Source organism: Salvelinus fontinalis, chromosome 18 (assembly GCF_029448725.1).
Source record: "Salvelinus fontinalis isolate EN_2023a chromosome 18, ASM2944872v1, whole genome shotgun sequence".
Classification (NCBI taxonomy): Eukaryota; Metazoa; Chordata; class Actinopteri; order Salmoniformes; family Salmonidae; genus Salvelinus; species Salvelinus fontinalis.
In genome coordinates this window covers 39,762,044-39,821,196 of record NC_074682.1, presented here as the reverse complement: position 1 = coordinate 39,821,196, position 59,153 = coordinate 39,762,044, and the positions used below count along the sequence as shown (strand labels likewise).

The 59,153-nt window shown below is 45.0% G+C and overlaps 1 protein-coding gene across 2 annotated transcripts; it reads right to left on the bottom strand.

Moving 5' to 3' along the window:
• Positions 1–20,057: 20,057 nt before the first annotated feature.
• Positions 20,058–32,525, bottom strand: LOC129815486 (inositol hexakisphosphate kinase 2-like). 2 transcript variants are annotated; one of them, XM_055869362.1, is made up of 4 exons: positions 32,417–32,525; positions 28,257–28,582; positions 22,250–22,481; positions 20,058–22,137 (listed from the first exon to the last, which is right to left on the bottom strand). In XM_055869362.1, exons 2-4 carry the CDS (start codon positions 28,471–28,473, stop codon positions 21,201–21,203), a joined length of 1,386 nt encoding a protein of 461 aa, XP_055725337.1. In that variant the 5' UTR covers positions 28,474–28,582; positions 32,417–32,525; the 3' UTR covers positions 20,058–21,200. The 2 variants fall into 2 exon arrangements, with proteins under 2 accessions (XP_055725337.1, XP_055725336.1); XM_055869361.1 differs by lacking the exon at positions 32,417–32,525 and adding an exon at positions 31,992–32,320.
• Between the last annotated feature and the right edge of the window lie 26,628 nt (positions 32,526–59,153).

Genomic DNA, 59,153 nt, shown 5'->3' with positions numbered 1-59,153 from the left:
GTGCCTTTAAACAGCTTGAAAAATGCCAGATAATGATGTCATGATGTCATTAGAAGCTTCTGATAGGCTAATTGACGTCATTTGAGTCAATTGGAGGTGTACCTGTGGATGTATTTCAAGGCCTACCTTCAAACGCAGTGCATCTTTGCTTGACATCATGGGAAAATCCAAAGAAATCAGCCAAGACCTCAGTAAAAAAATTGTAGACCTGTCACGACTTCCGCCGAAGTCGGCCCCTCTCCTTGTTCGGGCGGCGTTCGGCGGTCGACGTCACCGGCTTTCTAGCCATCGCCGCTCCATTCTTCATGTATCCATTTGTTTTGTCTTGTTCCCTGCACACCTGGTTTTCATTCCCCAATCAATCTACATGTATTTATTCCTCTGTTCCCCATCATGTCTTGTGTAAGATTGTTTGTGATACGCGTTTGTTGTTGACGCGCCAGACTGGTTTGTTTTTTCCGTGGTATTTCACGAAGATGTTTATTGTTAAACATAATTCTTGTGACTGTTTTACGAGTTTTGCACTTTTGCCTCAATGAAGTGTGCACTTGTTCACAAATCTCTGCTCTCCTGCACCTGGCTTCGCTACAAGTACGCACACAACTGGCAAGACCTTCACAAGTCTGGTTCATCCTTGGGACAATTTCCAAATGCTTGAAGGTACTGTCTCTTAGAGATGAACATACTTTGGTGTGAAAAGTGCAAATCAATCCCAGAACAACAGCAAAGGACCTTGTGAAGATGCTGGAGGAAACAGATACAAAAATATCTATATCCACAGTAAAACGAGTCCTATATTTCATAACCTGAAAGGCCGCTCAGCAAGGAAGAAGCCACTGCTCCAAAACTGCAATAAAAAGCCAGACTACGGTTTGCAACTGCATATGGGGGCAAAGATTGTACTTTTTGGAGAAATGTCCTCTGGTCTGATGAAACAAAAATAGAACTGTTTGGCCATAATGACCGTCGTTATGTTTGGAGGAAAAAGGGGGAGGCTTGCAAGCCGAAGAACAACATCCCAACCGTGAAGCACGGGGGTGGCAGCATCATGTTGTGGGGGTGCTTTGCTGCAGGAGGGACTGGTGCACTTTACAAAATAGATGGCATCATGAGGGAGGAGAATTTTGTGGATATATTGAAGCAACATCTCAAGACATCAGTCAGAAAGTTAAAGCTTGGTCGCAAATGGGTCTTCCAAATGGACAATGACCCCAAGCATACTTCCAAAGTTGTGGCAAAATGGCTTAAGGACAACAAAGTCAAGGTATTGGAGTGGCCATCACAAAGCCCTGACCTCAAACCAATAGAAAATGTGTGGGCAGAACTGAAAAAGTGTGTGTGAGCAAGGAGGCCTACAAACCTGACTCAGTTATACCAGCTCTGTCAGGAGGAACGGGCCAAAATTCACCCAACTTATTGTGGGAAGCTTGTGGAAGGCTACCCGAAACATTTGACCCAAATTAAACAATTTAAAGGCAAAACTACCCAATACTAATTGACTGTATGTAAACTTCTGACCCACTGGGAATGTGATGAAATAAATAAATACTGAATTAAATCATTTTCTCTACTATTATTCTGACATTTGACATTCTTAAAATAAAGTGGTGATCCTAACTGGCCTAAGACAAGGAATTTTGACATGGATTTAATGTCAGGAATTGTGAAAACTGAGTTTAAATGTATTTGGCTAAGGTGTATTTAAACTTCCGACATCAACTGTATGTCTCAAAATAGTCAAATAAAACTTTTACAGCTGTGTGATTAACTTTGGTTCTCTCTACAGCCTGGGCATTTTCAGCATCAGCAGGGCCACCAGTCTATCTGGACTGTCTGGAAGAAATTGAGAAAGTATGTCACATTGTTAGTTAAACAGTAATTTACACAAATGTCCTTATCATGTCCCAAGATGGCATAGCAGTCAGACGTCCTTTGTCCTCGTCGTGTCCCGTGTATATATATATTTACATCTTTCTTCGCATATCTTTTATATATTATCTTTTCCAAAACCTCAACTTCAAAACTCTCCTGCATCCCGCCTCACCAATAATTTTTTTAAAGTATTATTTACCTCAAATCTGAAATCCACAATAGAAGCTAGCCAGAAGCTAGCCAGAAGCTAACCAGAAGCTAGCCAGAAAATAGCCAGAAGCTAACCATAAGCTAACCAAAAGCTAGCCAGAAGCTAACCAGAAGCTAGCCAGAAGCTAGTCAGTTTACTGGCTAACGTTAGTATTCAGCTAACCACAGTTTGTGGTCATCAGCTATCCTTTAGCTCGAAAAGCTATCGCCAGATTTGTACATCGCGACTCAGACCAGAACATACCGGACCTATTTTTCTCTCCATATCCCCGGATTTCAACCGCAAGCTCTGGACATTTAAACCTGGATCTCGCAGCTAGCTAGCTGCTTTCCGTGTGACTATTGGCTTACGTCGATCCAGGAGCAAACATCAATTATTCCAGAGCTAGCCAGCTGAAGAGTTCCATCAGCCACTCCTGGGCTACAATCCCCTATCCGGACCCGTTTTACTGCAGATGCGGAGACCCACCGGGCCTTCACGACTGGACTACCGACGTTATCTGCCCGAGGGAGTTATCCAACTGGCCCCTCCGTCGCGACGTTACCTGAACGCCCATCTGCGGCCCGCTAATCGTTAGCTGTCTTATCGGCTGCTATCTGAATAGGTCTCTCTATTGGACAATTTTTCTTGGGTCACTATAAATATATCTATTTTGCCAATTGGATTGATCCCCTCTACCACACGGAACCCCACTAATCTACCGTTGGAAACGCACAAGGTGGCTAAAATCAGACTTCCATCCTATGCTAGCTTGCTACCGATTGCTCAGTTAGCTGTCTGAATCGCCGTTACCCCAATCAACCTCACTACTCACTGGACCCTTATGATCACTCGACTAAGCATGCCTCTCCTTAATGTCAATATGCCTTGTCCATTGCTGTTCTGGTTAGTGTTTATTGGCTTATTTTACTGTAGGCGCTCTAGCCCTGCTCATTATACCTTATCCAAACTTTCAGTTCCACCACCCACACATGCGATGACATCACCTGGTTTCAATGATGTTTCTAGAGACAATATCTCTATCATCATCACTCAATACCTAGGTTTACCTCCTGTCACGTTCCTGACCTGTTTTATGTTATTTTTGTATGTGTTTAATTGGTCAGGGCGTGAGTTGGGGTGGGCATTCTATGTTTTGTGTTTCTATGTTTAGGTCACTTGTAATTAGCCTTATATGGGACAGGTGTTTGACGTTTTCCTCTGATTGAGAACCATATATAGGTTGGCTGTTCACACTGTTTGTTTGTGGGTGATTGTCTTCCGTGTCTGTGTATGTTGCACCACACGGGACTGTTTCGGTTTGTTCGTTCATGTATGTAGTCTGTTTCCTGTTCGTGCGTTCTTCGTCTATTGTAAGTTCTCAAGTCAGGTCTGTCTACATCGTTTATTTGTTATGTAGTTTATTCAAGTGGTTTTCGTGTTTCGTCTTCGTCTTGTTTAATAAATATTCATGTCGTATCACAACGCTGCGTTTTGGTCAAATCCCTACTCCTTCTCTTCGTCTGAAGAGGAGGAGGACACTCGTTACACCTCCACTGTATTCACATCCTACCATACCTTTGTCTGTACATTATACCTTGAAGCTATTTTATCGCTTTTAGCCGTACCCTTATCCTACTCCTCCTCTGTTCCTCTGGTGATGTAGAGGTGAATCCAGGCCCTGCAGTGCCTAGCTCCACTCCTATTCCCCAAGCGCTTTCATTTGATGACTTCTGTAACCGTAATAGCCTTGGGTTCATGCATGTTAACATTAGAAGCCTCCTCCCTAAGTTTGCTTTATTCACTGCTTTAGCACACACTGCCAACCCGGATGTTCTAGCCGTGTCTGAATCCTGGCTTAGGAAGACCAACAAAAATTCTGAAATCTCCATTCCTATCTACAACATTTTCAGACAAGATAGAACGGCCAAAGGGGGCGGTGTTGCAATCTACTGCAAAGATAGCCTGCAGAGTTCTGTCCTACTATCCAGGTCTGTACCCAAGCAATTTGAACTTCTACTTTTAAAAATCCACCTCTCTAAAAACAAGTCTCTCACCATTGCCGCCTGCTATAGACCACCCTCTGCCCCCAGCTCTGCTCTGGACACCATATGTGAACTGATTGTCCCCCATCTATCTTCAGAGCTCGTGCTGCTAGGCGACCTAAACTGGAACATGCTTAACACCCCAGCCAGCCTACAATCTAAGCTTGATGCCCTCAATCTCACACAAATTATCAATGAACCTACCAGATACCACCCCAAATCCGTAAACACGGGCACCCTCATAGATATCAGCCTAACCAACTTGCCCTCCAAATACACCTCTGCTGTTTTCAACCAAGATCTCAGTGATCACTGCCTCATTGCCTGCATCCGTAATGGGTCAGCAGTCAAACGACCTCCACTCATCACTGTCAAACGCTCCCTGAAACACTTCAGCGAGCAGGCCTTTCTAATCGACCTGGCCGGGGTATCCTGGAAGGATATTGATCTCATCCCGTCAGTAGAGGATGCCTGGTTATTTTTATTTTATTTTAATTTTTATTTTAAATGCCTTCATCACCATCTTAAATAAGCATGCCCCATTCAAGAAATTTAGAACCAGGAACAGATATAGCCCATGGTTCTCTCCAGACCTGACTGCCCTTAACCAACACAAAAACATCCTATGGCGTTCTGCATTAGCATCAAACAGCCCCCGTGATATGCAACTTTTCAGGGAAGCTAGAAACCAATATACACAGGCAGTTAGAAAAGCCAAGGCTAGCTTTTTCAAGCAGAAATTTGCTTCCTGCAACACAAACTCAAAAAAGTTCTGAGACACTGTAAAGTCCATGGAGAATAAGAACACCTCCTCCCAGCTGCCCACTGCACTGAGGACAGGAAACACTGTCACCACCGATAAATCCACTATAATTGAGAATTTCAATAAGCATTTTTCTACGTCTGGCCATGCTTTCCACCTGGCTACCCCTACCCCGGTCAACAGCACTGCACCCCCCACAGCAACTCGCCCAAGCCTTCCCCAGTTCTCCTTCTCCCAAATCCAGTCAGCTGATGTTCTGAAAGAGCTGCAAATTCTGGGCCCCTACAAATCAGCCGGGCTAGACAATCTGGACCCTTTCTTTCTAAAATTATCTGCCGAAATTGTTGCAACCCCTATTACTAGCCTGTTCAACCTCTCTTTCGTGTCGTCTGAGATTCCCAAAGATTGGAAAGAAGCTGCGGTCATCCCCCTCTTCAAAGGGGGGGGGGACACTCTTGACCCAAACGGCTACAGACCTATATCTATCATACCCTGCCTTTCTAAGGTCTTTGAAAGCCAAGTCAATAAACAGATTACCGACCATTTCGAATACCACCATACCTTCTCCGCTATGCAATCTGGTTTCAGAACTGGTCATGGGTGCACCTCAGCCACGCTCAAGGTCCTAAAAGATATCCTAACCGCCATCGATAAGAAACAATACTGTGTAGACGTATTCATTGACCTGGCCAAGACTTTCGACTCTGTCAGTCACCACAGCCTCATCGGCAGACTCGATAGCCTTGGTTTCTCAAATGATTGCCTCGCCTGGTTCACCAACTACTTCTCTGATAGAGTTCAGTGTGTCAAATCGGAGGGCCTGTAGTCCGGGCCTCTGGCAGTCTCTATGGGGGTGCCACAGGATTCAATTCTTCGACCGACTCTCTTCTCTGTATACATCAAGGATGTCGCTCTTGCTGCTGGTGAGTCTCTGATCCACCTCTACGCAGACGACACCATTCTGTATACTTCTGGCCCTTCTTTGGACACTGTGTTAACAACCCTCCAAACGAGCTTCAATGCCATACAACTCTCCTTCCGTGGCCTCCAATTGCTCTTAAATACAAGTAAAACTAAATGCATGCTTTTCAACCGATCGCTGCCTGCAAATGCCCGCCCCTCCAAAATCACTACTCTGGACGGTTCTGACTTAGAATATGTGGACAACTACAAATACCTAGGTGTCTGGTTAGACTGTAAACTCTCCTTCCAGACTCACATCAAACATCTCCAATCCAAAGTTAAATCTAGAATTGGCTTCCTATTTCGCAACAAAGCATCCTTCACTCATGCTGCCAAACACACCCTTGTAAAACTGACCATCCTACCAATCCTCGACTTCGGCGATGTCATTTTCAAAATAGCCTCCAATACCCTACTCAATAAATTGGATGCAGTCTATCACAGTGCCATCCGTTTTGTCACCAAAGCCCCATATACTACCCACCACTGCGACCTGTACACTCTCGTTGGCTGGCCCTCGCTACATACTCGTCGCCAAACTCACTGGCTCCAGGTCATCTACAAGACCCTGCTAGTTAAAGTCCCCCCTTATCTCAGCTCGCTGGTCACCATAGCAGCACCCACCTGTAGCACGCGCTCCAGCAGGTATATCTCTCTGGTCACCCCCAAAACCAATTCTTTCTTTGGTCTCCTCTCCTTCCAGTTCTCTGCTGCCAATGACTGGAATGAACTACAAAAATCTCTGAAACTGGAAACACTTATCTCCCTCACTAGCTTTAAGCACCAGCTGTCAGAGCAGCTCACAGATTACTGCACCTGTACATAGCCCATCTATAATTTAGCCCAAACAACTACCTCTCACCCTACTGTATTTATTTATTTATTTTTCTCCTTTGCACCCCATTATTTCTATCTTTACTTTGCACATTCTTCCACTGCAAATCTACCATTCCAGTGTTTTACTTGCTATATTGTATTTACTTTGCCACCATGGTCTTTTTTTGCCTTTACCTCCCTTATCTCACCTCATTTGCTCACATTGTATATACTTATTTTTTTCTACTGTATTATTGACTGTATGTTTGTTTTACTCCATGTGTAACTCTGTGTTGTTGTATGTGTCGAACTGCTTTGCTTTATCTTGGCCAGGTCGCAATTGTAAATGAGAACTTGTTCTCAACTTGCCTACCTGGTTAAATAAAAGTGAAAAAAATAAATAATAATGCACTCCTGCGATACAATCTTACATGTTACTAAGTGTGTAAACATTTTAATGTTTGAATTAAAATCTTACCATCAAAATATTCCTCTTCTGCACTTTCTTGAGGCAAAATCATCAATGATGTCATCATAGGACATGTGTTTCCCCACATCATGATTTATGGTCATGATTGCCAGACCACTCAAACGTTCCTGTGACATGGAAGACCTGAGGTAGCTTTTGATGAGCTTTAATTTTGAAAAGCTCCTCTCTGCCGATGCTACTGTTACTGGTAGGATGACTGCAATTCTTAGGGCTATCCAAAGGTTAGGATAGAGTTCCTCCAGGTTTTTCTCACAGAGAAAGGAAAGCAGCTCAAATGCAGTCATCTTATCTGTTGGCAGATCAGGTAAATTCTGAATCTCGTGTGCCAGATCCATTCCACTGATGTCACAGTCATCTCTGAAGGTTAGAGTGTTTTCAACTTCCATGCAGTGAGCCTGTAAAACTTATTTTTAATAGGGGGCGCTGTTTTCACTTTGGGAAAAAATAGTGCCCAAATTAAACGGCCTCATACTCTGTTCTAGATCATATGATATGCATATTATTATTACTATTGGATAGAAAACACTCTGAAGTTTCTAAAACGGTTTGAATTATATCTGTGAGTAAAACAGAACTCATTTGGCAGCAAACTTCCAAACAGGAAGTGAAAATTCTGAAAATTGGTCTCTGTGCAAGGCCTTGCCTATTCAATTGCCTTGTATTTATGGATCAATCTGAGTGAGAGGTCAGCCATATCGGTAGTACTTGGTGACGCACGAGGATTTGTCATATGGTTGGTTGCAATTCGTTTGGTAGACACGAGGAAATGCTCCGTCTGGGACGTTATTGGATGTATTTCTTAAAAACATCCTAAAATGGATTCTCAACTGAGTTTGACCAGTTTATTCGACTTTTATTTAGACTTTTTGAATTTTTCGTTCATGCGTAAAATCTTCTTGGAAACGTGAGCTCCACCATGCTAGCCAAAGTTGCTAATTCGACAGACGTAATGGACATTCTAAAACCAAACAACGATTTATTGTCGAACTCGGATTCCTGGCACTGCATTCTGATGAAAGTTCATCAAAGGTAAAGGAATATTTATGATGTTATTTCGTATTTTTGTGGACTCTTTGGACTCCAACATGGCGGAGAATGGCTGAGCGCTGTCTCAGATTATTGAATGCTGTGCTTTGTACTAAAGTTTTTTTTATTTTTATCTAACACAGCGGTTGCATTAAGAACCAGTTTATCTTTCATTTGCTGTACAACATGTATTTTTCAGCAAAGTTTATGATGAGTTTTTCTGTTAGATTACGTTGCTGTCTAAAATTTCTCCGGACATTTTGGTTTTATTTGTGACGATGGCTGCGTTGTAAAACCCAGATTTGTAGCTATAAATATGCACATTTTTGAACAAAACATAAATGTATTGTATAACATGATGTCATAAGACTGTCATCTGATGAAGTTGTTCAAAGGTTAGTGATTAATTTTATCTCTATTTGTGGGTTTTGTGAAAGCTATTTTTGCGGTGAAAAAATGGCGTTGTGTGTTTGGCTATTGTGGTGAGCTAACATAAACATATATTGTGTTTTCGCTGTAAAACACTTAAAAAATCGGAAATATTGTCTGGATTCACAAGATGTTTATCTTTCATTTGCTGTACAACATGTATTTTTCATAAAGGTTTTATGATGAGTATTTATATATTTCACGTTGCTCTCTGTAATTATTCTGGCTGTTTTGGTGCTATTTGTGAGGATGGCTGCAATGTAAAACTACGATTTATATAAATATATATTGTGTTTCGCTGTAAAACACTTAAAAAATCGGAAATGTTGGCTGGATTCACAAGATGTTTATTTTTCATTTGCTGTATTGGACTTGTGATTTCATGAAATTATATTATATGATATCCCTGTGGCGCTAGGCTAGGCTAGGCAATGCTAGTCAGCGTTTCTGATGAGGAGGATCCCGTATCCGGGAGGGTGATTAAGTAGAGGTTTTAACAATTCACTGGACATCTGAGAGGCAGTGCTGATGTTCAACAGCACTCTGTATTTGGTTTTCACTTGGTTGAGTGTTTCAAATCTCTCATCCATGGATGTAACAGCAGAGTCGACCACAATGTTGAAGTAGTTGACTTCAAGATTTTTCAGTGCATCAGTCACTGGTTCATCAGGAGCCTCGTAGCTGAAATGCTTCTTGCTGTTTCTTAGGTACCTCTCTTTCAGAACAGCCTCCACATTAATTTCTTCACAAATGCTTTTGGCAGTTGTCTGGACCTCAGAGAATCCAGTTTCCCATATAATGAGGGAGACCGTTGCATTTTAGATTAAATTAACTGCGATATCCAACTGCATTGAGGCGGATTGGAGGAGCTTGTTCACCTTGTTTGTCATTGTCAGTATCTCACACCATACGATACAGGAAATCAAGAAGCGGTAGGACCCAACTTCCTCTGTATGTGCATGGCTTCCAGTAATGCCTCCTGATCCTCAGAAGCCTGATACCTGATTGAATGAACACTTTGGAACCTACTCTCCCATCTTGTGTCACTCCATGACTTCACAGTTATGTTCACATGTTTCTTCAAAACACTCCATCTTTGTGTGCCAGCTGAAAAGAAGGTGAAGAGCTTTTGCAAATGCCCAAAAAACCCAACTGCATCTTTTGAAGATTTGGCAGCAACTGCAATGACAAGGTTTAGAGTATGTGCTCCACATGGGACGGACATGGCTCTGGGATTTTTTTGGAGCAGTCTGGCTTGTACTCCTTGGTGCTTGCCCTTCATGTTGGCCCCATTATCATAAGCTTGCCCTCTGCAATTGTCAAGTGAAATCTTCAGCTTGTTCAGCTTATCTAAAATGACAGTGGACAGATTCAAGCCTGTTGTAATCTCAACATTCACAAAACTGAAGTGCTCCTTGATCTCTGACTTTTCCTTTAAAGCCACGATTCTCAGAATAATGGACATTTGCTCCTGGTGACTAATGTCAGGTGTACAGTCCAAAATAATGGAGAAGTACTTTGAGTCTCTTACTTGAGTCACTATTCCTTCCAGAATCTTGTCTCTCACAATCTGTATCAGCTCATTCAGTGTGCACTTCCCAAGGTAATGAGCATGTGTATCTCCATCTTTAATTTTGCTGAGATGATTTTCCATAACGGGGTCAAATTTTGCCAGTAATTCAACCTCTTTTAGGAAGTTTCCATTATCTGGTTGGAATAATTTGTCTGATGAACCCCTGAATGCTCTATTTCTGTCAGCCAGAGACTGGGTGATACTTATTAAACGTGTGAAGGACATCCCGCCATCTCTTCTTTCAGCCTGCAAAATTGTCATTTGTATCTGGTCAAAAGTCTGTCCCCGACTTAGGCACAGATCAAGTTCTCTCCGCTTAATCATATTGTTCGTGTGTTCAGGACTACCCTCATGGTGTTTCAGAATGGCATTAATATTTGACCAGTCATTTACGCCTTCCTTTATTATTTTGTAGTCTTTTGTAGAAAAGAGCTTACAGCAACATTTTTTGATTGAGTATGAAAGCCAGTTTCTGGTAATCTTTTCCCCGTTTGGCAGCTGTCTCTGTAATACGCCTGAATGTAAACGTCTTCTAGACTTGTCTTTAGGGTAAGAAAAATCCAGTCCTGGTTTGAATGAACCTCTGCGCTAACTCAGTCGTCATAAAATCTGTTAAGACTGGGGGCCAATCTGCTGGGGCATTTGGTGGAGTAGCAACTGTTCTATTTGGGTCTGAGCTGCTTGTATCTGATGCTGGTTGTACACCTCTGGTTGTGCTATTACTGGCTGAGGCGGCCTGTACTTTACCTGGGTCTGTGTTAGTACTTGCTGAAGACGGCTGTACTGGGTCTGTGTTAGTATTTGCTGAAGCAAGCTGTACTGGGTCTGTGTTAGTACTTGCTGAAGCTGCCAGTACTGGGTCTGTGTTAGTATTTGCTGAAGCGGGCTGTACTGGGTCTGTGTTAGTACTTGCTGAAGCTGCCAGTACTGGGTCTGTGTTAGTATTTGCTGAAGACGGCTGTACTGGGTCTGTGTTAGTACTGGCTGAAGCCGGCTGTACTGGGTCTGTGTTAGTACTGGCTGAAGCCGGATGTACTGGGTCTGTGTTAGTACTGGCTGAAGCGGGCTGTACTGGGTCTGTGTTAGTACTGACTGAAGCCGGCTGTACTGGGTCTGTGTTAGTATTTGCTGAAGAAGGCTGTACTGGGTCTGTGTTAGTACTGGCTGAAGCCGGCTGTACTGGGTCTGTGTTAGTACTGGCTGAAGCCGGATGTACTGGGTCTGTGTTAGTACTGGCTGAAGCCGGCTGTACTGGGTCTGTGTTAGTATTTGCTGAAGCGGGCTGTACTGGGTCTGTGTTAGTACTGGCTGAGGATGGATGTGGATCAACTGAGTCTGTGCTTGTACTGACTGATGATCCAGTATCTCCTCTACTGACAAACTGTAAATTATAGATAACAATACTATTATTCATTTTATCAGCTGCATCAGGCCCATTCAAACTGGCTCCCCCAGATTTCCTTTTATACATTTTCAAATATAAAATACTATTTATACTATGGCTTGGCTGAATACTTGATGGTTATTATTTACTGAAAAATCATCCATATTGATGATCCACATCCATATTTCCCAGTATGCCCAGCTAATCAATATTTTTAATTCAATATATAAATCAATAGTCAGTGTCAAACCATTGCTTTCCATCTTGCATTAGTCCAGAGTTGTAACTAAACCTTAACTGAGAGACTAGATAATCATTGTCTTGTTTTAAAATGATGTGCACCTATGAGGAGTGCCATCACGCCCATATATTGTCTGGACTGGTCCCCACAGAGGTTGCTGCTGGAAAGTGCGAGTTTCATTTCGTGCACGCGCATATGAACACATGTTCACACGCTACACGGTTATCTTTTCCAAGCTGCAGTTTCTAAACACCATTGTATTTCACTCTCACTTTTGTCAGGCACAAAGTCACAGAAAACAGCCCAGGAAGTGGCTGGCAGACAAGCAAGACACAGACAGACCAAGAGATGCACTGCAAGCTAGCACATCAACTTATGGGTGGCTGGTCTCAGACGATCCCGCAGGTGAAGAAGCCGGATGTGGCGGTCCTGGGCTGGCGTGGTTACACGTGGTCTGCGGTTGTGAGGCCAGTTGGATGTACTGCCAAATTCTCTAAAACAACATTGAAGACGGCTTATGATAGAGAAATGAACATTAAGATTATCTTGGCAAAGGATAAATGCTCACCAACAGGGATGTAAAAAAAAATGTGCACAAGATTTGAAAGAAAAAAGCTTTTTGTGCGTATTTCAGCTCATGAATCATGGGACCAACACTTGCGTTTCAATTTTTGTTCAGTATATATTCATATTCATGATTTTTTTAATCCCTCCCTGTCCATCGCTAATTACTCTCTCCATATGTTCTCTTGATTAAACACAGTGTCCTCAGATCACAGTTGCAGAGTGGGCTGAGTCAAATGCCCCACACAGTCACCGCACTTATACACCCATATCCCTCCGCCCCCACACATAGCACAAAAGCACACACCAAAATCCCAGTCAGTATTAGAGAGAAAGCCAAAGAGAGTTTCTGGAGAGGTTTGTGAAAGGGCCTATACTTACAGAGCACTTTAATCAGTAGCTGGGATGGCCAAAGAATTAGATTTACTAAATTACTGCTTGAGGTACAACGAGGCAGAGCATTGCAGGGCTTTGAACTGCAAGCCTGGATGACTGATAAGTGATTAACGAGGGTCAAGTTCAGTTTGATGTGGACCTTGATAACGATAATGAATTACACAATTTTCATAGAGAGGGAGGGTATGTGATTCGTGCCTTTCTGATGATTTTATATTGGTTTATAACTGATGTTGGTTTTGGTCCAATATCCATCACAATGTATGGTCAGGTGATGAGTTGTTAGTTTGATGCTTGGTATTGAAGATGAATGTAAGGTGTTTACAGTAAGCAGATTTGTTTCTTGTTGAGGCATTGACTCGTCAGTTCTAGCTGACATCAGTTATCGGGCCTACAGCAAGATGGATTGTTATTGAAACTGTCCTTGAATGCAATGTGGCTTCATTACTCTAAGTTATGACAGGGCTGACAATTTGATTAACACCTTACATGGCGAGTGTCCTGCAGGAAATCTGCGGTACAATAATGGATGAGTTTCTGACTCATTCTGTGGCTTCCCCCTTCCAATCCATGACTTTGAGTCGTACTGTTAGCAGATATGAGTGCACGGCTTGGTACAATAAATCAATCAAATGTATTTATAACGCCCTTTTTACATCAGCAGATGTCACAAAGTGCTTATACAGAAACCCAGCCTAAAACCCCAAACAGCAAGCAATGCAGATGTAGAAGAACGGTAGCTAGCAAAAAAAAAAACTAGAAAGGCAGGAACCTACAGTAGGAGGAAACCTAGAGAGGAACCAGGCTCAGAGGCGTGGCCAGTCCTCTTCTGGCTGTGCCGGATGGAGAGTATAAGAGTACATGGCCATTAAGGCCAGATTGTTCTTCATGATGTTCAAACATTCATAGATGACCAGCAGGGTCAAATAATACAGTACCATAAAGGACCTAACATCAGTGGTTCATGGATGAATCAATGGATGGTGCACACACATAGTCTATGTACTGTATGTAGGTCATCTGACTGCAGGCCATGAGTGCGTAAGTCGGTCAGCTCAAACCGGTTGAGACCGGACTGTGGTGGACGTAGGGGTGGGGGTGGGCAGGAATCACATGACTTTCCCCCAGGCGCCGTGTGCCCTCCATGGGGCATCATCGAGTCGCTCTCCACAGCCTAGGCCTCCATCAGCCCAGTAAACATCACACCCGCAAATCAGATTTCACAAACGTCATCGGCCCATCTAAACCTCAACATTCTCTCTCTGAGTCTCTATGTGTGCACATTCACTAGATATTCAACATGGACCTCGATCTGCCCCTTGATGGTGGATGAAATCTACCATCTCTCTCTCAGCCTCTATCATTCAACTTTTCTACCTCCACTATCTCTCCCTCTAAAGACCTCATATTGAGCCCAGCATCAGCCTCTCAGTCAAGTACAAAGAATATCTGGTGTTTCTGAACCACCTTTGCAAGCTGTCACTGCTCAGTTTTCAGCTCCACTACTAATAAAGACCTCTAAGCCTATCTATATATACTATTACTTCCCTCCTTTCAAATATCTCACACATTCAACTAACCTTATCCTATTTATCCATTGCTAATAATATGTATCTGTTGCCACCCACCTAGTCTTTGTATAAACCCCCTGAGCACACCATGTAATTTCAACGTAGATAATTGTGTAATAATTGGTTGAGACGTTGATCAATGAGATTACAACCTATACAGTTTTCACCACATCAAAAAGACAGCCAAAAATTGGTTGAATTTCCAATGTGTTATCACTATGCTTTCAACCATCTAAAAGCACCACCAAATTCCAATGGAAAAACAATGTCTGACTTTTGGTTTAGTTTTCACCCAAATGTCTATCACTGTGCTTTCAACCATTTAAAATCACAGCAAAGTTCAAATGGGAATACAATGTCACATATTTTGTTTATTTGTACAACAGATTAATGTGTTATAACTGTGCTCCATCTAATGACCTGGATTGCAGCTGAGATTACATTTAAAGTACATGGTGTAAGTGATCAGTGCCGTTTGAGATTCTGCACAGATTATTATCTCCATAGACTGCGATGACCTATGCATGCTATCTTGAACATGCATGTTTTATATGATTACATAAGAAGACATTTATAGTTACAGTAACCTCAAAATGTGGCCATGGATGTGTTACTAATTTTAAGGTTGAATTTTACATTAGTTTGTAAGATATCCTTAACTTTAGGCTATTTACTGTATTACAAAAGTAATATTGAAATGTGTTAGTTTGACAATGAAACCATTTAAAGGAGATGTATCTACTGCTTGGATGGTTCCATCTGAGCCTCTGGCTTAATCCCATTCTTTACATTTATTTTTGGTTGAGTTGGTGACGTGAATCCAACATATAATTTGTTAACTTATCAACAAGTTAATAGGCTATTTATTGTATTTCAAAGGTGATATTGAATTGTGTTTGGTTGTCAATACAACCAATTATCAACTTTTGAAGGATGGAAGGTTCCATCTGTGCCACTGACTTAGTTTGGCTTTAATTCCAGTTTGTCTACAAAATAATAATTTATATGTTGTATTCACGTCTCCATCTCAACCCAAGATCTAAGCCAAAGAATAGGACTAAATCAAATCAATCTTTAAATGCACTTTGAATAAAGTTTAACTTAGATTTTGGTTGAAATGGAGAAATTAATCCAACAGATACATTATTTTAATGTAACGTATTTAATTAATTTAATGTAATAACCCTAGGCCTATTATTATGTCCATTTTTTGTTGAATTCTGTGTTGAATTGAAACAATAGCTGTTGATGAATTGCAAAATACTATATAGGCCTAAATAGATTGATGATATACTGTATGATTGATAAAGTATGGTCACATTTAATTTGCTCTGCTAAACCTACCCTTTGGAATGACTTTGATAGCAACTGTGAAAATATTTAGTTTTAAGTGAAGAACACTCAACCATGATTCTCACGATAGCATTTGGTTAGCATGATGACAATCCTGGGGTTGAAATGTCACCCTCAAAAAATGTGCCTTTTTTCAAATCCAATGTATTTTCCACATAGATTCCTCCGGTGGCTAGCTAGCTAAAATTGGCCCTTTTCTAAATTAGCCATGGATGGAGATAGGGAAATGGACTTGTGGTTTTACTTAATTCTCCGTACTGGCCAATTATTATAACGGCGATTCTAATCCAATCATACATTCACACATTGTGGCCCTGGCCTGAGAGGATGGGACTTCAATATGTAGCTAGATGTAGAAATGTAATGTTAACTAGCTAACGTTGCCCATAAATGAAAGTTATGCTAGCGAGCAGGCATTTTAGCCCGGTAGCCTAGGACAACAAAAAATAAAAGCGTGTACTGTATGACAGACTGATAGACTGTTTCGTCAACATGAAAGAGAGGAGGATGACAATGGCGTTTCTCTACAAGTAGGGTGAGTCAACATGTTTTTCAACTTGCACGAACATGCATGCACACACACACACAAACACAGAAATCAGAACCAGGGACAGCCACGTCATATTTAGCTTACGTTGATTGGACTAAATTGTTTTTGGTATATTTTAGTTGTCACTGTATTAGACAAAGCAGAGGTGATTTGATGATGTTGAAATGTTGAAGTTGAAATGATGCTGGAATATTGGAGGCAGCTCCTGTGTTCTTTGCGACTTGTCGCAACGCTCTCTGGTTCTAAATCAATAATTGTTTAGTGGTTCGAAAATGTCGTAACCATTAACTTGCTTGACCATGCTATTGGTGATGTAACTGTCTGTTGCTGTACATGCAATATGCTTTGTGGACTTCACTGGACAGAGGCTGCTATCTGGTTTTGTAATAAACAAAGATGTAGTTGAATTTATTCTGCCTCTATATCTTCTTATTGCCTCGGTCTCTAGGCCTATATATCACAGTCGCAAGGCATATGAATTGACAGGTTATAGGGCAAACAACGCAATTATCACAACACATAGGTTGTAATATGGCTTTTTTGGGGGTGGGGGGGTTGGCTTCACCAGTGATTTTACGCATGCCCCGCTACTGAATTCCACATCACAATACATTGACAAACTATGTTGATTCAACCAGTTTGTGCAGTGGGAATCTATCTTGTTTCACAGGCCTTTCAGTGGTGACCCCACCCATCCCTCTAGTTTCTATGAGCAAGCAGCAGGCTGAGCCATGCCTGTAATGTGAAGCAGCATTCCTCACATACTTTCCACATCATCAAGCCCTCTGTGGTTTTACCCTACCCAGCTCAGTATTTTCCAATCCCGGAAAGCGGATTTGGATATGGAATAAAGGTGCTGTGCCACTCGGAAATAACGGCTCCCAATACTAGGGTCAGAGAGAACATGTAAGCCCAAGACGTTTCTTAAGGAGATTCCCATGGCAACTACTTGCATCAGCCAACATCACACCACTCCCTGGTTGTACCAGCCAACTGCTATACACAATGCCAAATGTTTTCCACTCTTGTTTTCCAGGATTGGTGAGAACAATCGAGCTTGGGTGGGCCCTAATGCGAGATCATAAATGTGCTAGAACACTCGTGGGAGTCACAGACGTCTCAGCCGGGCAGAAAATGGACAAACCAAAACACATAAACTGCGTAATAGGATAAACTCTTAAAGAGTGTGATGCATGTAACGTGTCGTTTTTATTTTCCCTGTGGGCACTCTTAGACCCCAAGACTAGTGCATTGATAGGTAAAGGGACATTCACTATCAGATTACTATGAGGTGACTCCATCATCCACACCTGTATAGAAGTGACACATTTTCCCTCAGGTTAGCTTATTTAAACTGACTTACTGCAGGTGTGGTGTGCCATGGTGACAACAGCATTTCAGGGATCAATTTAACAGCCCTTTCACTTTAATTTACCGTCTTTCATCCCACCAACCAGTGTTCTCTCTAAGCTGTGCTGCTGCGCAGCTCCCCGATATTCTGCAGAGAGCAGAATATAAACCCATGGAGAGAAGCACCAGATTGAATTTCACTCAACTTTCTAGAGTTTTCCCTGATACTCAGCCCGTACTCCATCTGATTCAATGAATGATGGAGCTGAGTTTGCCTTTTTTCCCAAAATGTAACTGAAGGTTCTCCAAAGCTTTTTATTGTCATTCTTTATGTCATTTATCTTTGTCCCATAGTGTAGTTTCTTCTTCTTTTAACTCAGTTTAGTTACATGATTTCTCAATTTGCCGTATATTTGCCAATCGGTTGCGCAGCAGACTTGTTTGCCATTCCTTTTGCCTCATCTCTCTCAACCATACAATTTTTCAATTCCTCATTAATCCACGAGGATTTAACCATTTTTACAGTCGTGTTCTTAATGGGTGCATGCTTATTGACTGAGATAAGCAATTTCATAAATGTGTCAAGTGCAACATCTGTTTGCTCCTCCTTACACACCACGGACCAACAAATATTCTTTACATCAACAACATAGGAATCACTACAAAACTTATTGTATGACCTCTTATACAATATTTTAGGCCCAGCCTTTGGAACTTAGTTTTTTCCTAGATGCGACTACTATGTTGTGATCATTACATCTGATGGATCTGGATAGTGCTTTCAAGAACATTTCTGTAGCATTAGTAAAGATGTGATCAATCCATGTTGATGATTTTATTCCTGTGCTGTTTGTAACTTCCCTGGTAGGTTGACTGATCATCTGAACCAGTTTGTAGGCACTGGTCAATGTTTGAAGCTTTTTCTTGTGTGGGCAGCTTGATGAAAGCCAGTCAATTTTTAAATCCCCCAGAAAATATATCTCCCTGTTGATAGCACATACATTATCAAGCATTTCACACACTATCCAGATGCTGCCTTTTAGCACTTGGTCTATAGCAGCTTCCCACCAGAATGTGCTTTAGGTGAGGCAGATGAACCTGTAGCCATATTACTTCAACAGTATTTAACATGAGATCCTCTCTAATCTTTACAGGAATGTTGTTCTGAATATAAACAGCAACAACTCCACCACTGGCATTTCTGTATTGTCTGTACCTTGTATTGCTACCACGGTATCATCAAAGGTATTATCTAAGTGAATTTCAGAGATAGTCAGAATATGAACATCATCTGTATTCATTTCATGAACCTTGTTTCTTAAGCTACATATGTTAATGTGGGCTATTTTGAGCACTTTTCTGGGATGCATGCTTGTTTTCATTTATTTACTGGGAAGCTTAGCAGAAGTATATATTCTCATGTTATTTATGTTAGGTCAGGGTGAGCATAATGCTAAAGCATTGATAAGTCATTGTCTCAACGCAGGCTTATAATGGCAATGGTCTGTTTGCATAAAGGCCTACTGCAGCTCTGATTGGTTATGCCGGTCTCTGCAGAGTATGACTGAGTTGTCAATGCAATAGAATCCTACTCCGATGTGTTCTGCCTATGGTATGTTGCATTGAAAGTGGCAAGTATTACGTTGATTCGATCACAATTGCCACAGTAAAGGGAAACGTTGATAGTGTTAACAGGGAAAACTGTAGAAAGTTCAGTGAAGTTCAATCTTGTTCTCTCTGTGGGCTGATATTTCCTCTGCGCTTGCCAGGTAGTCCCATGGAGCTGCGTGGCAGTCTCAGGGCTACTGTGCACCGTTGAGGGAACATTGGTTGTGAGTAGATGCGCTTGCTCAGAGATCAAAGCAAGAGCTTCATGTAGCCACTTGTGCACATTTTGTTCATATCCTTTGCTAGTTGGTGAGATTAGCCCAGCTATAGATAATTTGTAGTCAGCAATCGGGGAGTGATTGCTTCCTACAAGAGCACAAAACATTTGTATTTCTAGCCATCATTGAAAAGCAAGTCAGGTAAAGATTTTTCTTGTTGTCAAAGGGGCAGTGTTGTATTTTGAGACAGTTTATTCAAGCCTAAGTAGCCAATAGGCAGAGGGTATCATAATTTGTTTGATTCTCTGTAATAATGGAAAGGGAATAATAATGCATTTTATTTAGTGAAGTGGTTTCTTTAATCAAAACAAAAATATTTTCAGTCACCAGAAGTGGATAAACAGGTTAATGTCAAGCTCAAATAGCGACAGTAGCCTACTTGGCCACTGTTAAAAATAACTTAAGGTGGGTAGTGTTCACAGTAAACGCGTGCTGGAAGTTGCACAGAATTTTCACAACGTTCCAAGTTTGCGCCCTGCAGACCTGAAAATTAGAGGGAACATTGCCACTGACCCCCCTTATTTCCCACCACCCTGTGCCCCCACCCATCCCTTTCCTAGAAGTACTATGCACCCAATGACAGACAGAAAAGTGCTTTTACCACTAGAAATGTCTTTATTTTTCTTCCAACATACTAGTGACACACAGGTCTACAAGAGAGGTATCTTGCAAAAAACAATATTCACTAGTCATTATCAGAACAGTAATATGGAATGTTGTCATCATTGCTCCATTTTGTTTACATTTTTCTTTGTTTATTTTTAAGAAATATGACAAACAAAATAAAGTCTATAGTCTTTGTATTTATTGTCCTTATCAATATATTGTGTTCAGTCACCATTTCAGGAATGAAGAGGAGCAAATCAGACAAAAACAAAGAAAATGACAAAGTAATGATGTTATTCCCTTATAAACCCCCACTTTAAATGTCTTTGATTTAGAGACTAAACAGTAAGAGGGGGGTATTGTTGACAAAAGGTAGAAATCCATTCTTCTTCACCCAAATCTTATTCTCCTTCCATGCGTCGTTATTTTTGTAAATCCAGACAGCCAAAAGTATAACAAAAGTCTGTTTGTTGCTTGGGTCTGCAGAAACACCAGAAGAAATACAAAAATCGGCTATAGGAGAATGAGGAGTTGCCAGCTGCCCGAGCGACCGACCTAGCCCCGTTCAGTCTGTACAGAAGCAACCCCCACTCATGTGTGCTGCGCTGTTGGGGGAACAGCAGTCCAAACGCCATCCACAAACACTTCACATCACCATACAGTCTAAAAGCATCTAGTACAACCTCCAGAACTACACTTCAGCTTTTGGTCCCTCTCTCAGAGGGACCATACAGTAAAGAAAACAGTCTAACAGAGGAGCAGAGAGGAGGAAAGGAGGACAGGATGCTACATGAGTCCCTGAGCCTGTTAATATACCAGAGTCTCAGACACTATCACTCCCACTACATAGAAAATAAAGAGAGGAAGAAAGAGAGGAAGAACAGTCACAGAGACAAGTTGCAAACGAGTGCACAAGCAGTCCTGTCCCATGTTGGTTCGGGAGGTGCGGGACCGACCCCAGCACCAACCCGGAAGCTCCCTGTTTCTCCACTACAGTAGGTGGGGGGGGTCAGACCCCCGGCTGTGTCGTGGCCATTAGGACCAGGCTAGTGGCAGAGGAGGGCAGACCAGGGCTACAGCTCAGTGCTGTTGTTCCCAGGTTAGATTCGTTTTCCAGAGTGGAGGCTCAGGCTCAGTCGGCGCTGTGCTCCTCCAGCTGGGAGATGATAGTGATGAGGTTCTGCAGGCCGAAGATGTAGCCGCTGTCCTGACCCTCATGCACCACACTGTCCTCCCCGTAATGGCGGCACGTTGTGTGGGCAAAATCTATCATCCTCACATCCACCGCCGGGCTGCTGGCCTCCCCTCCTCCACCGCGGGATAAGCGACCAGCGCTTCCCTTACTGCTGCCGCTACTGCTCCCACCAGCACTGCTGCCAGCTGCCGATCCACGGGGGAACCCAAATGCACCTTCTTTCTCTTCCTCCTCTTCCTCATCTGAGGGCTCGTCATCGTCACCCTCCTCTCCTCCGCGGTGGCGGGGTCGGGTGGGGGCACAGGTGTGGGGGGGCTCCCCATCATAGATGATGAGGAGGGAGGAGGAGTAGAAGCGGTAAGACTCGCAGGACTCCAGGGTTTCCTGCATCTCCCTGAGCTTCCACAGCACCGGGGAGAGCAGCTCGCGCCGCAGACGCTGTCCATCGTGGAAGAACTGGAACAGGGCCTCCTTGAAGCCCGGCAGGCTCAGCTTACGCCCATGGTACTTGTTCATGAACATCAGCTGGCCTGAGTCTGACTGGTACACCTGCATGCCACAAAGGCGGACACCGATGGAGGCAGAGGTGCTCTGTTGACATTTGCGAATCTGATTGGCCTTCTTCTCCTCTGACGCATCGTCACCATGCTGCCGCGTGCCCATCTTCAGGTCCAGCACGCACGGCACCGCGTGACGCCATGTCAGGTTCTCCAACAGGATGAATTTGTATTGGTTGCGGTGTTTGGAGTTCTCCTTCATCCTCTGGAGGTGCTGCTGGTGGCATTTCAGACTCCAGGGGTTGTGTTTAATTTGCTTCTGATCCAGACTGTAGCAGAGAACCTCAGCCTGCTGCTGCGCCTCCGCACTGTTATAACTACACACAGAGCGAGAAAAGAGGTATAGTGAGGGGTAGATATCTAACATCTTTGCTGCATGTTGGTGTTTGGATATATAGTATGTGTATGGATGTAAGTGTATGAGCTCACCTTTTGCTCTTGTTCTCTTTAGTGCTCTGTCTGGCCCAGTCTTTGCTGTAGTTGTCGTTCTCCAGCAGTAGGGACGATGTCTTCTTGTTACCCCATTTGATCATCTTGCTCTTGGGCTCGCAGTCGGATGAGGGGTCCTTGTTTTCCAGGTTCTCTGGTTCATTGTGGAGGGGGTAGGCAATGAGGCATAGGTTGCCCTCTTCATCTTCCTCAAAGCTGACTGACACCACACCTGAGAGAGGGAGAGATTGAGGGAAGGGGGAGAGAGAAGGATAGGAAGGTGGTTAGTACCCGGCATTGGAAATTTTATTTTATAATGCTATGCTGAAGCCAAGACCTCCCCGTAACTGGGTTGTCATAGGCAGCTCTTACCCACTAGGTCCTGCCTCCAGCCAAATACTCTGTAAAGAGAGATGCAAACAAACACAGGCATTCCTATGGAGGGAGCAGAGAGAGAGAGAGAGAGCGGGGGGGGGGGCAAGGACGCAGCAAAGAGATCAATGAGTGCCAACAAAAACAGTGTCTTTCTAAGAACTTCAAATGTATATGTTAAATTAAAAAAAACTTCATAAAAATGTGAGAATGAACCCAAGAAGCAAAGAGATACACAAACACCACAGGAGGCTCGAATGTATGACACTCAGTCCAAACTTTATTAAGCAACTACCAAACCCACCCAGAAACACAAATCAACTGATACGCATACAGTACTACAACATTTCAACCCAATATAAATCACAGCAAAGATACTGTATAAACTCAAATACAACCATGACAACACACCAGAAATGAAGACATTCACCCAACAGTGTGATATTCTATTATTTCATAAAGATACAAAAGTTCCATCAAGTGAGGCACTTTGCGTACACTGCCACTCGGACGAGTCCTTTCAGGTCTGACTTGCCTTTTCATATAATTCAATTGAAGGCAATAATCCAAACACACTAACAAATGAAAAAGGGAAGGGATGGACAGACTGGGGGGGGGGGGGGGGGCCGAGGGGTGTGGAGGAGGGTGGTGGTCTCCGGAACACTTTCATAGAAAACTGTATACACACTGTTTCTTAGTCCAGGGATAATTTGTCATTCATCCCCCTCCTCTCCACTGTAACTATTCCCCAGGTCGTTGCTGCAAATGAGAACGTGTTCTCAGTCAACTTACCTGGTAAAATAACGGTAAAAAGAAAAAAAAAAAAAATGTCCAGGGATAATTTGTGTGTTCCCCAAACATGAACGCACCCCCTACCTCTATCCCAGGGTTTCCCAAACTTGATCCTGGGGCCACCCCTGAGTGCATGTGTTGGTTTTTGCCCTAGCATTACACAGCTGATTAAAATAATCAAAGCTTGATGATGAATTGGCTATTTGAATCAGCTCTGCAGTGCTAGGGCAAATACCAAAATGTGTACCCAGGGGGGGGGTGGGGGGTGGCACAAAACAGAGTTTGGGAAACCCTGCTCTACCCAATAAACCCCCATGTGTACTGCAGCTCTCACTGCAGACTGGTGGTTTCAAGACAGGAAGAGTAAAACATCACAACTGCAGGAGCTGACAAACCAGAGAGAGGGATGGAGGGATTGGAAGATGGAGCGAGATAGGGAGGGGGAGTGAAATTAATACACATCATCCTATTGGATATAAACATGAAAATATGACAGCACAAAACAAGAAAATCCCAGCCTTTCCGTAATATTTACACAACAAAACATCCTTGGTTGACACTGGAGAAAAGGTTCTCTGAAGCATAAAGACAGATCCTTCATTAGGGCCTATGTGTATGAGATGATACCAGGGGGGTTGGCTAGTGACATGAAGGACAATGGAACCTAGCGCTCATCTCTCCTCTGCAGCGCCTGCCCTGAGTGATGTCATGCACAGTGATGACACTACCCTGCAACAGTTAACCCTCTACTGTCCAGGCCTGTTCCAACTGTCAGAGCTGTACTGTCATCGGGCATGTGAGGATGAGTGTGTGAGTACCTGTGACTAATGTACTTTGCGAGTATGTGAAAGTGACTGTATATGGGCAGCATAAATGAGTTTGTATGAGTGTGAGAATGTGTGTGTGTGTGTGTGTGTGTGTGTGTGTGTGTGTGTGTAAGAGTGTTTTGAGCAGAAGTGAACATGTGTGTTTGATGTGGAATATTTCTCAGTGTCATCAGATGTCTGCGCTCTTCTTTCTACATCTTCCTCTCCAAATCCCACTGGTCTTTTTATAGTCCCACAATACATTGCTGAGTCAGATACCATACTAGCGCCTCAACTCTGTCACATAACCGGAGTAGGAGTGATGCTATAGAAAGTGTGTGTGTGTGTGTTTATGCCTATCTGTGCGTGCAAGTGTCAGGAGGCAACGAGTGTATCTTCATGATAAATGAAAAACTAAACAGAATGTGATATTACACCCAAGGTGTGTGTGTGTGTGTGTATTTATTTTCCATGACAGTCATCTCTCCCGCTTTGTCTAATGCAAAATGCCCTGTCCTTTGATAAAGGGGTCACACCTAGCCGCCAGGTGATAAAGATCCTGCCATACCCCTCTCCAGTCTCCACCATTACATTACCTGACACTGCAGAGTAGTGATGTGCATTCCGAGTCTTTTCAGTGAGCCGTCTCATTTGGCTCCATTCACGTAAAAGAGACGTCTCATTTGATTCTGACAGCACCTAGTTCAAAATGCTTCAAAATTGAACTAGAACCACTGAAAAAACTCCTAATCTCCATTGTAAAGCCCAAAAGGTAGGTTACCATTTTTGTGGACCAGATTGACACTCTCTCCCCATTATGTATTGTTTCTGCAGTGACGATTCACCCTCTTTAGAGAATTATTTTGTAAGTTATCTGCAGAAAAACTTGTTTTGAAGTCAAAAGGGCAGTAGTAGTAGGCTCCCGAGTGGTGGAGAAGGCACTGCATCTCGTGCTAGAGGCGTCACTACAGGCCCTGGTTCGATTCCAGGCTGTATCACCTAACCCTGTCGTCCGAGGTTAGGATCTGGCTGGAGCAGGAAGTCATTGTAAATAAGAATTTGTTCTTAACTGACTTGCCTAGTTAAATAAAGGTTCAATTATAATTTTTATGCAAATCAGGGAGACAAATTAACAGCTCTTTCACTGATGCGATTCGGGTTCACCAAAAAGATCAATTCAAAAATAGCCATTCACAGAACAACCTAACTACTGCATAGCCCTGACGCATCATGGAGTCACATACTGTCTGTCCCCCACCCTCACTTACACGCCAACATAAAACAAATCCCTTTGTGCCGTGGTACTGCCATCTCCAGTGACCTGCTGTAATCCTAAATGCAGCCAATAATACAAAAACACACCAGCCAACCATATCAGTAGAGGACCAGGGAGAATACATTTGAGAGATGGAGGGGTGGAGGTAGAGAAAGAGACAGAAGAAGGCAGCCTGGTCTCATAGACTAAACGTAACATAGTAAATGTAAATCCGGGACACTCAAATTAGTATGATATGTTACATTTGGTCTAGTTATATAAGACAGATGGTTATTTAAGGCAAAATTACCCAATGGTTTGAGAGGTTAACCTGTTGGGGATGGGGGCGCTGTTTAGACTATTTATGCTAATTGGGTAATTTTTGAAACGGCTTCCCACAAAATCCTTGATCGTACAATATGCATATTATTATTATTATTGGATAGAAAACAGTCTATAGTTTCTATAGGAGTTGAAATTTTGTCTCTAAGTGGAACAGAGCCCATTCTACAGCAATTTCCCTGACATGGATTCAGATTTCAGAAATGTTGGCCACTGTTCTGAAGTCAGTTAAAACGGCACTGATATTGCTATGACTATACGGACACTTCTTACGTCTTCCCCTGGATGCCTTTACGTGATGACGATTCCAATGGGGTCGATTGCGCGTTCACAGGCCCTACAAATGAAAAAACCCTGAAGCTAGTCATTCTTTTGGAGCTGCGTCATGCGCCTAGAGGACACCGGCCCGCTCCTGTTCCAAGCATTAGTGAAGGGGGTAATATTACTCGGGTCATGTTTCTACTCGTTATGGGAGTTAAAATCATCATAAGGTAGTTAATTTAAAGCGTTTTATAGCAATTTATATCCGTTTAGTGCGATTTTGGGACATTTATTTTTGCAACGATGTGAATAGTTGGGCACGCTTTTCAGTTCATCCCGAACGCAGTAGGCATTTCCACATGGCAAGAGGACAGCTTTCCACCAAAAGACGATTGCTCTCAAGAAAGGATCCTTTGCCCAAGATACTGATGGAAGAACAGCTCAAGGTAGGACATTTTTATTATGATAAATCGTGTTTCTGTCGAAACATTTTAGTGGCTTAGGACGCCATGTTTTATGACGTAGCTTCGCTAGGCGCAAACTGTATTGAAAAGTAAGGATAAATTAAAAAATGTTATTCCGCAATTGTATTAAGAATTAAATTGTCTATCAATCCCTGTCCACCCTATATTTTTTAGTCACGTTTATGAGTATTTATGTATAAGAGTAGATCACTGTCTAAGTGGCGCAAGGACTTTTTCTGACCAGCTTGTCTACATTTCACATTGTCTAACCATGATTTTGGTGGCTAAATATAAACATTTGAGATCAAACTCTATATGGAATGTGTAATATGATGTTACAGGAGTGTCATCGGAAGAATTCTGAGAAGGTTAGTGAAAAAATTAATATCTTTTGGCGATGTTGACTTTTATCGCTCACTTTGGCTAGAATCAATGCTGGGCTGCTATGTGCTATGTGCTATGCTAATATAACGATTTATTGTGTTTTCGCTGTAAGACACTTAGAAAATCTGAAATATTGTCTGTATTCACAGGATCTGTGTCTTTCGATTCGTGTATGCTGTGTATTTTTACGAAATGTTTGATGATTAGTAAGTAGGTAAACACGTTGCTCTAAGTAGTTTTTCTATTCCATTTGTGACGGTGGGTGCAATTGTAACCTATGCCATCTACCTGAAATATGCACTTTTTTCTAACAAAACCTATCCCATACCATAAATATGTTATCAGACTGTCATCTAATGAGTTTTTTTGTTGGTTAGGGGCTATAAATATCTTAGTTTAGCCGAATTGGTGATGGCTACTGGTGTTGGTGGACAAATAAAAGATGGTGGATTATGCTAATGTGTTTTTAGGTAATAGATGTACATCTTTACATATTATGTCTTCCCTGTAAAACATTTTAAAAATCGGACATGTTGACTGGATTCACAAGATCTGTGTCTTTCATTAGCTGTATTGGACTTTAATGTGTGAAAGTTAAATATTTAAAAAAAATATTTTTTTTGAATTTCGCGGCACTGGTTTTTCAGTGGGGGGGGGGGGGGGGGTGTGCCGCTAGCGCCACGCTGATCCTAGACAGGTTAAATCTCATCAATGCTAACTTTAGCATTTGAGCTAATTAGCAACTGTTTAGCTACTTTGCAACTACTTAGCATGTTAGCTAATCCTTCGCTTTGCAAGTAGCTAAAAAAAAAAGCATGTTAGCTAATCCTTCGCCAACACTTTTAGCTAACCCTTCCCCTATCCCTTTAACCTAAATCCTAAACTTAACCTACCTACTAGCTAATGTTAGCCAGCTAGCTAATGTTAGCCATCTGGCCAGAATTTGTAACGTATCAAACGTTTCCAAATTCTCAACATATAGTACGTCTTACAAATTCGTAACATGTAATACACTATGTTACGGATTTTCTAAATGTATGTTTTGATAATTCTTAACATTATAGTACATTTTACAAATTCGTAAAATATCATAGGAAATGGGTGATGGACATCCACAAATTAATACACAAAACGTAACACATCATACTAAATGGAGTATCTCAGATTTCATACAGAATAACACAAAATGATCTGATACCAGGTTGAAGGAGGAATATGGGGAGATTAATACTGGGCAGTAGCAATAGCGCACAAACACACAGCATAATGGATGTTATTCCAATGACAGTGTTATATTGTGGGTTTAGGGTGGGGTAAGGGAATAAGCTTACCTCTGTACTGTGGGGTGAACTTCCTCATCTCAGGGGGCAGGCTCTTGTAGAACTGATGTTCTCGGGGGATGAGGGGCTTGCAGATGGTCTGGTCGCCGAAACGTAGCACGCAGGAGTGGCCCCCCACCTGGTGCACAAAAGGCTCAAGCATCACCCCTTTCCCAGGATAGGGGGGTGTCCCGTCTGCCTGCATGAGGGCTTCTAGAGCAGGACTCATCCTCACTCCGCATCGGACAGCTAAACTGGAGGGGCCCACGATGAGGCTGCCCGGGCTCCCTATGCTCTGGCTGTACCGCTCTGTTTCACTGGGGGGCGCTAGTGGACGCCTGCTAGGACAGCAGAGACCACAGCGGGGAAAACAAAGGGAATAGCAGGAAGGAGAAAAAAAGAGAAAAATCCTTTAGTTCCCTGTTCTTTACTGGTCCAAAATCAGAGTAGTATAGTCCAGGCTTGGGTTAAGGTAATCTCCCTGTGTACACAGTGCTACTAAATTGTTGTTTTAGACAGCTCCGGGGCTGTAGGTTGTGTGTGAGAGCGAGCGTGGGTTGTTCCTGACTCTCTCTGGCTGTCGATGATACTAAACTGACGTCTGTACTGAACTCAGAGCAAGAAAATGATCAAAACATTTTCCTCAGCGCCTCCTCCTACCCCGCTTCAGCCTATCAGAGCCTAGCAGCTGTTGTTGGGCGGGAACTAAGCACTGAGGAAGGAACAGGAACAAGCAAACAAAGAGGAACGAGAGACAAGCGAAAGTGGGGGAGGGGAGAAAAGCAAGCATAGAGAACAGACAGAGACAAAATATCTACAGTATCTACAGTAGCACAGGAAGTTGGTGGCACCTTAATTGCAGAGAACAGGCACGTGTTAATGACTGGAGCAGAATTAGTTGAATGGAATCAAATACATGGTTTCCAGGTGTTTGATGCCATTACATTTGCTCTGTTCCGGTCATTATTATGAACCTTTTGCCCATCAGCAGCTTCCTGTGATATTTAGAGGGGGATAAATACATTTATGTTAATATCTGCTGAATTAGTAACTGCTTCTGCTAAATTCTACTTTGCATTCTGATGCCAAATCAGAAGATAATTTGAATCTGGGGGATAGAGGAACACAGAGGGAAAGTCAAAACATTTTCCCTTTCTGTTATCCTGTTTGGCGTGTTATTCTTATCAGCTGATACAGAGCAGGGAGAGGGAAAAAGAAACAGATATGAACTGATGGTGAGGAGAAGGGCTCTGCGTTGTTGTCTTGGCCTAAATTGGGCTTGTAGGAGTGCTAGTCTGAATATAAAACAAAAAGAATGGTTCCCCCTCTCACCAAACACCATTACAGACCAGTGGTGTAGTTTTAACTGAGTTCTTTTTTATGACAATTTCCTCAAAGTTTGTACCGACAGATGTAGCCGATTGAGTAGCCTATCCTTATAGAATATGCATAAAATGCATTCCCCAAATTCTCTAAAACGACGTTGGAGGCAGCTTTTGGTAGAGAAATGAACATTAAATTCTCTGGCAACAGCTCTGTTGGACATTCCTGCAGTCAGCATGCTAATTGCACACTCCCTAAACTTGAGACATCTGTGGCATTGTGTGGAGTGACAAAACTGCACATTTTAGAGTGGCCTTTCATTGTCCCCAGCACAAGGTGCACCTGTGTAATGATCATGCCGTTTAATCGGCTTCTTGATATGCCAAACCTGTCAGGTGGATGGATTATCCTGGCAAAGAAGAAAAGCTCACTAACAGGGATGGAAACAAAATTGGCACATCATTTTATAGAAATAAGCTTTGTGTGGGGTGGAACATTTCTGGGATATTTTATTTCAACTCGTGAAAACATGGGACCAACACTTTACATGTTACATTTATATTTTTGTTCAGTAATTCAGACCAAGTCCAAATTATGGCAAGAATAGCTCAAATAAGCAAAGACAAACAGTCCATCATTACGCTAAGAAATTATCAGACAACCTGGAACATTTCAAGAACTTTGAAAGTTACTTCAAGTGCAGTCACAAAAAAACAAAGCGTTATGATGAAACTGGCTCTCATGAGGACCGCCACAGGAAAGGAAGACCAAGAGTCACCTCTGCTGCAGAGAATAAATTCATTAGAGTTACCAGCCTCAGAAATTGCAGCCCCAGTAAATGATTCAGAGTTCAAGTAACAGACACATCAACATCAACTGTTCAGAGGAGACTGCGTGAATCAAGCCTTCATGGTTGAATTGCTGCAAAGAAACTACTAATAAAGGACACCAATAAGAAGAAGAGACTCGCTTGTGCCAAGAAACACAAACAATGGACATTAGACCGGTGAAAATCTGCCCTTTGATCTGATGAGTCCAAATTTGAGATTTTTGGTTCCAACCGCTGTGCCTGAGACGCAGAGTAGGTGAACGGTTGATCTCCGCATGTGTGGTTCCCACCGTGAAGCATGGAGGTGTGATGTTAGAGGGTGCTTTGCTGGTGACACTGTCTGTGATTTATTTAGAATTCAAGACACACAACCAATATGGCTACCACAGCATTCTGCAGAGATACGCCATCCCATCTGTTTGCACTTAGTAGGACTATCATTTGTTTTTCAACAGGACACACCTCCAGACTGTGTAAGGACTATTTGACCAAGAAGGAGAGTGATGAATTGCTGCATCAGATGACCTGGCCTCCACAATCACCCAACCTCAACCCAATTGAGATGGTTTGGGATGAGTTGGACCGCAGAGTGAAGGAAAAGTAGCCAACAAGTGCTCAGCATATGAGGGAACTCCTTCAAGACTGTTGGAAAAGCATTCCAGGTGAAGCTAGTTAAGAGAATTCCAAGAGTGTGCAAAGCTGTAATCAATGCAAAGGGTGGCTATTTGAAGAATGTAAAAATTGTTTTAACACTTGTTTGGTTACTACATTATTCTGTATCTTCACTATTATTCTACAATGTAGAAAATATTTTTTTTTAATTATGAAAAACCCTTGAATGAGTAGGTGTGTCCAAACCTTTGACTGGTACTGTTTAACTGACTTCACAGGTTATGTGATTAGGATGTACAACATATACAGCCGTAGAACAAAGCCGTTTGTATTTTGTATGGGAAAATATTGATCCCACAAGTCCTTTGTGAGCTAACTAGACAGCTACTTAACGTTAACTCACCGTTCGTGTAGTCATTTTTCCATATGGCCACATGCTAGCCCACCAGGGCACGGATATTTAGCTAACTTTGCTAGCTAGTCCAACAGGGCAGGGATATTTAACGTTAGCGCTAATCGCCAATGTTAGGCATATTCGCTAGTATGTCACCGCCAGCCAGGAAAGTCCAACTACACCATGATGAGATAAGGTGCAACGTTAGCTAGCTAACATTAGATAATGTAGTTAACTAGCCAGCCAAGGTGCCTAACTAGCCCATCAATCGATTTTTACCTAACTAGCTATATCTCTAAGCTGGTGGGCTAAAGTTAGCTAGCATGTCACCATGTGAAAAAGTATGACTACACCAACCGTGAGCAAAAGTTAACTAGCTGGCTAGCTCACACTAATTTATAATAAAAGGGGACGACAATCATTGTGCTAGCCTGTGCTGATTTTCTTTGTTACTTGTAAGGAAGGTAACGTGTGTTTTATACGTAACTACTGGAGCTGATTATTTAGCTAATTTTCAAAAGCATCTAGGTAACCACAGATCTTTGACCTAACTAAAATAGCTTGTAAGCAGCTAGCAAACAGGGCTTACCTTATCACACATCCCCAGCGATGCCTCTCGTTTACAGAGGTTGGAAAACTATCAAATACACGTGTGCTTATCAGAATAGTGGTTACAATCCGGTACATAGCACAGAACCATCCTTTCTTCTGATCAACAGAAGGTTAGCTACAAAGGCCAGGGTAAATTAAAAACAAGTATAAACGCTAAAGTAATTAGCTAGTTAATTTGAAAAATGCTAAACAAGAATACACATGAAAAATGACAATTATTTACACAAGAAACTTAAAAGTTACTTGCTACTTGTCGATAAATTTGCATGGATAAATGTGCTTTGATGGATGACGTCAAAGCTTGTGACAGGATGTGTAGTTCTGTATAATAGACACATTAGCGGCTAATTAGCGTTTCATTTTGGGGTGATGATTACAGGCGAATATATTTATAAAAGTTACCTTGTCTGGGAGATTTGTGCGGTTATCAATACATTACTCCAGGGTAAGCCTACACGAAACACAGACCTTATATTAAGTAGTTCTAAAATCCTGACGGAAAAATGAATTGTGAAAAAACAATTGAAACCATTTCCGGGTTTTACCGCTAGGTTTAATGGGTATTATGACTCATACTGTCGAACTCAATTCTCAGATTGAAAAAAGTGAGGGCGCGCTGCTCCTCCGCGCCTCGGCAGAACTACACCCATTTTACAGACGAACAGTACACAGAGACAAAACGCCACACAAATTGTGCAGCAGGCATTACCAAAGTGTCATAGAGAGAGAGGCTAACAGAGAGCTGCATTAACAATTATATTAAGCAACTTCACAAAGCCTTCCAAGAAGAACAACAACATTTTTCATAGATAAACAATCAGGTCACAAGCAGCTTTATAGACCTTCATAAATACACCTCTAGATACACACAAACACATGTCCCGTACAGATGTAAATAGGGTGATATTCCCGGACAGAGACAAATAGAGAGTTACGTAAATGTCAATTTATGTCTAAATGGGTTACGTGTTGACTGTTGGCCCAATCTGCTATGAGGCTAGCTGGGATGAGAAATTACAGGACATGGTGGGATGGGAGGTTAGCATGGAGGAGCAGGCAGGGACTAATCACACATACACACGCTAATCCCCAATATTCAATTTCCCAACTGGGATTAGGGATGGGAATAATGGATCCTACAGCGCTAGCCATGACCAGGTCCTAGTTCTAATGTAGAGAGAAGGAGAGCTGAGAGTGGGGGCAAATTGGGATTACATGGTGTATTCTAGCCCAGGACAACCCCTCCTGTCTGGCCCTGACCCGTGAGGGACTCCCTACCAAGGGGGGAAAAGGGTGAAGGTTTAGGAGTTGTGAGTGAATATGTGTTTGTGTGAATATGTGTGTGTGCAGGCTCCCGGTGCCTCTGATTCCAGGACCTACATTACATCGGAGACATCGGTCTCACTCTAATCCAGCTTTCTGGAAGAGGGACCAGCAGGGAAATGGACCAGGGGAAAAACACCCAATTTAACCAAACATCAAGTGCACTGGACTGTATGTTAGTGTACTGGTATGTGTGTGAGTGTGCATAAGCGCTTGTGTTTTGGTGTGTCTGTTTGATTATGTGTGTGTGTGTGTGTATGTGTGTGTGTATGTGCATGAATGAATAGGTGAGTTTCTGGCCTAGTCACCAGGCAGGCAGGGCTGATGGATGAGTCAGTGTTATGTGAGGTTGGCCCGGGTTACTCCCCCATCACACGGACCTGTGCCCAGGGACAATGGACCCGGCCGCGCTACACTGCAGGCAAGGCCTTCAGCCCAGTTATGAAACACATTACTGGGCCAGAGAGGCTCTAACCTCCTCAACCATTCGCTGGGCACAGAGCAATGGTCTAACAGACTCAAACTTCTGTTCTGTAGGCACAGAAGGGTAGCCAGAAAAATACCAACAATCAGGCATCTATGAGAAAACTGGTGCCACTGCCATTTCAACAGCATTGTTTTTCTTCACCACTACCGTTATATCCAGCTGCTGATCATGGTATATCGCACATGACACACATCTCCAATAGCACATTTTACAGGGAGGGGGATGGACCCAAAGGAGGGCTGGAACTAGAGAGAGAGAGCTAAGGACGTTCAGTAGCACCTAGATCTTCTGCACAGATTCTGTCTGACTTTGGCCCTGACGGTAAATCTTAGTAAGACAAAGATATTGGTGTTCTAAAAAGCTCCAGTTGCCAAGACAACAAATACAAATTCTATCTAGACACCGTTACCCTAGAGCACACAACTAAATATATCTATCACGGCCTAAACATCAACACCACAGGTAACTTCCACAAGGCTATGAACACTCTAAGAGACAGGGCTTTCTATGCCATCAAAAGGCACATAAAACTCGACATCCCAATTAGGATCTAGCTAAAAAATATTTCAGTTAGTTGCAGAACCCATTGCTCTCTATGGTTGTGAGGTCTGGGGTCCACTCACCAACCAAGAATTTACAAAATGGGACAAGCCCCCAATTGAGACTATACCCTTTAAATATCAAAATCCAGAAAAGAGCTGTTCAATTTTATAACCACCTAAAAGGAAGCAATCCCCACACATTCCACCACAAAACCCTCACCTACAGAGAGATGAACCTAGAGAAGAGTCCTCTCAGCCAGCTGGTACTGGGGCTCTGTTCACAAACATAAACAGACCCCGCAGAACCCCAGGACAGCAACACAATCAGACCCAACCAAATTATGAGAAAACAAAAAGATAACTGAAAGGAATCAACCAAACACCAGAGCAAACTGGAATGCTATCTAGCCCTTAACAGAGAATACACAGTAGCAGAATACCTAAACACTGTTGTGACAGGCCCAAAATTAAGAAAATCCTTGACTATGTACAAAGTTAGTGAGCATAGCTTTGCTATTGACAAAGCCCATCATAGGCAGACCTGGCTCTCGAAAGAAGAAAGGCTATGTGCCCACTGCCCACAAAATTAGGTGGAAGCTGAGCTGCACTTCCATTTCTCCTGCCAAAGGTATGACCATATTAGAGACACATATATACCACAGATCACATAGACTCACAAAGAATTTGAAAACGAATCAAACATTGATAAACTCCCATATCTGTTAGGCGAAATATCACAATGTGCAATCATTGCAGCAAGATTTGTGACCCGTTGCCATCAAAACAGGGCAACCAATGGAGCACAAACAACATGGTAAATACAACCAATATTTATCTGTTAAATTATCTTCCCCTACTATTTAACTTACAACTATTTGCACATTGTTATAAACACTGTACATAGCTGATAATTTAACATTTAAACATTTGAAATGTCTTTATCCTTTTGAAACCTTTATCAGTGTTTACTGTACATTTTTTATGTTGTTTTTTATTTCTTCTCACTTTTGTTTATTGTTCATTTCACTTGTTTTGGCAATGTAAACATATGTTTCCCATATGAATAAAGCCCTTTTGAATTTAATTGAATTCACGGCCTTCACTCCGCTATCTGCACGACCAATCATCAACGCTCAGGGTGGGGACAGACATTGCATCTTAGTATGGAGCGCAGTTCACAATGCATGTATCATCTCATCATGGTAACTTTTTTTTATTGTGTCAGTTAGGCCTACATTTGCTGCAGCATAGCCTATGCTACTGTAATATGAAGACTGAATGCTTGTCTAATTTACACATGTCCATCTGGCTTGCAGGGATCACCTTATTTTTTACTTGTAAAGATGTTTTATTTTTTGCAGCTGCAGAGTTTTTAAAACAGCCTATCACTCCAATATCGTTTCTTTAAATCAATGTGCTTGCGAGCACTCTTTCACAGTCTTTCACTCTCTCCATCAATTCCATTCAAATTGCATCCAAAATAGATAATCCTGTTCAAGATTGATATATACACTATATGACCAAAAGTATGTGGACACCTGCACGTCGAACATCTCATTCCAAAATCATGGGCATTAATATGGAGTTGGTCCCCCCTTTGCTGCTATGACAGCCTTAATTTTTCTGGAAAGGTTTTCCACTAGATGTTGGAACATTACTGCAGGGACTTACTTCCATTCAGTCACAAGAGCATTATTGAGGTCGGGCACTGATGTTGGGCGATTAGGCCTGGCTTGCAGTCAGCTTTCCAATCCATCCCAAAGGTGTTCGATGGGGTTGAGGTCAGGGCTCTGTGCATTTTTAATACATTTAATACATTTGCAAAAATATCTAAAACCTGTTCTCGCTTTTTCATTATGCGGTATTTTGTGTAGATTGATGAGGATTTTTTATTTATTTAATCAATTTAGAATTATAATTCATCACAAAGGTGTTCGATGGGGTTGAGGTCAGGGCTCTGCGCAGTCAAGTTCTTCCACACCGATCTCGACAAACCATTTCTGTATGGACCTCACTTTATGCACGGGGGCATTGTCATGCTGAAACAGGACAGGGCCTACCCCAAACTGTTGCCACAAATTTAGAAGCACAGAATCGTCTAGAATGTAATTGTATACTGTAACATTAAGATTTCCCTTCACTGGAACTAAGGGGCCTAGCCCAAACCATGAGAAACAGCCCCAGATCATTATTCCTCCTCCACCAAACTTTACAGTTGGCACTATGCATTCGGGCAGGTAGCGTTCTTCTGGCATCCGCCAAAAACCAGATTAGTCCATCAGACTGCCAGATGGTGAAGTGTGATTAATCACTCCAGAGAGCGCGTTTCCACTGCTCCAGAGTCCAGTGGCGCCGAGCTTTACGCCACTCCAGCCGACGCTTCGCATTGCGCATGGTGATCTTAGGTTGTGTGAGGTTGCTCAGCAATGGAAACCCATTTCAAGAAGCTCTCGACAAACAGTTGTTGTGCTGAAATTGCTTCCAGAGGCGGTTTGGAACTCGGTAGTGAGTGTTGCACAGGAGTTTTTATGCTCTTCAGCACTTGGCGGTCCCGTTCTGTGAGCTTGTGTGGACTACCACTTTGCGGCTGAGCCATTGTTGCTCCTAGACGTTTCCACTTCACAATAACAGCACTTATAGTTGGCCGGGGCAGCTCTAGCAGGGCAGAAATTTGATGAAGTGACTTGTTGGAAAGGTGGCATCCTATGACGGTGACAATGGAAATAAGTCCCAGACTTTATTGTGTGTTATCCTCTATGATTTTATTCATGTGCATGTATGGCTTTTAAGTTTTACGTGTGCTTGTTTTTTTAAATGGTCGAATTAATAAACTAAACTAAATAAACGAAAACTTTAAAAGTCACTGAGCTCTTCAGTAAGGCCATTCCATGCCAATGTTTGTCTATGGAGATTGCATGGCTGTGTGCTAGATTTTATACACCTGTCAGCAACGGGTGTGGCTGAAATAGCCGAATCCACAAAGTTGAAGGGGTGTCCACATACTTTTGTATATGTAGCGTATATGCTGCAAATGTCCTAGCCTACCTTTTTCAGGTAATAAATTCAACCAGTGCGCCTGGCACTTACTACCATACCTGGTTCAAAGGCACTTAAATCTTTTGTCTTGCCCATTCACCCTGCATGGCACACATACACAATCCATATCTCGATTGTCATAAGGCTTAAAAATTCCTTCTTTAACCTGTCTCCTCCATCTACACTGGTTGGAGTGTATTTACCAAGTGACATCAATTAGGGATCATAGCTTTCACCTCGATTCACCTGGTCTGTCTATGTCACGGAAGAGCAGGTATTCCAAATGTTTTGTATACTCAGTGTATATGGGCTTTTCTGTTTTGCGTATATCTGCAGTAGCCTACAGTACCGGTCAAAAGTTTGTACACACCTACTCATTCAAGGGTTTTTCTTTATTTTTACTATTTTCTACATTGATTCACGCAGTCTCCTCTGATGTCACGTTCCTGACCTATTTATGTTAGTTGTTATGTGTGTTAGTTGGTCAGGACGTGAGGTTGGGTGGGCATTCTATGTTTTCTGTTTCTGTGTTGGTTTTGGGTTGCCTGGTATGGCTCTTAATTAGAGGCAGGTGTTTGGCGTTCCTCTAATTAAGAGTCATATTTAGGTAGGCGTTGTCACAGTGTTCGTTGTGGGTGATTGTCTCCTGTGTTTGTGTATGTCGTTGCGCCACACGGGACTGGTTTCGGTTTGTTTGTTAAGTGTCATTTATGTGTAGGCTTTTTCCCGGTTCGTGCGTTCTCGTGTGTTATGTGAGTCCGTCGTTCAGATCTGTTCTACACCGTTTATTTGTTTTGTTAGTGTATAGTCAAGTTCGTGTTTTTTCGTCTTGTCAATAAATTCATTATGTATTCAAACTCCACTGCGCCTTGGTTCAATCCCTGCTCCTCTTCGGATGAAGAAGAGGAGGACAGCCGTTACAGAATCACCCACCATACCAGAGCCAAGCAGCGGAGTCAACGGAGAAAGGGACAAGAAAAGAAGGAACAATGGACATGGGACGATATATTGGACGGAAAGGGTTGCTACACATGGGAGGAGATCCTGGCTGGGAGGGATCGCCTCCCATGGGAACAGCTGGAGGCACTGAGGAGAGCAGAGGCTACCGGGGAGAGGAACCGGAGCTATGAGGGAACGCGTCTGGCACGGAAGCCCAAAAAGCCCGTAAGTAATTCCCAAAAATTTCTTGGAGGGGGGCTAAGAGGTAGTGGGCCAAGGGCAGGTAGGAGACCTGCGCCCACTTCCCAGGCTTACCGTGGAGAGCGGGAGTACGGGCAGGCGCCGTGTTACGCAGTAGAGCGCACGGTGTCTCCTGTACGAGTGCATAGCCCAGTGCGGGTTATTCCACCTCCCCGCACTGGTAGGGCTAGATTGAGTATTGAGCCAGGTGTCATGAGGCCGGCTCAACGCGTCTGGTCTCCAGTGCGTCTCCTCGGGCCGGCATACATGGCACCGGCCTTACGCATGGTTTCCCCGGTTCGCCTACATAGCCCGGTGCGGGTTATTCCACCTCCCCGCACTGGTCGGGCAACCGGGAGCATTCAACCAGGTAAGGTTGGGCGGGTTCAATGCTCAAGAGTGCCAGTACGCCTCCACGGTCCGGTATTTCCGGCACCACCTCCCCGCCCCAGCCTAGTACCTACAGTGTCTACACTACGCACTAGGCTACCAGTGCGTATCCTGAGCCCTGTTCCTCCTCCACGCACTCTCCCTGTAGTGCGTGTATCTAGCCCGGTGCCTCCAGTTCCGGCCCCACGCACTAAGCTACCAGTGCGTCTCCAGAGCCCTGTACAAACTGTATCTTCTCCCCCTACTAATCCTGATGTGCTTGTCCTCAGCCCGGCGTCACCAGTGCCGGTACCACGCATCAGTTATAGAGTGGGCTTTGAGAATACAGTGTGCCCTGTCCCTGCTCCCTGCACTAGTAGGAAGGTGCTTATCCTTAGCCCGGTGCCTCCAGTTCCGGCACCACGCACCAGGTCTACAGTGCACCGTATCCGGCCAGAGCCATCCGTCTCCCCAGCGCCATCTGAGCCATCCGTCTCCCCAGCGCCATCTGAGCCATCCGTCTCCCCAGCGCCGTCTGAGCCATCCGTCTGCCAGGAGCCTGCAAAGCCGCCCGTCTGCCATGAGCCTGCAAAGCCGCCCGTCTGCCATGAGCCTACAGAGCCATCCGCCAGACAGGAGCCGCTAGAGCCGTCAGCCAGACAGGAGCCGCTAGAGCCGTCAGCCAGACAGGATCTGCCAGAGCCGCCAACCAGACAGGATCTGCCAGAGTCGCCAACCAGACAGGATCTGCCAGAGTCGCCAACCAGACAGGATCTGCCAGAGCCGCCAACCAGACAGGATCTGCCAGAGCCGCCAGCGAGCCATGAGCAGCCAGAGCCGTCAGAGAGCCATGAGCAGCCAGAGCCGTCAGAGAGCCATGAGCAGCCAGAGCCGTCAGAGAGCCATGAGCAGCCAGAGCCGTCAGAGAGCCATGAGCAGCCAGAGCCGTCAGAGCGCCATGAGCAGCCAGAGCCGTCAGAGCGCCATGAGCGTCGAGAGCCGTCAGCCTGCCATGAGCGTCGAGAGCCGTCAGCCTGCCATGAGCGTCGAGAGCCGTCAGCCTGCCATGAGTGTCGAGAGCCGTCAGCCAGCCATGAGCGTCGAGAGCCGTCAGCCAGCCATGAGCGTCGAGATTCGTCAGTCAGCCATGAGCTGCCCTTCAGCCTGAAACGGCTAGATACCCAGAACTGCCCATCAGTCCAGAGCTGTCTCTCTGTCCGGAGCTGCCTTTCAGTCCGGAGTTGCCCCTCTATCCTGATCTCCCTCTCTATCTGGATCTACCTCTATATTCTTATCTATCCCTCTGTCTTGATTTATCTCTCTGTCCCGGTGCTGTCCTTATTAGTGAGGTTATTAAGAGGATTTTGTGGGGGTAAAAAGAGGGTGGACATTCTTAGAGGGAGGAAGCTAGGATGGATTATGGTGGGGTGGGGACCTCGCCCGGAGCCTGAGCCACCACCGTGGTTAGATGCCCACCCAGACCCTCCCCTAGACTTTGTGCTGGTGCGTCCGGAGTTCGCACCTTGTGGGGGGGGTAATGTCACGTTCCTGACCTATTTATGTTAGTTGTTATGGGTGTTAGTTGGTCAGGACGTGAGGTTGGGTGGGCATTCTATGTTTTCTGTTTCTGTGTTGGTTTTGGGTTGCCTGGTATGGCTCTTAATTAGAGGCAGGTGTTTGGCGTTCCTCTAATTAAGAGTCATATTTAGGTAGGCGTTGTCACAGTGTTCGTTGTGGGTGATTGTCTCCTGTGTTTGTGTATGTCGTTGCGCCACACGGGACTGGTTTCGGTTTGTTTGTTAAGTGTCATTTATGTGTAGGCTTTTTCCCGGTTCGTGCGTTCTCGTGTGTTATGTGAGTCCGTCGTTCAGATCTGTTCTACACCGTTTATTTGTTTTGTTAGTGTATAGTCAAGTTCGTGTTTTTTCGTCTTGTCAATAAATTCATTATGTATTCAAACTCCACTGCGCCTTGGTTCAATCCCTGCTCCTCTTCGGATGAAGAAGAGGAGGACAGCCGTTACAGAATCACCCACCATACCAGAGCCAAGCAGCGGAGTCAACGGAGAAAGGGACAAGAAAAGAAGGAACAATGGACATGGGACGATATATTGGACGGAAAGGGTTGCTACACATGGGAGGAGATCCTGGCTATGAGGGATCGCCTCCCATGGGAACAGCTGGAGGCACTGAGGAGAGCAGAGGCTACCGGGGAGAGGAACCGGAGCTATGAGGGAACGCGTCTGGCACGGAAGCCCAAAAAGCCCGTAAGTAATTCCCAAAAATTTCTTGGAGGGGGGCTAAGAGGTAGTGGGCCAAGGGCAGGTAGGAGACCTGCGCCCACTTCCCAGGCTTACCGTGGAGAGCGGGAGTACGGGCAGGCGCCGTGTTACGCAGTAGAGCGCACGGTGTCTCCTGTACGAGTGCATAGCCCAGTGCGGGTTATTCCACCTCCCCGCACTGGTAGGGCTAGATTGAGTATTGAGCCAGGTGTCATGAGGCCGGCTCAACGCGTCTGGTCTCCAGTGCGTCTCCTCGGGCCGGCATACATGGCACCGGCCTTACGCATGGTTTCCCCGGTTCGCCTACATAGCCCGGTGCGGGTTAATCCACCTCCCCGCACTGGTCGGGCAACCGGGAGCATTCAACCAGGTAAGGTTGGGCGGGTTCAATGCTCAAGAGTGCCAGTACGCCTCCACGGTCCGGTATTTCCGGCACCACCTCCCCGCCCCAGCCTAGTACCTACAGTGTCTACACTACGCACTAGGCTACCAGTGCGTATCCTGAGCCCTGTTCCTCCTCCACGCACTCTCCCTGTAGTGCGTGTATCTAGCCCGGTGCCTCCAGTTCCGGCCCCACGCACTAAGCTACCAGTGCGTCTCCAGAGCCCTGTACAAACTGTATCTTCTCCCCCTACTAATCCTGATGTGCTTGTCCTCAGCCCGGCGTCACCAGTGCCGGTACCACGCATCAGTTATAGAGTGGGCTTTGAGAATACAGTGTGCCCTGTCCCTGCTCCCTGCACTAGTAGGAAGGTGCTTATCCTTAGCCCGGTGCCTCCAGTTCCGGCACCACGCACCAGGTCTACAGTGCACCGTATCCGGCCAGAGCCATCCGTCTCCCCAGCGCCATCTGAGCCATCCGTCTCCCCAGCGCCATCTGAGCCATCCGTCTCCCCAGCGCCGTCTGAGCCATCCGTCTGCCAGGAGCCTGCAAAGCCGCCCGTCTGCCATGAGCCTGCAAAGCCGCCCGTCTGCCATGAGCCTACAGAGCCATCCGCCAGACAGGAGCCGCTAGAGCCGTCAGCCAGACAGGAGCCGCTAGAGCCGTCAGCCAGACAGGATCTGCCAGAGCCGCCAACCAGACAGGATCTGCCAGAGTCGCCAACCAGACAGGATCTGCCAGAGTCGCCAACCAGACAGGATCTGCCAGAGCCGCCAACCAGACAGGATCTGCCAGAGCCGCCAGCGAGCCATGAGCAGCCAGAGCCGTCAGAGAGCCATGAGCAGCCAGAGCCGTCAGAGAGCCATGAGCAGCCAGAGCCGTCAGAGAGCCATGAGCAGCCAGAGCCGTCAGAGCGCCATGAGCAGCCAGAGCCGTCAGAGCGCCATGAGCGTCGAGAGCCGTCAGCCTGCCATGAGCGTCGAGAGCCGTCAGCCTGCCATGAGCGTCGAGAGCCGTCAGCCTGCCATGAGTGTCGAGAGCCGTCAGCCAGCCATGAGCGTCGAGAGCCGTCAGCCAGCCATGAGCGTCGAGATTCGTCAGTCAGCCATGAGCTGCCCTTCAGCCTGAAACGGCTAGATACCCAGAACTGCCCATCAGTCCAGAGCTGTCTCTCTGTCCGGAGCTGCCTTTCAGTCCGGAGTTGCCCCTCTATCCTGATCTCCCTCTCTATCTGGATCTACCTCTATATTCTTATCTATCCCTCTGTCTTGATTTATCTCTCTGTCCCGGTGCTGTCCTTATTAGTGAGGTTATTAAGAGGATTTTGTGGGGGTAAAAAGAGGGTGGACATTCTTAGAGGGAGGAAGCTAGGATGGATTATGGTGGGGTGGGGACCTCGCCCGGAGCCTGAGCCACCACCGTGGTTAGATGCCCACCCAGACCCTCCCCTAGACTTTGTGCTGGTGCGTCCGGAGTTCGCACCTTGTGGGGGGGGTAATGTCACGTTCCTGACCTATTTATGTTAGTTGTTATGTGTGTTAGTTGGTCAGGACGTGAGGTTGGGTGGGCATTCTATGTTTTCTGTTTCTGTGTTGGTTTTGGGTTGCCTGGTATGGCTCTTAATTAGAGGCAGGTGTTTGGCGTTCCTCTAATTAAGAGTCATATTTAGGTAGGCGTTGTCACAGTGTTCGTTGTGGGTGATTGTCTCCTGTGTTTGTGTATGTCGTTGCGCCACACGGGACTGGTTTCGGTTTGTTTGTTAAGTGTCATTTATGTGTAGGCTTTTTCCCGGTTCGTGCGTTCTCGTGTGTTATGTGAGTCCGTCGTTCAGATCTGTTCTACACCGTTTATTTGTTTTGTTAGTGTATAGTCAAGTTTGTGTTTTTTCGTCTTGTCAATAAATTCATTATGTATTCAAACTCCACTGCGCCTTGGTTCAATCCCTGCTCCTCTTCGGATGAAGAAGAGGAGGACAGCCGTTACATCTGAACAGTTGATGTTGATATGTGTCTGTTACTTGAACTCTGTGAATCATTTATTTGGGCTGCAATCTGAGGTGCAGTTAACCTTAATGAACTTATCCCCTGCAGCAGAGGTAACTCTGGGTCCCTTTCCTGTGGCGGTCCTCATGAGAGCCAGTTCATCATAGCGCTTGATGGTTTTGCGACTGCACTTGAAGAAACTTTCAAAGTTCTTGAAATGTTTCCGCATTGACTGACCTTCATGTCTTAAAGTGATGATGGACTGTCGTTTCTCTTTGCTTATTTGAGCTGTTCTTGCCATAATATGGTCTTAGTCTTTTACCAAATAGGGCTATCTTCTGTATACCACTCCTACCTTGTCACAATACAACTGATTGGCTCAAACGCATTAAGAAGGAAAGATATTCCACAAATGAACTTTTAACAAGGCACACCTGTTAATTGAAATGCATTCCAGGTGACTACCTCATGAAGCTGGTTGAGAGAATGCCAAGAATGTGCAAAGCTGTCATCAAGGCAAAGGTTGGCTACTTTGAAGAATCTCAAATATTGTCAATCGTCTAGGTGATGTGGGTAAGGTGGAGTCAGGCGCAGGACACAGAGATGAGTAAATATCGTAACTTTGTTTATTGAGTAATCTTCCATCAAGGAGAACAAAAACCAGAGCACATAAACGAGCCAACTTGACAACAATAAACATGCACAAAACCATGATGGAACCAGAGGGTTAAATAGGGATTAAATTATAACGTAATGGAAACCAGGTGTGTACAATCAAGACCAAACAAAAGGAAAAATAAATGTAGATCGGTGGAGACTAGAAAGCCGGTGACGTCGACCGCCGAACGAACAAGGAGAGGCACCAACTTCGGCGGAAGTCGTGACAAATATAAAATATATTTTGATTTGTTTCACACTTTATTGGTTACTACATGATTCCATATGTGTTATTTCAATGTTTTGATGTCTTCACTATTATTCTACAATGTAGGAAATAGTACAAATAAAGAAAAACCCTTGAATGAGTAGGTGTGTCCAAACTTTTGACTGGTATTGTATATACAGTATCAAAGGCTATGTATTGGATAACTGCACAAAAATGTGTTTGGGGGGGGGGGGGGGCTTGGGCTCATAAAATGTCTTTAATGTATGGCTCATCATCCTCAGGTAGCATCAGGCTGGAATTTTCATGCCGATCAAAGCTCTAATCAAATACAGACATACTGTATTTATATGCTTTAGAATTACACTTCTGGTTTGGGCGTGAAATACCAGGTTGAACATTTGTAAAATACTGGGAGAATCTTCAACCCTAGCACTGAGCTTATGAGCATGCTCTACTAATCACTGTCTCTCTCTCTCCCGCTCTCTCTCCCACTTTCTCTCCCTCTCCCCCATGTACATCGGTCTGTGTTTCTACTTCTCTCGACTGTCTGCAGCATGGAAAAACTGGGCCAAACAAACGTCATTCACTATGTATGACACATGTACGTACAATAGATACAAGCACAAACAGTTAAACCTCAAGGCAATCTGGTTTGACTGAGCTGAACATGGTTACCAAACTAGCTCTGTAGAGTAATTTCTGACTTTGAATCACATTCCTGGCTGGAGCGGGGTTTCTGTGGGTAAGGCAAAGTGTATGTGTCCATCTGTGTGTACCAGTGGAGGCTGCTGAGGGTAGGATAGTTTATAGTAATGGCTGGAATGGAGTCAATGGATTAATATGGTATCAACCGCATGGAAACCACGTTTAATATCATTCCATTGACTCCACTGCAGCCATTATTATGCGCTATCCTCCCCTCAGCAGCCTCCACTGGTGTGTACAGTATGTTAAGGTGTGTGTGTGTGTGTGTGTGTGTGTGTGTGTGTGTGTGTGTGTGTGTGTGTGTGTGTGTGTGTGTGCTCATGGCCTACAGTCATTCCTGTTCTTTAGTATGTGTGTTGGTGTATGTAGGGGTGTATGGGTGTAGTATGAGACAAGAGGAGTGTGAGAGGTAGTAGAGGTCAGGTGTATGATTGATGGTTGATCTATCAAATGCCATGACATCCGCAGTTACTCTTCTTGTATGACCCTGATGCCCTACTTTCCCCTCACTCAGGGGGTCCACTCTTCTACCACACACACACACACACACACACACACACACACACACACACACACACACACACACACACACACACACACACACACACACACACACACACACACACACACACACACACACACACACACACACACAAATAGGGGAACGTGATTGTGTGTGAGTCCAGGTCAAGGAGAAAGAGAGAGCCCAGATACACACACACACATACAAACACACCCAGACTGCTGCAGTAAATAGAAACATGTTGATGGTGACAGGCACACAATATCGATCAGGTGTGGTCAAGGATGACTGTGTTTACCCCCATCTTACCCCTCCCTCTCTCCCTCGCTCCTTCTCTGTGATGGAAAGTAGAGCACATATTAAGACTATGTTGTTGTTGTCCTCATATAGGGTTTCTTTAGACAGATTCCCATCACTGGTGAATGCCATCACTAACTAACAATAAAAGTCATAACACACGTACCACGAGAAATAATACAAAAAGAGGTATCAGCACATGGCTGTTCCACATTCAACAATGCAAAACATGCATACCTGGAGACTAACCAAACCCAATCATGCGACTGGTAGCTATCTTCATGTCATACTTAAGAGGGATGATGAGACATTAACCTCACCAAATGGTTACCCTGTAGGCTTTCCTCATGCAGGTTTGTGTCCAAACAAAGGCATGGGCCTGAAAGCCTGTTTACAGAAAACACTGGAGCAGACTACTCCTACGTGCAGAGCGACCTAAACCTACTCCTCTGTTGTTGTTCTCTCCTCAGGGTTTACTATGGTACCTTTATTATGACGGCTGATAAAGACTTGTTTTTGTCCTGAGAGGCCGGGGGAGAATTTGGGTTGTGCCGTAGTCTATAGTCTATACATGTATCATGTGTAATAATACAATAGGAGTACAGGTCACATACAAGCACAAACACAATCACAGTCCGGGGGGGGGGGGGGCAGATAGCTGAGCAGTGGTGGATATTCAGCAGCCTAATGGTCTGGGGGTAGAAGCTATTGGATAGTTTTAGCCATGATCCTCCTGCACTGCCTGCATCTGAGTGATGGAAGTGGGGAGAACAGGCCATGGTTTGGGTGACTGAGGTCCGTGATGATCTTCTTGGCCTTCCTGTGACACCTGGTGTTGTAGGTGTCCTGAAGGACAGGCAGTGAGCCCCAAATGGTGCGTTCGGCTGAGTGTACCACCCTCTGTATTGCTTTACGGTCAGAGGCGGTGTAGTTGCCATACCAGGTTGTGATGTAGCCCAACAGTATGCTCTTGATGGTGCTCCTGTAGAACACTGCGAGGGCCCTCGGGGACAGGCCTCACTGTCGTGCCTTTTTCACCACGGTGTCTCTGTGGTTTGACCATTTCAGCTCCTCTGAGATGTGTACGCCGAGGAACTTAACGTTTTTCACCTTCTCCACGGCGACCCCGTTGATGAGGATGGGGGTGTGCCCAGCCTGGTTCCTCCTGAAATCTATAAACAGCTTCTTTGTTTTGCTGACGTTGAGGGAGAGGTTGTTTACCCGGCACCACACCATCAGAGTGCCTGATCTCGCTGTTGTTGGTAATCAGGTCTCGCTGTTGTTGGTAATCAGGCCTACTACTGTCGCGTCATCAGCGAACTTGATGGAGTTGGATCTGTGTGAGGCCACACAGTCGTAGGTATACAGGGAGTACAAGGGGGGACTGAGGACCCACTCTTGTGGGGCCCCAGTGTTGTCATAGTTATGAGGGATGATGAGACATTGACCTCATGGTTACCTGGTAGGCTTTCCTCATGCAGGTTTGTGTCCAAACAAAGGCATGGGCCTGAAAGCCTGTTTACAGAAAACACTGGAGCAGATTACTCCTACGTGCAGAGCGACCTAAACCTCCTCCTCTGTTGTTGTTCTCTCCTCAGGGTTTACTATGGTACCTTTATTATGACGGCTGATAAAGACTTGTTTTTGTCCTGAGAGGCCGGGGGAGAATGTGGGTTGTGCCGTAGTCTATACATGGTAGGAAACACATACATAGACATACACTATGCCTAAGTGTCAGAGGAGAACGAGGGCCAGCCCAATAAACTCAGCACTTCCTCTGTGTTACAGGCAGCAACAGACTTAAAAATACAACCATTTACACACACACACGCACGCCCACGCACACACACAGACACACACACAGGCAGGTGACTTAATAGAGCTGGCCAAGTGCCCTCCCAAAATCATTGACACATTTGCTATGCAACCAATAGAACACCTCTCCTGTCTCTAAGAGGCTGTATAATGCATACATTAACATTGGCCATATATGCAGTACATGCATGGGAGTGAAAGGTGAGAGCAGACAAAGAATTGTACAACTACATCTACTGACACACAGTTGGCAAACATAACCCATGCCTTAGCAAGAAAACAGATGTTAGGAACACCCAGACCCCTAGTGTGCCTACACACACGAGCATGCACACAGCTCCAGCTCTTTCAGATCAGCCTTACCCCCACCATCACCACAACCACCACTAGGCTAACTGGTCAGCCTGAGCCCTGACCTGACTCATTTTAAGTAGGGTTTCTGTGTGTGATTCTCTGGGCCTGCATGGGAGTGCGTATGGGAGGATGTATTCATATAAACGTGAAAGGAATGTCACATAAGTCAAATATACAATACAACACAATACATACAGTGCATTCGGAAAGAATTCAGAACCCTTTACTTTTTCTACATTTTGTTATGTTACAGCCTTATTCTAAAATGGATTAAATTGTTTTTCCCCTTGTCACGTTCCTGACCTGTTTTCTGTTGTGTGGTATGTGTTTAATTGGTCAGGGCGTGAGTTTTGGGTGGGTAGTCTATGTTAGGGGTTTTCTATGTTGGGTTAATGGGTTGCCTGGTATGGCTCTCAATTAGAGGCAGGTGTTTGGCGTTTCCTCTAATTGAGAGTCATATTAAGGTAGGTTGTTTCACATTGTTTGTTGTGTGTGTGGTTGTCTTCCGTGTCTGTGTATGTTGCGCCACACGGGACTGTTTCCCTGTTCGTGCGTTCTTCGTGTTACATGTAAGTTCTTAAGTTTAGGTCTGTTTAGTTCGTTTTGTTAGTTGGTAATCCTTCCAAGTGTTTGTTTTCGTGTTTCGTCGTTTGTGTCTAATAAATCATTATGTATTCACAACCCGCTGCATTTTGGTCTTCCGATCCCTCTCTCCTCTCCTCGTCCGAGGAGGAGGAAGAATATTACGACAATCGTTACAGAACCACCCACCAAACCCGGATCAAGCAGCGGGTAAACGGACAGCGCACAAAACAGGATTTCTGGTCTTGGGAGGAAATCATGGAAGGAAAAGGACCATGGGCTAAAGTTGGAGTAAATCGCCGCCCATGGGAACAGCTGGAGGCAGCTCGGAGAGCGGAGGAAACCGGAGAGGTGTTATGAGGGGATGCGTCTAGCACGGAAGCCCGAAAAGCCCGCAAGTACAACCCAAAAATTTCTTGGGGGGGGCTAAGAGGTAGTGGGTCTAGGGCAGGTAGGAGACCTGCGCCCACTTCCCAGGCTAACCGTGGAGAGTGGGAGTACGGGCAGACACCGTGTTACGCAGTAGAGCGCACGGTGTCTCCTGTAGGTGTGCATAGCCCGGTGCGGGTTATTCCACCTCCCCGCACTGGTAGGGCTAGATTGAGCATTGAGCCAAGTGCCATGAAGCCGGCTCTACATATCTGGCCACCAGTACGTCTCTTTGGGCCGGCTTACATGGCACCAGCCTTACGCATGGTGTCCCCGGTTCGCCTACATAGCCCGGTGCGGGTTATTCCACCTCCCCGCACTGGTCAGGCGACGGGGAGCATACAATCAGGTAAGGTTGGGCAGGTTCAGTGCTCAAAGGAGCCAGTACGCCTACACGGTCCGGTATATCCGGCACCATCTTCCCGCCCCAGCTCAGTACCACCAGTGCCTACACCACGCACCAGGCTTCCAGTGCGTCTCCAGAGTCCTGTTCCTCCTCCACGCACTCTCCATGTGGTGCGTGTCTCAAGCTCAGGGCCTCCAGTTTCGGCACCACGCACTAAGCCTCCTGTGCGTCTCCAGAGCCCTGTACGCCCTGTTGCTGCTCCCCGCACTAGCCTTGAGGTGCGTGTCCTTAGCCCGGTACCACCAGTTCTGGCACCACGCACCAGGCCTACTGTGCGCCTCAGCAGGCCAGAGTCTGCCGTCTCTCCAGCGCCGCCTGCGCTGCCCGTCTGCCCAGCGCCGTCTGAGCTGCCACCTGCGCTGCCCGTCTGCCCAGCGCCGCCTGCGCTGCCCGTCTGCCCAGCGCCGTCTGAGCTGCCCGTCTGCCCAGTGCCGTCTGAGCTGCCCGTCTGCCCAGCGCCATCTGAGCCGCCCGTCTGTCCTGAGCCTTCAAAGCCGCCCGTCTGTCCTGAGCCTTCAGAGCCGTCCATCAGTCAGGAGCCGCTAGAGACGTCTGTCAGTCAGGAGCCGCCAGAGCCGTCCGTCAGTCAGGAGCCGCCAGAGCCGCCCTTCCAGTCAGGAGCCGCCAGAGCCGCCCGCCAGTCAGGAGCCGCCAGAGCCGCCCGCCAGTCAGGAGCCGCCAGAGCCGCCCGCCAGTCAGGAGCTGCCTGAGCCGCCCGCCAGTCAGGAGCTCCCTGAGCTGCCCTTCAGCCATGAGCTACCCCTCAGTCATGAGCTGCCCTTAAATCATGAGCTACCCCTTAGTCATGAGCTACTCCTCAGTCATGAGCTGCCATTCAGGCCAGAGCTGCCCCTCAGTCCGGAGTCAGTCCGGAGCTGCCCCTCAGTCCGGAGCTGCACCTCAGTCCGGAGCTGCCCCTCAGTCCGGATCTGCCCCTCTGGCCAGAGGCGCCCATCAGTACAGTGGGGTTATTTTGGAGGGTCGCCATTCCGAGGAGGCCACGGAAGCGGGGATTAACTATGGTGGGGTGGGGGCCACGTCCAGCGCCAGAGCCGCCACCATGGACAGATGCCCACCCAGACCCTCCCCTATAGGTTCAGGTTTTGCGGCCGGAGTCCGCACCTTGGGGGGGGGGGGGGGTGGGGGGGGGGGGTACTGTCACGTTCCTGACCTTATTTCCTTTGTTTAGTCTTTGTTTAGTTGGTCAGGACGTGAGCTGGGTGGGTGTAGTCTATGTTATGTGTTTCTATGTTTAGGTTGTCAATTGGCCTGATATGGTTCTCAATCAGAGGCAGGTCTTTTACGTTATCTCTGATTGGGAACCATAGTAAGGTAGCCTGTTTTCACTGTTTGTTTGTGGGTGATTGTTCCTGTTCGTGCGTTCATGTGTTTTATGTTCTCTAGTTCAGGACTGTAGTTTTGTTGGTTTTTGTTTGTTTATTGTTTTGTTCGTATTGAAGAAGTATTCTAATAAATATGGATACATACCACGCTGCGCTTTGGTCCTCCTCTCCTTCTACCGATGGAAGCCATTACACTCTGGGACCTTTCAGAACAGGTGTATATATACTGAGATCATGTGACACTTAGATTGCAAAAAGGGGGACTTTATTTAGCCAATTATGTGACTTCTGAAGGTAATTAGTTTCACCAGATCTTATTTAGGGCCTCCATAGCAAAGGGGATGAATAAATATTCAAATAATTATGCACGCACCACTTTTCCGTTTTTTAAATTTATTTTTATTTTTAATTAAACAAAAACATTTTTTTCATTTCACTTCACCAATTTGGACTATTTTGTGTATGTCCATTACATGAAATCCAAATAAAAATCTATTTAATTACAGGTTGCAATGCAACAAAATAAGAAAAATGCCAAGGGGGTGAATACTTTTGCAAGGCACTGTATGTCATAATTGAAATCATTAGGTATGTCTTTCAAAGATGCATTATGATGCATTACAAGCTAAAAAAAAAGAATACAAAAATAACAATTATGACAATAACTGTGTCCATTTGTATGACAATTAATTGTTACCCAAAATTCCATAATCGTCACAGCCCTAGTTCGGAGTTACATTTTCTAGCTAAGCTCTAGCTATGTTAGTTTACACTTCTTCCAATTATAAAGTGGGGAGGTCAGAATAAATCACTTCTGTTTCCTGTACATCTGCCTGATCTATGTCCTACCGTTGCCTACAGTATATATCTCCTTCTCATCTTCTTATAGCCCTACATGTCAGCTGTGTTCTATCTCAGTAGGAAGGATCAACTGTTTGTGGAACCCTCCAGTCTGTCTCAGTAGAGATGGGGGAGTTATCCTGTAGAGGCCAGAGCTGTATTTGTATTTATTATGGATCCCCATTAGTTCCTGCCGGCAGCTACTCTTCCTGGGGTCCAAACACATTAAGGCACTTACATCACACAGTTGGACTGGGTAGAAGCTGTGTGGGGTGAGAGCCGCAGACGTGCCTCCCAGCCTACACACAGTCCAACTGGCTCTCAACACCTCCAATACTTAGCCCTCTCATACACACAGATGCAGACAGATACACAGATGCACAGGAAGTGTTGCGAACAATAAAAAACAGACACATTCTCTACACAAACAGGTAAAGACAGATGGAATTATAGTAAGGTACTAAACTCAGAGTTCACATTAACACAGACAGACAGACAGACAGACAGACAGACAGACAGACAGAACATTTCAAACAGGGATGGATCCAAAGCGTCTCTCCTCGCTCATTGCTATGCAGACCCATTGGTGGACCTAGTTGTAAATGACCTGGACCTTCTGTTCCCTCATTCACACTGGGCCCAGTCGGAACCACTCAGTCTTTCTCTCCTCTTTCATTCTGCAAGTAAGGACAGAACACTCAACACATTAGCTTTGTGGTTAGGGGTGTTGTGACGTGCATTTTTGTACCCTGTCAATCAACCGATTTACTTTCTAAATGACAGTATTGTAATGGAGACGCAGGAGTCAGGAAGCAGCTGCAGTCGTAGTAATAATAATAACAATGAACATGGAGCGATGCAAAACAAGAGAAGTGCCTGGAAATGAAAACATAACCAATAATGACTGATGAGGGAGGCTACAGAGTGCTAAATAAAGGGGAAGTAATCAAGGTGGTGATGAAGTCCAGGTGTGTATGATGATGGGGCACAGGTGTGCGTAATGATGGTTGCCCGGACAGGTGGTTAGTAAACTGGCGACTTCGATCACCGGAGCAGGAGAGCGGGAGTAGCCGTGACAGTACACGGGGCCAATGTTATGGGAGGAAGGAATGGTGGGCTGGAGGTCACTCTCAACAGACTGGAACCACACGATAAGGGAAAGCAGGTCTTCCGACATCCGGGTGCCAATGCAGTGATTTTCATCCTCGACCAGGAGATGGTGGGGTCATGACATTGGAGCCACGGGAGGCCAAGGATGGCTTTGTGTACAGGAGCCCAGGTGAAGCAGAAGGGACAACACCTGAGGGACAGCCAACCAGTGAAATGGAAACCAGGAAGAGTTTGACGGAAAACGATGATGAAGGAATACTCACGCCTACCCTGGGAGACGGAGGATCACGGGGCAGACCCTCTGCCCCAGTGGACTTCGGGTTGGGATGCACCGGACACCGCTGGAGCCGGTGCCCCGCCTGGCCGCGATAGGGACACAATTATTTATAGTGTGGTTGTTGTTGTGGGTTTTATGAACAGTAATGAGAAGAATGCAACAAAATGTCTTCCCACAGCACAACTCTTTCTTTTCACATTTAATTCTAAGAAATGCAACTCAGCAAACTGTACAAGAACATTAGCCAGCAAGAATCCTCTCAAGCGGAAGCAGTCTTTACTGTCGCAGGAGATTTTAACAAAGCAAATTTAAAACAAGTTCTTCCAAAGTATCACCAACAGAGGTAACGTGCAGGATGTACACAAACATCCATGACATGTACAAAGCCTCTCCCCACCCCACTTTGGCCAATCAGAACACGTCTCTCTGTTTCTACTCCCCACCTACAGTACAAGTAGCAACTCAAGAGGGAGCAACCAACACAGAGAATAGTAAGGTGCTGGACAGACGAGGCACACTCAATGCTGCAGGACTGTTTTGAGAATACTGATTGGAATATGTTTAAAAAGTCATCCACCCAGGACTCATCTATCAACATTGAAGAATATACATCATCAGTTGCTTCATTAAGTAATGTGTTGATGATGCTGTACCCACAATAACAATGTGGAAACACCCCAACCAAAAACCCTAGATGAGAGCCCGTACTGAAAGCCCGTACTGCAGCATTCAATGTCAGCAGAACTCAGTGGCACGCGACGCATACAAGCCAAGCAGGTACAAGCTCTGCAAATCCATTCAGACATAAAAATACAAAAAAACTCAAACTTGAATCGATGTTCGACAACTCGCGACGCATGTGGCAAGGACTACAGGCTATCACAGACTACAAAGGCAAATCCAGCTGTGTGGTGCCCACGAAGCCTCCCTTCCAGATGAGCTTAACACATTCTATGGTCGCTTCAAGGCAGACAATACCGAGCCAGCAAGGAAGGCTCTCGCTACTCCAGACGATCAGATACTGTCGTTCTCCAAGGCTGATGTGAGGAAAACTCTCAAAAGAGTGAATAATCACAAAGCCGCTGGCCCAGATGGCATCCCTGGGCGCGTCGTCAGAGTGTGCGTTGACCAGCTGGCGGGCGTCTTCTCAAACATCTTCAACCTGTCCCAAGCTGCAGTTTCCACAGTTCAAGGAGACCACCATCATCGTGGTGCCCAAGAAAGCCAAGGTGACATGCCCAAATTACTACACTACATGGTTAGAAGTATGTGGATACCTGTCACGTAGAGTAGGCCAGAAGGCTAAACTAAAAAAAACTAATCTCTATCAAATAAAAAGATGGCGGAGCCGCAAAAGTACTTCTGTGGGTGTTTATTTACAAAGTGATTCCGGAAGGAAAACAACAGTACTGCCATCCAAAGTATACATTATGGGGACAGCTTAAATGCTGTCGATGCTGCCCCATCAACAGCTCAATTCAAAATGGTCCCCCCCTTGAACTGAAAGAGAGGCTCCTTTTGTAGGGGAAGCCCCTCCCAGCAGAACATACACAGCTCTAATTAATTAAGCAATTACCGTCATCAAAGCCTACATTTTCCACTCAGCTAAACATAATGAATTATATACATTGCAACACGTTTCTCATGATACAATATACCAATATAACACATTTACAAAATCTCATATCCCTACTGACATGGAGTCTCCCAATATGCCCATTCACATGAAAGAGCCATTCAGGACAGGCACTACAAAGCCAGCCCGATTACCATAGCTCTGGTCCTTATCCCAGCATACCCGGAAGCTACAGAGATGGAGATAGAGGAACAAAACCAAACAGACAACGCACTCATCCATAACATTGATAAGTACAATAAACGTTGCTTAAATTAAACATGAACGCTTGTCTGTATATTCTTTATACCATAAACTGTTACTGATGGGAGGTAAAAATAAAGTGTGAAATGTATGTACTAAGATAGAGAAATGAACTTGTGTGTCGACCCACATTGTTAAAATAGCTGATAACGGAGCAGGGAGGCACGATGTGTGTGTGTTAGTGTACCAAACACTGCCCGCGGCCAGTGACGGACTTCTCCGTCACAAACCCCTTCAAATTAGTGGATTTGGCTATTCCAGCCATACCCGTTGCTGACAGGTGAATAACATCGGGCACACAGCCATGCACTCTCCATAGACAAACATTGGCAGTAGAATGGCCTGTACTGAAGAGCTCAGTGACTTTCAATGTGGCACCGTCATAGGATGCCACCTTTCCAAAAATATTCTGCCCTGCTAGAGCTGCCCCTGTCAACTGTAAGTGCTGTAATTGTGAAGTGAAACGTCTAGGAACATCAACGGCTCAACCGCAAAGTGGTAGGCCATACAAGCTCACAAAACGAGACCGCCGAATGCTGAATCGCGTAGTGCGTAAAAATCGTCTGTCCTCAGTTGCAACACTCACTAACGAGTTCCAAACTGCCTCTGGAAGCAACGTCAGCACAATAACTGTTCGTCTGGAGCTTAATTTAATGAGTTTCCATGGCCAAACATCCTCACACAAGCCTAAGATCACCATACGCAATGCCAAGCGTCAGCTGGAGTGGTGTAAAGCTCGTCGCCATTGGACTCTGGAGCAGTGGAAACGCATTCTCTGGAGGGATGAATCACGCTTCACCATCTAGCAGTCCAACGGACACATCTGGGTTTGGTGGATGCCAGGAGAAGACTACCTGCACGAATGTATAAAGTTTGGTGGAGGAGGAATAATGGACTGGGGCTGTTTTTCTATAATTCGTGCTAGGCCCCTTAGTTCCAGTGAAGCTAAATCTTAATGCTACAGCGTGCAATGACATTCTAGACGGTTCTGTGCATCCAACTTTGTGGCAACAGTTTGGGGAAGGCCCTTTATTGTTTCAGCATGACAATGCCCTCGTGCACAAAGCGAGGTCCATACAGAAACAGTTTGTTGAGATTGATGTGGAAGAACTTGGCAGGCCTGCGAAGAGCCCTGACCTCAACCCCATCGAACACCTTTGTGATGAATTAGAACGCTGACTGCGAGCGAGGCTTAATCACCCAACATACAGTGTATTCAGACCCCTTGATAGTTCCACATTTTGTTTTACGTTACAGCCTTATTCTAAAATGGATTAAATAAATAAAAAATCCTCATCAATCTACACACAATACCGCATAATTAAAACGCGAGAACAGGTTTTTAGATATTTTGCAAATGATGATCCTTGAGATGTTTCTACAACTTGATTGGAGTCCACCTGTGGTAAATTCAGTTTATTGGACATGATTTGGAAAGGAACACACCTGTCTATATAAGGTCCCACAGTTGACAGTGCATGTCAGAGCAAAAACCAAGCCATGAGGTCGAAGGAATTGTCCGCAAAGCACCGAGACGGATTGTATCGAGGCACAGATCTGGGGAAGGGTACCAAAACATTTCTGCAGCATTGAAGCTCCCCAAGAACACAGTGGCCTCCATCATTCTTAAATGGAACATCCAAGATTCTTCCTAGAGCTGGCCGCCGGGCCAAACTGAACAATCGGGGGAGAAGGTCCTTGGTCAAGGGGGTGACCAAGAACCCGATGGTCTGTGGAGATTGGAGAACCTTCCAGAAGGACAACCATCTCTGCAGCATTCCATCAATAAGGCCTTTATGTGGCCAGACGGAAGCCACTCCTCCGTAAAAGGAACATGACAGCCCGCTTGGAGTTTGTCAAAAGGCATCTAAAGACTCTCAGACCATAAGAAACAAGATTCTCTGGTCTGATGAAACCAAGATTGAACTCTTTGGCCTGAATGAGAAGCATCATGTCTGGAGGAAACCTGGCACCATCCCTATGGTGAAGCATAGTGGTGGCAGCATCATGCTGTGGGGATATTTTTGAGCAGCAGGAACTGGGAGACTAGTAAGGAATGAGGGAAAGATGGAATGGAGCAAAGTACAGAGAGATCCTTGATGAAAACTTGCCTCAGAGCACTCAGGTCCTCAGACTGGGGCAAGGGTTCACCTTCCAGCAGAACAATGCACTAAGCACACAGCCAAGACAACACTGGAGTGGTTTCGGGACAAGTCTCTGAATGTCCTAGAATGGCCCAGCCAGAGCCCGGACTTGAACCTGATAGAACATCTCTGGAGAGACCTGAAGATAGCTGTGCAACGACGCTCCCCATCCAACCTGATAGAGCTTGAGAGGATCTGCAGAGGGGAATGGGACAAACTCACTAAATACAGGTGTGCCAAGCGTGTTGTGTCTTACCCAAAAAGAGTCAAGGCTGTAATCACTGCCAAAGGTAATTCAACAAAGTACAGAGTAAAGGGTTGGAATACTTATGTAAATGTGATATTTCCATTTTAGATTTTTAATAAATGTCTAGAAATGTATAAAAATCTGTTTTTGTTTTGTCATTGTAGGGTATTGTGTGTCGGTGGATGAGGGGGGAAATTATTTAATCCATTTTAGAATAAGGCTGTAATATAACAAAATGTGGAAAAGGTCAAGGGGTCTGACTACTTTCCCCATCCACTTTAAGTGCCTGACTTCACTAATGCTCTTGTGGCTGAATGGAAGCAAGTTCCTGCAGCCATGTTCCAACATCTAGTGGAAAGCCTTCCCAGAAGAGTGGAGGCTGTTAAAGAAGCACAGGGGGACCAACTCCATATTAATGCCTATTATTTTGGAATGAGATGTTCGACGAGCAGGTGTCCACATACTCATGTTGTGTATCACCTCTGTCATCATTAAAAATGCTTTGAGATGCTGGCCATGGCCCACATCAAGGCTAGCATGACAGAGACACTGGACCCACTCCAATTTGCCTTCCAATAGACCCACCAATAGATCCATGCCATTTTCATTGCTATTCACATGGCTCTAACACATCTGGACAAGTGGAACACCATATGTGAGAATGCTGTTCATTGACTACAAATCAGCATTCAGCACTATTGTTCCCTCCAAGCTTGCCACCAAGCTCAGATCCCTGGGTCTGGACATTACCCTTTGCATCTGGATCCTGGACTTCCTGACAGGCAGACCACAGGCTGTGAGGATTGGCAACAACACTTCCTCCACACTGACTCTTAACATAGGAGCTCCCCAGGGGTGTGTCCTCAGCCCTCGGCTGTACTCCCTGTTCAGCCACGATTGCGTGGCTTTGCACGACACCAACTCCATAATCAAGTTTGCTGACGACCCCACGGTTGTACGCTTGATAACTAACAACGACGAGTCAGCCTATAGGGAGGAGGTAAGCGAACTGGCATTGTGGTGCGAGGACAACAACCTCTCCCTCAACATCAGCAAAACAAATTAATTGATTGACTTCAGGAAGCAAAGGAGGGAACACGCCCCGATCCACATCAAGAGGACTGCAGTAGAGTGTGTCAGCAGTTTTACATTCCTCGGTGTCCACAGACGACTTGACATGGCCCAAAAACACCACCACTCTTGTCAAGATGGCTCAACAGCGCCTCTACTTCCTGATGCGGCTGATAAAATCCGGCATGCCATCCTGGGTCCTCTCCAAATGCTACTGCTACACCATCGAGAGCGTCCTGACCGGTTGCATCAAGCCTGGTACAGGAATTGCTCCATCCACAACCGCAAGGCCCTCCAGCGGGTGGTGAAGATGGCCCAGTACATCACTGGGGCTATGTTCCCACCCATCCAGGACATCTATTTGAAACAGTGCCTGAGGAAGTCCCGCTGCATCATCAAAGACCACACACACCCCAGCCACGAGCTGTTCACTCCCTTGCATGAGGTCTGACACCAACAGGCTCAGAGAGAATTTCTATCTACAAGCCATCATACTGCTGAACACTTGAACTTGACGGACCACCTGTTCTGGCTCTCCACACCTTAGCGCACACACACACACACACACACACACACACACACACACACACACACACACACACACACACACACACACACACAGACAGAAACACACACACACACACACACAC

Excerpts from the sequence above, each read along its gene's own strand:
- LOC129815486 (XM_055869361.1), bottom strand. The coding sequence starts at position 32,089 with ATGTACCGGATTGTAACCACTATTCTGATAAGCACACGTGTATTTGAT. Across the intron at positions 28,583-31,991 it reads CGCTGGGGATGTGTGATAAG|GCGTCCACTAGCGCCCCCCA; the intron begins GTAAGCCCTGTT and ends CTGTCCTAGCAG. Across the intron at positions 22,138-22,249 it reads AAAGAGAACAAGAGCAAAAG|TTATAACAGTGCGGAGGCGC; the intron begins GTGAGCTCATAC and ends CTCTGTGTGTAG.